General features: G+C 38.7%; 5 protein-coding genes across 8 annotated transcripts in view; 2 read left to right on the forward strand and 3 right to left on the reverse strand.

Annotated features, from left to right (window-relative positions):
* The window catches only part of LOC140228317 (flavin-containing monooxygenase 5-like), a 9,872-nt gene extending 9,565 nt beyond the window's left edge, over positions 1-307 (reverse strand). The window contains exon 1 of the mRNA XM_072308543.1: positions 4-307. Within this exon, the coding sequence (XP_072164644.1) occupies positions 4-282 (279 nt within the window). The 5' untranslated portion in view covers positions 283-307. The remainder of the gene's footprint in view (positions 1-3) is intronic.
* Positions 308-6,334: 6,027 nt separating this feature from the next.
* On the reverse strand, positions 6,335-44,172 carry LOC140228729 (annexin A5-like). 2 transcript variants are annotated; one of them, XM_072309010.1, is made up of 16 exons: positions 44,115-44,172; positions 41,751-41,877; positions 40,852-41,005; positions 36,964-36,990; positions 33,041-33,292; positions 28,663-28,797; positions 25,705-25,748; positions 23,215-23,368; positions 20,391-20,485; positions 16,974-17,087; positions 16,177-16,267; positions 14,905-14,984; positions 13,024-13,194; positions 11,963-12,038; positions 11,386-11,498; positions 6,335-10,302 (listed from the first exon to the last, which is right to left on the reverse strand). In XM_072309010.1, exons 2-16 carry the CDS (start codon positions 41,838-41,840, stop codon positions 10,174-10,176), a joined length of 1,725 nt encoding a protein of 574 aa, XP_072165111.1. In that variant the 5' UTR covers positions 41,841-41,877; positions 44,115-44,172; the 3' UTR covers positions 6,335-10,173. The 2 variants fall into 2 exon arrangements, with proteins under 2 accessions (XP_072165111.1, XP_072165112.1); XM_072309011.1 differs by lacking the exon at positions 36,964-36,990.
* Positions 44,173-47,781: 3,609 nt separating this feature from the next.
* Positions 47,782-51,262, forward strand: LOC140228318 (uncharacterized). The gene is made up of 5 exons (XM_072308544.1): positions 47,782-47,918; positions 48,706-48,753; positions 49,730-49,828; positions 50,346-50,372; positions 50,912-51,262. The coding sequence occupies exons 1-5, from the start codon at positions 47,853-47,855 to the stop codon at positions 51,137-51,139; spliced, it is 468 nt and encodes a 155-aa protein (XP_072164645.1). The 5' UTR covers positions 47,782-47,852; the 3' UTR covers positions 51,140-51,262.
* A 3,706-nt stretch (positions 51,263-54,968) lies between these two features.
* LOC140228319 (nodal homolog 3-A-like) lies at positions 54,969-57,907 on the reverse strand. The gene is made up of 2 exons (XM_072308545.1): positions 57,504-57,907; positions 54,969-55,993 (listed from the first exon to the last, which is right to left on the reverse strand). Exons 1-2 carry the CDS (start codon positions 57,850-57,852, stop codon positions 54,969-54,971), a joined length of 1,374 nt encoding a protein of 457 aa, XP_072164646.1. The 5' UTR covers positions 57,853-57,907.
* A 12,370-nt stretch (positions 57,908-70,277) lies between these two features.
* Positions 70,278-72,089, forward strand: part of LOC140228320 (uncharacterized) — a 6,190-nt gene continuing 4,378 nt past the window's right edge. Inside the window, exon 1 of one of the 3 annotated variants that reach the window (XM_072308546.1) lies at positions 70,278-70,377. The gene's annotated coding sequence lies outside the window, so the exon portion shown is untranslated. The remainder of the gene's footprint in view (positions 70,378-72,089) is intronic. The other 2 variants (XM_072308547.1, XM_072308548.1) reach the window with 2 other exon arrangements.

The following is a 72,089-nucleotide window of genomic DNA, read 5'->3' on the forward strand; positions in this document are numbered from 1 at the left end:
TACCTGGAGAACTTTCTTGTTGTGTAGGAAGTTCGGCCAGTCCTCCGGGATCGGGAAGTCGCTGAAACACATGGTCTCCTTGCTGGTGTTAATGACGGTGGAGCGAAAGACACAGGACTGTTCCGTCCGGTCTTCGCGATAGTACCACAGACCTCCGATCACATTCGACTTCTCGAAGCACACGACGTCGAGACCCTCTTCCAGACAGGTCTTGGTGGCGACCAGGCCGGAGGGTCCGCCTCCGATGACGGCAACCCTTCGTGCAGGAGGTCGTGCGCTCATCTTGATCAGTATCGATTTACCAAGTTATATGCGAATCTAATCTGTCGAGAGGTTAATACAATGAAACAGAACTGAAACTTATACACAGAAATCAAGTAAATTGGGACACGGTGTTGGACGTAGCAATGGAATATCAAAGGTGGGTTTTTTCCCTCATTATTGGCACTGTCATCTTTTGGCCAAAGAGGTCACCGATCGCCGACTTCGCAACCTGTTTTCTACTTGCATATTATCATTTTTCATGACCGACACATATTTTCATGATTTTTACTGAAGATAATTATAATTGAGATGTTACGAAAATGTTCTTTCTCAGGGCATGGTAGGATTATCACGTCTCATGAAATCTAAGAAATGAAGGAGCTTTATTCAGCGATATGAAAAAAAAAATAATCAAAGTGTATTATTCTGGAGTCTCCTTTGAACGCTGCATGTGGTAGACGGCTACACTGATTTCTATGATATACTATTCAGTTTGTCCTACTTTGTCAAAATCTTACCAGGTGTGTTGCCTTAAGCCCTTCATTAAACTGCTGAAAATCTTGTTCCCTTCAGACGATTTCTCTTTCAAAAGCATCAAATCAATCAATTTGAATGGCTGCAAACGGTGTTCAGTTTGTGTTGCTATAACGCCATCAGATGATAAAAAAAGCAATTGCAAATACAAGGGGTCAGGCGAAGAGCTCAAAATAATTTCGTGGATTTCAGACATAATACGATGCACTTAAGATTACAGGGAGTGTGACAGGGTTTTGCGTCCATTCAGTTACGATTTATTGAATTGTGATTACTTGTACAGTCGAAAAGTTGCCACTTACCGTCAAGTTATTCTTCTGTGTCTGGATACGGCCGGTGACAGCGTCTTGTGACAAGCAGTAGTGATATGAGCCCAGACAATAGAAGAGAATACGAGTTTCTACATCAGCTGGTGTCCGACAAAAAACAATGACACGGTCTCCGAGAGCTGACGAAATCAAAGGTGTGCTGTGTCATCCCAGATGCTACCAAAGATTGTTTAAAGTTAAGGGTAACGCTCGGTGTAGTTGTTTTCCCCTGTTATATTTGATAGAGTCATATCACATTCAACACATCTTATCAGTTAAACGTACATAATGATCATAAAGGTTGCCTATATCAAGGCCATCACCCTATATATGCAGCGCTGGCATTGAACTTTATATACATTTCCAGGCTCGATAAGTGTATGCATCTGCATGTGTATATATATAGACTTTGAACCAGATGATTCCGGTGCACTTTTGGTGTGTACTATCTCGAACTCTATGTTACGTCTAGACTGACGCATCCATTGTTATTTCTATCCATATTTTTGTTTCTGTCTGTCTCACCTTTACCTCTTATGTAATCACATGTATCAAACTGATCTTCATAATACTGTATAACAATGTTGATTTCTTATAAGAGTTGTTTCATGAAGGAACTATTACATGACAAATTGTGGTAGTCTTATAAACTGTAAAGAGTAAAGGGAAAAAGGTAGACATTTCGTACAATAAGTTCATACAGTAGTAGGTATAGAAGCTACTGAGGTTCATTTCAATTCAGATAATATAAGATACAAGTATAGTGGTGTGAGAAAAAAATCACAGAAAACGATAGCAGTTGAAGTGTCCCCAGCTGTGAGTTGATGACAATGAATATGAAAATGGCAGTGAGAACAATGAAGGGTCGTGATGAATTATGGGTACTACCCAGCGGTATAACCAGCTCAGATGCCTAACGGTTGGAAATGCGTACAAAGACTTGCTTTATGCAAACGCAACTTGCACTTGCTCATAATTATACAGGCATACAAAACGCGCGCGCACACACACACACACACACACACACACACACACGCACACACACACACACACACACACACACACACACACACACCCACACACACACACACACACACACACACACACACCCGTCACAGGATTACCATAGTAACATAATTGCCCGATAACTTGTAAACCTTTACTCTCTACGGTGTATATTCCTCATTTACTTTCTTTCTCTATTGAAAATAAGTTGAAATGAAATGAAAATAAGAAAATATCTATATTTTTGTGTGTATATTTCTATCATCGAAGCATACCATATTGTATCATAATTCTCCATTGAAATATTACTCTAAATGTTTGTATTTTTTTTATGTAACTAACTGTATATACTGTTTGTTTATATTTCTCATGTAAAGGGACTCCCCCCCCCCCCCCCCCCCCGGGGAAAAAAAAAAAAACCGCTGTTCCGATAGTGGCGCTGAGTAGGGTCATCCCTCCGTTGAAGGTCTATTTTGTGTAATACATGTATAATAATCTTTCCATGTATATCTTTTTAATGACGGAAAATAGATACAATACGATACGATACTTTCGGGGCAGAGATCAGTGTTGTAACCTCACCCTTCTCTGTTAAAGGGACTGTACAGTACTGATTGAGGTGGGGATTCATGTTTTGAACATTCCTAAGTGAGATAATGAAAAGCCTCTTATGAAATATGAAAGAGCATGTGATTTTAAAAAGGATTCAACGTCATTTGATGAAAATTGGTTTTCAAATGGCTGAGATATCCAACAAAGTTCTAATAATAAAAGGCGACATGCCACAACTTTATTAGGATCTCTTTGTTTCACCTTGTTTTTGGATATCTCAGCCATTTCAAAACCGATTTTCATCGAATAAACTTTTGATACCCCTTAGAACTGCATGCTCTTTGACATCTCGAGTGGTTTCTTAATATCTCGCAAAACGTTAAAAGCTAAATCCTCACCTCGACCAGAACTGTACACACCCTTTAAACACACAGGGATATGTTCCTTTAGACTTTGGCCGATATACTTCTCTGACTTCTGTGTCTACCATGCAGAGCTGCAGCTTTCTGGTTGACTTTAAAATTTTGATACCCCTTGATACAAAAGTTTTCCTTTGACAAAACAAACAAACAAACGAACAACAAAACATCCAAACAAACCCGAGAACAGTGTAAAGTGGTATGCGACACACTGGCGTAATTCAAACAGAATCTTCAAAAAGGCAGAACAGTGAACGCAACGTCTTGCTGGATTATCCGTACTATATCAACGCGAATGTAACGGCACATTCAAATTTCACACGTAACATATAGGATAAAGTGAAAGAAGGCAAAGAAGTTTCATTATTTTGATATTAATGAAACTGCTCTCTGTCTCTTTGTTTCGCTTTACTATCTTCATTGAAATAAACTTGAACATCGTGTAATGTTTAACTTTAAGTTAGAATTTCTCCTGATAGGCACATTGCAGCCGTCATGGCTATAATGTTCTCGCTGTGACATTTCCACTTGATCCTGCCCTGTGTCGTTTAAACCAACTGATCTCTAAACTTTGGTGTTTGCCAATCACTCGCCCTGCGTTGATCTCAAAGGTCACATGATCCCAGTGTCTGCAAAATGTTGTCCTATTCTTTACTTCCGCGTTTCCTCGTGATTTACGTGAAATATATATAATTACAAATACTCTCACGGGAAATACAATACTCTCCTCATGAATCCGATGAAGATGTAATACAGTAAACATGCTACATGCGAACACAGCTTCCTGTAGGATTAAGATCTTTGGTGGATTTTTCTCCTCAAAACTCAAATACAGTTTATGCTTGCCCGCCGAGTTGGATCTTCTGTCCATTTTATTAACATTTTGCCATGCCATGCTATACATTAATTGACAAAAACAAATTCTTGTGAGGTTACTGAGATGGATTAAGTGCTCCACGCGTCGATAGGCAGCCGTTGTGCTTACATCGAAACTGTACAAATAGGCAGTGTGTAAGAGTCTTTAATATTTTTCAGCTGAATGATAATTTTGAATTTCGAATACTTGAGGTGTCATTCAGTTGCTTCACCAAAAAAAAAAAAAAAAAAAAAAAGAATTCCACGTTTGAACGAAGTGTTGAGAAATGACCGTGCCTAGAATGTCATGATGTGTTTCTCCCTACACGTTGTCGCGTCAATTTTGTTTTTTATTTTTGTTTTAACGTGGTTCAAGGAAGAGTCGTCTGGAAGCTTTATATAAACTTCCTTTAGAATCCAGTACACCCTAAGTACATAGATGATTATATTTTTCTCCGTCTCGACGAGTCGTTTCTGATGGCTAGGAGTATATTACCGAGACCGAGCAGCCCGCCCATGAAATTTCCCCGTTAAACATGATGTGACAAATCGAAACAATTGAATTCCTCCTAGACAACAGTGGAGGATCATTTAGTCATCTCTGTGGTTACCTAGGCAACGAAGACGTCATAAATCCCAGCAGGTAATCTCTCGTTATGGAAAGTACAGGTTGTAATGGCCTCGGTGGCGTCTAGCAAACTGAAAGGGAGAAAGACTACCAAAGAGCCAATAATCACTTGCTAAGTGATGTAGCCCTACTGACAATCGACTTTTAAATGATGTAGTTATTAACTCCTAGCTAACACAACGGGTTTCGAGGCATTCTGCGGTATACATAATGACAATAAAGTGCACTTTGGCGTAGTTGCTTGTGCAAACAATGTTATATACAAACATTATACTAAGATATAGGATACTCATATGAAAAACGGGTCACCGTGCCTTAGCCTTGTCGAAGTCATGTGACATGTTGAATGCTTCTCCCTTCTTTTTTTTTTTTTTTTTTTTTAAATCAGCATTGATCGGGAAGCGCCTGCAAAAATTTGGATGACACATTGACAGTCATTGAGCAGACTTCACAAGAGATTTCCAGCGGGGCTTTGGCAACCTTTATGGGCATTGTGACAATCATAATTTTGCCTGTCCGAGAAAAGTTTGACTTACAGTGCAGCTATCCACAAGTCGACTCCAATACGTGAAGTAAAATCAGGCAACAGAATGACGTTTCATTTATCTCTAAGTTGAATGAAAGAATGATTATGGTATTCTCCAGTGTCACATGTTTTCACCATTCTATGGCATTGGTCGTGACAAGATATGCGAATAAACTGAGATGAGATGTTATGTACACAACTCTCGCTCTCTTTGGTACGTGTACTTTGGCACTTTGGATAAAATATCTGGTTTCCGATTCAAACCCTATTGGTTCAGTTGTACTGTCAGTAGGGCCTACATGTACATATAACACAAATACATTTGTTCTAAACACCGTTACACATTATTTCGCGTCTCGGTGAAGTGAATTCCAGTCAATTCCAGCCATCCATACTGTGCAGTTTGTACGGGTAAATGACTTGCCTTACTTACGAAAGCAGAACATGGTTTACTAGTTCTTTTTTTTTTTTTTTTTTACTCGACCATGGAAATCGAAGTTTACAGGAACTCATTACATTTGCCAGGAAATTTTGCTGTAAAATTATCACTCTATCATCAAATATGTATCTCTGGATTTCACAACATATTACATCAAGAGTTTGATGTAATTCTAATTCTAATAATGATGATTCTATTATGATTCTTTAAACAGAGGTGAAATTATATAAGAGGACTATTAATGAAAGTGGTAAATTTATATCATGCTCATAAAATCGGAAAGAAATTGAAAAGAATGTCAACTCGAGAGAAAAACAGGAACTTTAATCCTCCAAACTATGTTGCAGCTTTAAGAATCAAATATAAGTTTAGCAAGAGGCAATTCTGCAAACCGAAATAAATAACATTTGCAATAGATAGCTAATATATATATATATATATATACTGTATATATAATCTCCCCAATGAAACACCAACAATGTGTAGTAACAATCATAATGGACACAGTCATCAGAGAGCAAATAATGTGTTTTCTGAGAGTTATTGGATTAAACAATGACTGCACTGCACAATCTTGCACACATATCCATGTAAATTTTAAGTTTGTGGGACGTGAATTACTTTTGTTGTTATATTTCTCTGATTTTGAAGCACATGTACATACTATTTTGTTAAAATTAAATCATTAATTTGCACTACTATGTCCTTCATGGTTTCCCAAATGACATCATACATTCAACGTACACAGCAGCCACAATCTGGTGCTCACACGACAACACTCCAAGAAGTACAACAGACTCTACATTGGCCATTCTACTTCAGTAAAGCTTGGGAGGATTTAATTCAATGAGGGACATCAATGCAAGTTGATCTCGTACACAAGAACAAGAGGGAACTAGCACGCGATAAAAACTTGGGGTTCCCACTGAGTACAGCAGCATACACTAGCTCCTACAGTCCCTCTCTCAGGAACGCTAGACTTTGCACCCAGGCAGACATTAATGTTCCACTGAATAGACATACACGATTGTCATATACACATGGATATAAGTTACATTTATTTGTTAAGAGTCATCTATGATATAATTTTTGATTCATTGGCTGTTGCCTCTGTTCCTATAATCATATACATGTAATGTATGACACACCATCATTTTGGTATAAACTATGTGGCAATTCATACAAAAACAAAAACACCAATTGAATATAAATATGTAGTTATTTGGAGAAACAGGTCAAAATAGACATTTTCACACACTAAAATTATAGTTACATGGTTACCCTACCTGTGAAATAATGAAGGTAGAATTAAATATTAAAGCATTTTTCAATTTTTATGAAGGCAACTGAGTGTACAGATGAGGATAGGGCAAGATTCAGTGCTTTCCCAAATCACTTTTAATCTAAATACAGAGAATAGACTCCAGAGAGTATGTTTCAAATTATACTAATCCTATACACTCAAGTAATCACCATATAACAAAATATATCATGGAGAAATTCTTTTAAAGCATAGACAATTGTGAGCTTCTCTACTCTTGAAAGACTTGACATTTGTTGCCCCGTGGATTTCACCTGAAGTCATTTGACAATTTATCACGTATGATGGAATTCTTCTAACATTTGCATGTTTGGTATCAGGTAAGAAGATTAAAAATAATATGAATATGAAACAAATCAATATCTGTCTTTCAAAGAAATTCAATGAAACAAAAGCAGCAGCTACATTATTTTTCTGATTTAAACAAGACAATGAAAAAAGAGTCACGAACACACAATCTAATGTGGCTATCAAATCTTCTCGGGCAAAACTTGTCTCTTTAAATTCAAGAAAGGAGGCACAAGAAAATGATCAGCCTCATTTATGATATGGCTTTCCATTGTGATGCTATAACATGCACTGCATGTAATGGGGAGTGAACGAATAAAGAGTGTAATAGCAGAAGAGTCACGACAGCTCAGGCTAGTGACTGTAGACAGTTAAATTGTCACGACTCTTGTGCAAAAAAAATTCAGAAGCAGACTGCAAGAACTGGGCCCCATAGCTTGAAATCTTGCATTTCAAGAGTCAAGTCATGTGGCCTTTATGTGGTTAGCCAAAGTGTTGTCCAGAGGACTACTCTATTGCAGAAGACACACACAAGTGCAGCTACCTTTACTTAAGCATACCAGGTTTACTTTATATCTTTCCCTGAATAGCAATACTACTAACTAAAGAAACATCTTTACTTCCAAAATCTTTGCGAGAACTTAAGTGATTTCATCATCGAAGGAAAAAAAAATAACTTGGCACATCAAGCATCCTTGTTTTCTGAATGTTGAAGCAAAATGGACAACAGAATGCAACAGAACGTTCCTATTTAATTCAAACTATCCTTACATCTCAAATCACATAATAATATATATACATGTATGTATATACATATATTTCACAACATACAAAGTAATAGGCTGTGTATAGGGGCAAAAGCCAGCTACCTGTTTGAATTTTGAAATAAGGCACCAGCCTTTAAGTGTCTCACTATTTCAATAAAAGTGTGCAAAAGTATAAAGAAATAGGAGAAGGCTGATTATCAAATTACCTCAATCACATTCTACCTCTTACTCTTCTTTTTCCTAGTGTACTTCATTATTCCAAACACACACATTTTGTATAGCTATACATTATATATAATTACCTAGAAAATGAGATGAATGTTTCCAGACATAGGTATTTCAAGCATTACACAGCTGCTCTATAAAATCATGGGATCACCAACATGCACACCAATGCAGCAATATACATAGCCTACACTTTGTTGAGTTTAAACAAATTCATTTGAAACTACAGGCTGCAATGACAATACAGAGATCAAGATAAACTTCCCAGGATTACCTCCCATATTCTAACTACATCTATCATAAAATTCATGTTTATAGCATCTACTATCAACAGACAATGAAATATCCTCTATGTATATAGAGTGTATTTCACTCTACATAGCACATACCTGCATGCATTCATGTACAACTGGACCACAGAGCACACCAGAGGATTTTATCTAACTGCCAGTTACGCTTTACCTGGGCCCCGTTTTATCAAAAGATATAATCGATTACAATTTCCTTGCTACACAGGCTGCCATAGACTTACCATAGAAATCAACCATAATAATCAATCATAACTCTTCATAAAACAGGGCCTTGACCATCTAATGACCCACATGGATTGAGTCCTATACAGATAAACAATGGGATAACATGAAATGCTCGGTATACACTGTTTTTGGTTCTTTTTTTTTATGTGTGTGTGTGTGTGCATATCTATATGTGTTGCACATTTTCAGGAATCCTACTGACCTCAGCTGCTACTAAAATTTAAAAGTGAAGGAAGAAAGTCCACAATTTGACAAAGTTTCTAGCTGATTAAATAGTTACATTTGGTATCAAATATCACAATTGGTACCTGATATCTCAGTACATCACATACTGGGAGTACTACATTGACAGAGCTGACTGCTTGACTTAAATACTACAAGGTTATCTTTGATATTCGAATACTAGCTTCTGTTGGGTTATTGTCGAGTAAAGTACCCGGTTTGTAAGAGAGGCTGAAAACTTCTGCAAACTGTTTCAACACACACACACACCACTTGGCATGCTGCACCTATGTCTTGGTTCAAATGAACTACTCATGCCTACACCACTGATTACTCAGCATTTAACATGAGAAACTTCAACTCTTCCATGACTACACATTGACATATTAATTCTACAAATCTCTAAAAGCAATAACAATTAATTATAACCCTCAATGGCCCCAACTACTGGTAGTCGTGCAGTTTTGCTGAGGCTAGCTTTGGTTGCCATATTACATTGCCAAGCCATGGCACCAGGGAACCAACTCAAATACTACTAAACAAGAGGTGATGAATAACAGGACATACATAAGAAATGATTACATAGCCATATTTGGTAGAACAACATTTCAATCATGAATCCTACTGTAATTGAGGCTAGTCTTATACGAGCCCGTTTGCACACTCTGCTAGCAAACAAAATAATACAATTAGCACTGGCCACAATAACTATGGCATCCCTTGACTCACTAATCATTAGACACGCTGAGAAGTTTCTGCAATTTTCATTTGCAAGTTCTGCATGCCCACAATTGCATTGTGGTAGTCACATAAACATTAACTCTCATTCAATCACTCTAGTAGCTCAACATATTCGATAAAAAGTACACTGTATTATTATTATTATTTTTTTTTTAATCCACCTGTCTCACTCACACTGACAGCTATAGGCAGATCAGAAAGCAGCGCAATAGGAACACTGATAGCTGGGTAAAATAATTGTTTGAAATTTGCTCATACTCTATAAAACTGAATACAGCCAAAGGAACCTATAGCTTTCCATCACCCACACAGGTCAAACAAAAGAGTGAGAGAGGAGGGGGGTATAGGAGGGGGGAGACCATCCCTTAAAAACAAACAAACAAATAAACAAACATAACAAAGAAACCTCCAACTATTTCAGGCTTGGCATTTATTCCTGTAATACCCTTTCACTTTCACACTGCTGTCTGCATCCATTGTCAGGAACAGAGCCGGTTGAGGTCCAACATGTTCCCACCTTGGCAGCAAATTCCTGGACTAGGTTTAGGATTCGGGTCCAATGAGAGCCATGAGGAGCTTCTTGTAGTCTCCACTGGTGTCATGTTTCACCATCATCGACAGGGTCTTGTGGTACTTCTCCAGGAACGACTTCTTGATCTCCACCATGTCAATCTGACATCAAGGGGGAAAAAAGTATTCATATATAAACAAAAGAGAACAAAATTAATTGATAGTTACTGTAAAAACAGAAAAAGTTGTGGCATATGTATGACAACAAATCTCATTGCAACTGATTGACAAATTGCCCTACATCGACGTAAATAAGCACTGAATTGATCAGTGTTTTAGTAGTAACCATGATCATAGTTACTACTAAAACACTGATCAATTCAGTGCTTATTTACGTCGATGTAGGGCAATTTGTCAATCAGTTGCAATGAAAGCATCTCGACGGAAGAATTTCATGAATTCGAACAAATCTCATATCCATCTTTCTCTCACCTTTGATCCTTATCTCCAACTGATCAATGTTTTTCAGATGTTTCAGGAGTACTTTGTTAAGTACAGTACATAACCTTATAATATTGAGATCCTGTCAACATACAGATTAGTTCAAAGTTACCTTCTTTAACTGCTCTGTCATTATCTATATTCATTCCAAATCTAACTGCCGTCTATCATAATTTTAGATAGGCCTACTTGAAAAATTACAACACATACACATCACCACTGACCCCTTAACTAAATCCTTCATGAAATTATACCAGTGAAATCTATGATCACATATCAAAACTTTGCTATTTTTCATTGGCTTCACAACTACTTCCAGAGGTTATAAAAATTTGCACATAATTAGTGTATTTAGAATAGGACCTTGATTAGTGACCTTAATTGGATTGATACTCAAGATCAAAGATGTAAATGGTTTGAGCCTTCTCCACTTGTTGAATTTCATCATATCCTGTTTGATCTATTGCCTGGAATTTATGAATGTTGGCACTTCACTCTACAATACCATCATAATCACTGAAGACTCGGACATAGAAGATTGAAGACATAAATGGTTTAAAGAGGTTTCTCCACACATAGTTGAATTTCATTGCATCCTATTTGACCACTTGTCTAAACTTTGCACATTTTGGCACCTCACTTCGACAATACCTTTGGTATCATTTAAGACTCAGACAAAGAAAGAAAATGAGATGATTTATCATAATGACATTATGAAGAGAAATGTTTCAGAAAAGACCTTACCTCTGAGCGGGAGACGATGACACGAATGAGGGTATCGTCATCCGTTCCTGCCCCCTTCATGGCCCGGTAGAGGCGATCAGCAAAGTAAGATGGGCGGCTCTGCACACATTGCACTGTCAAGGTTAATATACACATTTCCAGTCACTTGAATCCTTTCTTCCTGTATTTTTCATTCTTTATTGTATTCCCCCTATTTTTCACATCTAAGTAATTGTACAAGGCTTCCTAAACAAGACAAATATGAGACAAAATATGTACAATTCTGCACCTGTTTAAATACAAGTCACTCGTCAACATTGTGTACTTCTTGCCCAAAACCATGCAAATACAATGTTATTCTATGATGGCAATATATATCCACTTATTTATATTTTTCAATTCCATACACAGCACATAATTAAAGTACACTTTTTTTTCTTTTTTTTTCGCACAGTGACATTCCTGTGTGTTTTTATCCTGCTCTTTCAGTGCAGACATGTTCTTGTCACAGAGACATTTCATCATTTCACGGTTCATTTCTTCAACACCCTACTCACTGATATGGCCTCAGATTTCCACCTCACATGACTGCACTCACCGATAACTTTGAGGCCATTCTTGATGTTGCCAGAGAACTCCCTGTCAATGCTGTTCAGGATGTCACGCTGGGCAATCTGAAGAAGCAAAAAAAATTGGGTAGTCTCTGTCATTTATATGTCAGAGGATGCGGGGGGGGGGGGGGTTCCACAACGATATTCATAACATAGTAAGATCATTGGCAACTGACGACGATCAAGTAATCAGGTATATCTCAATGTTAAATAGGCAGAGTTTATGAACATCAAACTCCAAAGCAATGGGAGGGTAACAAATACTACAGAACTTAAAGGCAAAACATAGTTCTGGTACGCCTGCAAAATTGTCAAATTTTGCTCCAAAATGTACATGTATGCCTAAGAAATTTGTGGACTAACGCTGTAATAACAAGATATTTGTTGGGTAACAACGAAAATGTGAAATATCAACCCAAAAGGTTCATATCTCAGAACTTACCCGATTGGGGTCAGGCTAACTCGGACTCGGGGACAACTCGGCCTCGCTTTGACAGCAGGACCGAGTTGTCCCTCTGGATTGTACAGTGTTGTGCAATGGGAGCGTGTCGCATTCTGGCTGGTCGAAGTTATGGGCCGAGTTGATACAACACACATCAAAGAACCTTTTTTTGCGTGCATACAAAATGAATGTGTGCCTATGCATAGAATACGGCGATCACAAACTGCGTATAAATTGTCTGAAATAGGGCCGAGTTGTCCTTGAGACCGAGTTAATCTGGATCCTTCGGGATAAAAGTCGGTAAACAGACTTTTACCATTGATCTCAAAATACTCCAAAACAATTAATCTTCCCGACAAATCGCGTCAGCCAGGTAAGTTTCTTGGTAGACTCTTTCGATATATTGCAAGCAAATATGAAATGGCGGAAGACAGGTTCTCAAACCCTTACCAGAACTATGTGTGCACTTTAACTATAGGAATTACAGGGGCAGAGGGGACAATCACCTCCCTCCAGTTTCTGTAAGTGAAGAATTCTTTATTACAAACATACACTAAACTCCCATTACAACACTCATCATCTCTCAAACTGTTCCCGCAAACTCACCCTAGTGTACTCCCTGAAGGTTGCTCTGAGTTGGGCAAAGTTGCGGGTGGCCATGATCCGGTTGAACTCTGATTCATCCGTCCCCCATTTCTTCTCTCCAGCCTGGTAGAGCTGGTTGGCCTCCGCTTGGGCCTTAGCCATGTCTACTGTGTTGGACTCGTCACGGTTACCCTGTTCGGACAGAGAAGTTGACAATAAATGTGGTTTACTTGATGGTGGTAATTTTCTTTTCTTTTGTGTTTAATTTGTTTCCTTGCAAGGATGGAGAGAGGTTTGCAGTTGGTCTTTTTTATTCATGGTGGCCATGTTTCTAGTATTAATAAATATCATTTCGTCACGTGAGAATGATAAGAGCATTAAGTTGCCACTAAACCTATGTGCCCGAATTCACGAAGGTGGTACAATTGAAACCATTGTTTAAACCATGTACAATTTGTATGGAGCACCAAGTGTCGCATGGCCTATTTCGTTACGAAATCAGCCATTTCGAAATGATCATTTCCTTAATGAGATGAACATTTCATCAAGGAAATTGTCATTTCGTTGACAAAATGTTTGAGTTTGATAGTGTTTGAGGCAACTTGACGCCCTTCTCATTCTCACCCAACAATTCATACAACACTTCATGCGGACATTTCTAAACACATAATCAGACTCATCGCGATAATTACACTCTGGCACAGAATACCACAAGAAAATATGGTTGACCATTTTTGTGCAATGTGAAAGATATACACAAAGTTAATTGATGATCACCAAGATGGAACACATATCACACAACTTTCAAAATGTGAAACCTTGCTAATGCCTCGCTCACAACTTGCTGTACTTGCAAGTGCGTGCTGTCTACTTGTTAAAACGTGGGCAAAATTTGGGGACCCGTGCGTAGTGAGTACAACACAGGACACAACATTGAATGGGATGAGGCACGTATCATTGACTTTGAAAGCAACTGGTTAAAAAGAAAAATAAAGGAAGCACTTTGGATCAGAAGGGTCAATCCAGCTCTCAACAGAGACTCGGGCTATACCCTTTCACCAATCTATGGTCCAGTGATTAATAAAGACAGGCAACGGCAGCAAGACAACACTCCACTGCATAAGGCTTGAGAAAGTCCTCAGGAGAGGACGAAAGCTTGCCCTCTACAATTCAAGGTTGGTTGAAGCTCAGTCATTTAATTATTCATCATCCCCAGCCGATGAAAGTTTTTAGTATCAGCGTAGTAAGTACCGCTTCGATATGGATTTGGGTGCACGCAGACATTGCGTTGCACTTTCAGTGCATGCAGAACTTTTGCTGCGTTCGAGCTGCGGTCGGGCTACAGATTCACCCCCCAGTACATGTGACGCACATGCCCTGCATGCACTTACAACATACTCGAGCAGCACGTGTAAGTACGTCCTCGGTACGACAACATGGCAGTCGCATTGAAATCGCACGTTGTAAGCACATACAACTTACTTGCCACATGTGCAACGTACAATGGAAGCAACCGCTTATTGCAGGTACTTACACCTTGCGCAACCATGCAAGTGACATACTCCCTTCCTGCTCTTGCCACTCCTTCCTCACGTTTTCAGGAAAACGTGGCAGCCGTGGCCTCCGCCAAAAACGTACGGACTGTAAACATGCACGGTGGGTTGGGACTGAGGCTTTAAGGTGGTACTTTACTATGCACCGTAATAGGCTACCAGCAGGTGCAAGTTGTCAAATTAAAAAAGAATAAATAAAAAAAATTCTCCGAATAGTTTAGAAATCAAAACTACAATCTTTATTTTTGTTCACTGCATACTACATTCCAAATTTCTCCTCTGAACACCCTCTTCTAAGTTGCAGAATTCCGGAATGAAATGTACGTAAGTCAAATTCCAGTGGATTCACCTGACACATGGAGACTAAAAGACGCTTGAAGTGTCCACTGGTGTCACCGATGCAATCTTTCTCCATGGTTGTGTGAAACTCTGCATGTAGGAAATACCACAGAAGGTGCTTAAGAATACATTCTTTGGCAGAGGTCAAGCATGATAACTACAAAGGAAGGAGGTCAGACTGTATAAGGCTGGCAATGCACTTTTTTTTTTTTTTTTTTTGGGGGGGGGGGGGTCACTCTTGTTATCCAATCAAACAAATTGGTTGCCAAATACATTTCACTAGCATAATCAAGGCCGGCGCAGCCGTGGGGGCCGTGGGGGCTCGGGCCCCCACACTTTTTGTGCACCATACAAAGGAATACATAATGTGTCATCACTTTGGGCCCCCACACTTTTTTCAACCCTGAAGTACATAAGTGGCACTAAAATAGAAATAGATAGAGATCTTGAAGTATGGCGGCGGTAAGGTTATGTGTTTTCTCTGAAGACCTTTTTCGTTTTATAACACCCGGAAATGGGAGGGGAGAGAATGAGCTGAGGACTTTTTTTTTTTTTTTTTTGCTTGTCAGCTAAAGAAACCGCAAAGTCACTGGACGGGGAGAAGAGATGGGCCGACGTGTTTTTGTTTTTGTTTTTGTTTTGTTTTTGTTTTGTTTTGGTTTTTTTTGCTTGTTAGCTCATGAAACCCGGAAGTGGGCCCCCACACTTTTGAAAACACTGCGCCGGCCCTGTAATGCTTATTCACCACAGGAACTCGGGACTCAATGTAGACTCTGCATTACCAGGAAAGAGAGATTCTAAATCCCAAAGGCTCACTAGTTTCTTCCAAGCCAATGATTCATTGAGAAGAGCCCGGGAGCTTCTTGTTTTCTTACTCACTTAGTTCCCATACACTATGCACAGGATGTGACAGAATGGCAATCACTCCATTTCATGTGACTTTGCCAGAACAACCAGAATCATAGAATGTAAAATTAGAAACTCTAAACTCTCTTGAATGATGGAGAAGAAGAAGAAAAAAAGAAAAGAAATGCAACTTGGGAAATCTACACATAATCCATGAGGATAAGATTGGGTTCTTGGTTATGCCTTTTTAATTGCTCTGACTGAAGACAATCGCTTAATGAAGTCATACTTGCAATGGAGGGGGGAGGGGGGGGGCTTAGGGGGACTGGAATGGGAAGGTTTAGGGTGTAATAAAGGAAGAGCTGGAGAAGGGGAGGGGAGGGGTAGGGGGCTAGAGATGGGGACATGGTGTTATGAGAAGATGACTCAAGCTCACGTCTCTTGTACTCCTCGTTGATCTCCCTGATCTCCTTGTTGGTTCTGGTGCACAGGATTTCAATGAGGATCTCCTCATCTGTGCCAAGACCCTGGAGAGGGGAGGACAGAACAAGAAGAAGGATTATGTCTAGTATGAAGTGATGCAGAGGACAACACTGAAGTAGTGGGGATTGAATGAGAACACTAGTTGAAAATAACGGCATTGATTGTCCCACAAAAATTTCACAGAAATCACAGAGCAATGAGAAAGATATACAAGCATGCATGATCTAAACCTTGGAATATGAACTTGCAAACATTGGTATGCATCTTTACACAGCTCTCTTGCTCCCTGCTATCATATTTAAGAGTCGATTGTGCATATGCATTAAAAACATCATGACCCCACTTTTAAATGTCTCAGTGCAATTGGAAACACAAACACTGGGTGTGATCTTGCCAACACACTCATAACCTGCCTAGTTCTACAGATACTCTGCATTTTAAAGTCCCAATATGTGAGATAAAGTTATATGATAAGAAGACCAAGCATTTGCCTGTGCAGCTCCTCAACTGTGAAATATCTTACAACTACAAATCAGGAAATCCCGACTATAACATCATTCAAATTAAGACTTAACTCATGTCTCTTCATTCAACTGTTCACTACTGTATACGCTTATCAGGTTTTGCAGCATTAAAGAATTATGCGTACCTATAGGTTCTGCACTTTAGAAATTGATACATTATGTCACATTCCACCACTACTGGATTCAACAAGACCATTTTGTAAGGTGTGAAGGGACCCATCCTCACCTTGATGGCCTTGTTGATGGCGTAGGCATCGTACTGAGGTCCAGGAACAAAGAGAGCCAGAATCAGGTCCTCCAGCTTACCACTCAGCTCGGATTTGAGGTCGTGGATCAAGTCCTGTTCATTGGCAGGTCAGAAATATCTCAATGACAATTCTGGGAGCACTCAATGAAATTAACGGGACCGATGACATAAATACATGGAGTACGCTATCATCAATATCTATAGAGCCAGGTGTAACATGAGATTAGGTGGTTGGCCCATTCTCAGAGATCATTACTTGGCAGATACAGGGCTACATTTATTGCTATAAATCTGAAAGCATACATTGCAGTCATTTGGACTTCTCATGATATTAAGTCGAATTGAGAATCAATCAAAAAATCAAATGGATTGGACCACTGTAAAGGTTATTCAAAAAATCTACTGAGTTGATTGTTTAGCTGTGCCTTGATAGGAAAGTCCTAGAAAACTTTTAGCTGAAACATTATTCTAAGTATAGTGTATCCACTGCCACAAGAAGTGGAATTTCTTTGAATGATGTAAATTTTCTAGATCTTCATTTAAATGGAAATACATTTGTAATTATAAATGTGTAGATGATTGAAAGGTATTCGATTAATCAGTAAAAGGAAACCGTACAAAGCAGCCCACTTATTCAAGAGCATAGAAATATGCTAGAAGTATTCATGATCCATACCACATCTCCCTTAAAAGTTTCTTTTCAATAGATACATTGTGTCAAAGTCACATAATATTAGTCAAGCAATGAGTTAATTTAGGCATTTCTCTGTTGGAGAGAAGAATGGTTATACATTACCTGATAAACTGTTGAATCATAGCAGTATCAAAAATGATATATCAAATACACATATTCATAAAACTCTCAGTGGCATGAATGTTCGCAAAAGTATTAGTGGCACAGTTATGATGATAACTACTCTCAAGCTACATGTATATCAAACCATGCACAAAAAGAAAAACACAGCACGTACAAATTCATTGGTTTAGACAAGGAAACAGAGAAAGGTTAGCACATGGCAAGCAACAGGATTTGACATAAAGTACAGGAAAGTGTTTTGACACTGATTGGAACGTGGTGACACACGAGGTGCAACGCAGTGAAATGCTTGTATGTACAACTCCACAACATAACATATTCAAGTTGGTCCCAACAGAGTCAAATTTAACATATGGAAAATGAAGGTTCTAAAAAAAAAAGAAAAAAAGCTGATGTTATGATGTAAATGATGATGTAAATATTTGAAATACTTTGCATTCAGACAATTGCATTGTGTTTAGGATCATGCATATATATATATATATATTTTTTTTTTAATTTAAATGAAATGAATTAATGAGCCCAAAGTCTTTAATTCACAAAGAAATGCTGAGGACATTTTGTCAGTAAGAGATGGATTGGTTCATAGATATCCAATGCCCTCATTATGTAAGGTATCTTACATTTTATATTCAGCAGAAAAATTACATTTCAGACAACCAAATCAGTAAGATGACATAATCATCAATTTTTGCTTGGTATCTATATCAGGGTATTGTTGGAGAGATAACTGAAGGATGTTTGTAGATAGACAAAGTAATATATAGATAGACAGACAGATAGATAGATAGAGATAGATAGATAGACAGATAGATAGATAGATAGGGAGATAGATAAATAGGTGGATACAGACAGATATGGAGATGGATAGGAAGAGAGATAGATAAGGAGATAAATAGATAGATATATATAGCTGTAGATAGATAGATAGATAGATAGATAGATAGATAGATAGACAGACAGATAGATAGATAGATAGATAGATAGATAGATAGATAGGGAGATAGATAAATAGGTGGATACAGACAGATATGGAGATGGATAGGAAGAGAGATAGATAAGGAGATAAATAGATATATACAGCTGTAGATAGATAGATAGATAGATAGATAGATAGATAGATAGATAGACAGACAGACAGACAGACAGACAGATAGATAGATAGATAGATAGGGAGATAGATAAATAGGTGGATACAGACAGATATGGAGATGGATAGGAAGAGAGATAGATAAGGAGATAAATAGATATATACAGCTGTAGATAGATAGATAGATAGATAGATAGACAGACAGACAGACAGACAGATAGATAGATAGATAGATAGATAGATAGATAGATAGACAGACAGACAGACAGATAGATAGATAGATAGATAGATAGACAGACAGACAGACAGATAGATAGATAGATAGATAAACATATGGTCAGAGAGAAAAGAAAGAGGGAGCAAGAAAGGGCAACAGCACAGTTTTTTCCTTTCTTTCTTTCAGAACTAGCTAAAAGGTACCAAAGAAAATTGTATGAACTAGCTGAGGCATGGCATGTTAAGGATTCTAGGTGGTGAATTCCATGCTAAAAGTTTGCAACTGATTGACAAATTGCCCTACATCGATGTAAATAAATAAACACTGAATTGATCAGTGTTTTAGTAGTAGCCATGATAAAAAATTATGGGCGTACATACTCGAGCAGGATTCGAACCTACGACCTCCTGATCACCGGACAGGTGTCATCTCTACTAGACAACCGAGCTTTCGCCAGACAGCAAGTGTTGGTTCTAATCCTTATAGCATGCAGCAGGTACTGCTTTTGTTATTCAAATTCGCTGCATGCTATAAGGATTAGAACCAACACTTGCTGTCGGGCGAAAGCTCTGTGGTCTAATTTTCAGATGTTAAAAAAATAAATAAAAAAAAAAACTTCTGCATTTTTAGCAGTACTTCTCAGTACTTTCTAGTACTTTCATGTTAATATTGCCAAAGATACTTAAAGGGATGGTAGAGAATTGGGCTTTTAACTTTTTGCGAGATACCAAGAAAAAACTTATGAAATAGTACAGAGCTAACCATTTTAAGAGGAATTCAAAGTTTATTTGATGAAAATCGGGTTGGAAGGACTGAAAAATCAAAAAACAAAGTAAAACAAAGCGATCATAATCGCTTTGTTTTAGATATCTCAGCCATTTCAAACCAATTTTCATTAAATAAATGTTGAATTCCTCATGGAATTACATGCTCTTTCATATTTCATAAGAGGTTTCTCATAACCTCAGCAAAAAAAAAAAAAAAAAATGTTAGAAACCTGAAATTAGGTCTAAACCAAAACTATACAATCCCTTTAATATCATGCTGGGTATGTACACTGTCTAAATACATATGACAGTTAGTTTTCTTCAAGTGCTCTATTGTTTCCTAATTAGATGAACTATTATTCTTCTTTCATCTATTACCCAGTGGATGTGGAGATGATTGAAAAGCCCAGTAAACTCAATGCATGAAGTACATGTGTGTTGAGATGGGAAGAATGAGAGAGAGATAGTATTCAAGAAAGAAAGAGATGGCATTCTTCAAGGCTACCTTTCCATACATGGTCTTGAACTGGAGTTTTATCTGTTGGCGCTGTACATTGCTCCTCTTTGCTATCACATTGATGATGGCCATTTCATCCGTTCCTGATTTGTAATGGGTGAAAGAAACGGTCGTGTTTGATCATGAATGGATGAAATACAAAAGACAAAGAAAAAAAAAAAAACCCAAACAAACACACACACTGAAACAAACATTCCAGCGAAGTGAATGTCAGTGACTAACGGTATGTTTGATCATGCTATATACACATGATTATGCATGTGAGATGCGATGCACATGTCTAATGGCATGGTGTGTGGGTGTGGGTGTGTATGTGTATGTGTGTGTGTGTATGTACGTATTTGTATGTGTGTGCATGCATGTTTGCAGGGATAGCTTCTGTAATGCTAGGTCAGCCACGCTAGTCACTCTCCAAGAATGTGACGTCACTGACGATCACCAAAGTCAGCCACATGAAGGTTCGACCTGCCTCAAAACATCAATGGAGCAAAGAAAAACAGATATGGAGATCAAGTCTTGGACATACAGACAAAAGACCAAGACCATTGCTGGTTGCAGTGGGGGAAAAAAATGAGTACGATTTCACAGAAAGACAAGACAAAAACTAGACAAATAAGGAGACAGTGGAAGAATGAGACTGAAATGGAAAGACAAGTGGAGAGATAGATGGGGAAATAGAACATTAACAGCAGGATACTTGGGGGACAGGGAGAGATAGTCAGTAAGGTGGTGATATAGATATTAGGCAGAGAAAACTGAAGTATGAGGCTTTTGAAAAGGCACACTCGTACGCCAACTCTGAAATCTTGGGAGTGAAAAAAAGACGTGGGAGAAACTGAGATAAGATTGATGTTGATCTTAAATAGCCTGTGGGAGACAGACGGGGGTGCGTAATAACAGAAGTGACCAATTATAAAAGCACACATCAAAGAAAGAACTGGGAGGATACCATGCAACACTGTAACGTCCAGCTGAAATGAAAGGCAACGTCAAGCCTGGTTGCAAACAAACAGTAACAATGCATGTGGGTAATGACATACAGGAACACAAAAATACTCTTTGATACACATAATGAGGGGCTTTGCATGACACAGTCCTGAATCGATCCTACATGCCCCGATCGGATGAGGACCAACGTCCTACCTTTCCGTACATAGTCTTGAACTGGAGTTTTATGTTCTGACGCTGCTCGTTGCTACGGCTAGTGATGAGATCAATGATGGCTTGCTCATCGGTCCCTGATAAAACAACAAATTACGTCAAAATTCCACCTTCCCACTTAAACATGCCAATTCTGTTCCATCAAAATATAACAGCATTCTTGAAAATGTTAGTTCTATCCAATAGAAAGAAGTTTCTATAATTTTTTTTTTTTTTTTTTTACCCATAAAAAGTCTAAAAATATCATGTGACTCCTGACTCATGCAGTTGGCTGGTGCCCTGTGATGGTAAAACATGTAGCAAGATCATTACATTATCACCTGCACAGTTGATGCTTAAATGAGTGGTGAATGATATCATGATACAGTGACTGAGTGCTGTTGTTGGTTTTTTTATTCCTCACAGCTAATCAGTGTTGTATGAATGTGTCCATGGCCTTAATGATCTGGGTTAATGATAGTGCCCAGGCAAGCATTTCCTGAATGCATGGTTTCTCTTCTCTATTGCCTGCAAGTAAGGGACGGTTCACTTCCATCCTCTTTAGCATCTTTTGGACAATTCGGAACTTCACCTAGATTGATTACAAATTATACTTTTCTATCCATCAACATTATGTGGACAACAATGGTACATATATTTGCCAGGACCAACTTCGAAGGATTTCTCCCACATTTGCTGATTTCATGTGTGATGCCTCTTGCACTTCAAAACAAACTCTTACAAGGGGTAGTGAGGATGATGCCTTAAATCTACTCATATTTTGTTTTGTTTGTCTTCACTTAGTAGGCAGAAGAATCAGCTTCAGGAAGTTATCTCTTGGCAGCTTTTGAGTGAGTTTGTTTGAAGTTAAATCTGACACAAAAAAATGGAATTATTCAAATGCTGTTTCTTCTGTACTACATTGTGTCTTTCTATCTAAAGAATCATGAATAGGAGCATGTCCACTTTGGCTTGAAATGTAAGGGGACCAACGCAGTTTGGGAGTGTCCTTGAAACTCAGGAAGAGAATGTGGATCTGTGATTGTCTAACTAACTCTCTTTCCTTCTTCTCTTTCTCTTAGCCTTACAACAATTCTATAGTGCAATAAATATGAACTAGAACTATCACTGAATGTCATTTATATCCCACTTAAAACTGAGGGAGTAGGCAAAATCCACATTTTTGTATGCTACTATTTGTTGGAAAAAATGCTGTTACCATGGCAATGCATATATTTACGAAAATTGTGTTTTGCTCAATTAAAAGTTCTATTGGTCATATGTGCCAAATCTCATGTCAAATGCCAAAAAAAAAAAAATTAAAAAAAAAATTAAAAAAATGAGGGAGCTTACCCAATTCAATATATTTTTGTATGATCTTCATTCAAAAATGCTGCTACCATGGCACGGTATTGTTCGAGACACCTACCTATGACAGTGGTCCCATGTGCCATATTTTCTGTCAATTGCTCAAAAAATGAAGGAGTAGTTCGATCCACAAGATTTTTCAATGATTTCTCAATGGACTGACTGACCGACTGACCACCCGGCCATCCAACCTCAGAGTGATTCCTATATACCCCCATACACACCATGTACAGGTGGGAACATACGGTAATGACATAATATTCTGAAAAAGATCAAAATCAGAAACAATTTATTTCATCAGTACCCATTCCCTTCATGGCCTTGCGGAGAACCTGGGCATCAGTCTCTGCATCAAACGGATGGTAGGGCTTGACAGTTCCATGGGTCTCAAATGGCTGGTCAGTCAGGGCCATGCGCTGCATCTGTGATGTCACAGGCTCCTGGACAGCGGGTGGGGCCTGGAATCACAGAGACAGAGTCGCACACAGGTGGAAGACAAAGATTGCATGTTACAACCAAAATGGAGAGAGTTATGCAAGATGGGGGGAAAAGAACTATGAAAAATTCAACTGTGGCATGCTGTCAGCAGGGATGTAGCCTTTTTGCACAGGCAGCTCGCTATAATTTCAGCACACGCACACAGAGAGCAATGGACTTGAACACAGCACGCGACCGGCGAGCTGCGAGAGTATTGACTCACTCCAATCCGATCGCTGTGTGCATGTGAGTCCACTGCTCCCTGTCCATTGCCAGCTGCCTTTGCAAAAGGCTAGCTGGGATGCCTCACTGCTTTCTCGTGCAATCACTCTATTCCACTTCAACCATGGCCTTTCGTTTACATTACCATAAGGTTTATTGATCTTGACCACATACCTCAAGGATAAAACTTTTACTTTAGGCGCACAGTAAGGGGGGATATACTCCATTTTGTTTCTACTCATCACATTACAAGTTACGAAGTACAGCATTGGCTGGGAAATGAGTTGTTCACTACCGTACACTTAACTGACCTGTTACCTTTTACCACATTATTTCATACACAGAAATGTCTCTTTTTCTATCCTTCCTACCACAAATTACCATTAGACATTCCTAGATGACGTTATGGTTGGAAAATGACAGTTAAAGCCAAAGCACAAGATAACCTTTGACCTCGATCTATTCATTCTTATCCTTCCTACCACATCATACTACCACTGGACATTTCTAGCTGTAGTAATGGCTGTAATATAACACTTTGACCAAAGTGCTGTGACCTTTGACATTGACTATGACCTTTCATCACCATCATTTCATGTAAATGACCATCTCTGTATTTCTATACTACCTACTTAATTCTACTGCCACCAGTCATTCCTAGCTGAAGTTACCACAGGAAAATGACTTAAAAGATGAAATTCCCAGACTTTTTGACCTTTGAACTTGAGGAGCCTTGCTCAAAATCAAATGAGTGCATGTAAAGCTTATGTACCATACATGGGTCAAGCAATCAGGAAAATCTACATAATGTTTTTGTATTTTCCTTAATCAGGTTAAAGGGATGTTACAGTATTGGTGATGATGAGAATTGGGCTTTTAACTTTTTGCGAGATACCAAGAAAACACTTATGAAATAGTACAGAGCATACCATTTTAAGAAGAATTCAAAGTTTATTTGATGAAAATCGGGTTTGGAATGACTGAAGCATCCAAAAACAAAGTAAAGCACAGCGATCGTAATAAAATGTGGGTCCCACACTTTATTAGAATCGCTCTTTTTGGATATCTCAGCCATTTTAAAACAAATTGTCATCAAATAAACATTGAATTTCTCATAGAATTACATGCTCTTTCATATGTCATAAGAGGTTTCTCATCATCTCACCCAAAAATGTTAGAAACCTGAAATTAGGTCTCAACCAAAAGTATACGATCCCTTTAATACAATCTGGGGTGGACAGAAAGACAACTTTTAAGAATAATACCTAAAAAAAAAAAAAATAATAAAAAATAATCTGGGGCAGATCAGCAATAACTATGTCAGAAACTGTTTCGATTAGGTGATGGGAGCAAAAAATTGATGTTTGCCATAGATGCAAGGTAAAGCATATGATAATGGAAGAGGAAGTACGGAGAATATAAAAGGTTTCAGAGCATATTCAACCAGAAGAAATTATTTTATATATATACATATACAGTGTGAATTTCCTTGAAATGTGAACATGCAGATATGGTCCAGAATTGGTATGTAGGCCCTTCATCATCAAATATAATAAATGTAAAGAAACATGAAGCAGAAATCATCCTTACAAATGAAATAATATGGATTGAATTGTAAGGATTGGCAATGTATGTTGCAACTGTAGGCAAGAAAGCTAGTTATTGTCTCATTTACTGTTTTGTTTGACCAGAACTGGATAAATCTAGCCACCTCAAAACAGAGTATGTTCTGAAAATACATGTATGAAAAAGCTGAATGGGCAAGAAAGGTCTGAAAATGTAACTTAGTATGATTTGTAGGGAGAAACCAGACTGATTAAATCCTTACAAGGCTATTCGTTAAAATTATCTGCCAGAAAGCATTACTGGTATATAACACTGCATGCCAGCTGTATACAATTATTCTGATCATAATTCATTGAGTGCAAACTTAACATGCTGACTAATACATCATCTAAGAAACACAGTATCCCTCAGCAATTTCTCTATCCCATAGCTTTAACATGTCTATGTGCAGACATATAAGAAAGGCCTAAGGGGAAGGGCAAGGAAACCATGGCTATTAATATTCATGAGGATTCAAAAGGTCACTGACCTTTGGCTTGGGCTTTTCAGCGGCCTGCTGAGCTGCTACAGCACCTACAATGTGCACACATGGAGAGTGAAAAAAAAGAGAAAAACAGGGGAGTCAATAGTGTAATACAGTTTTCAGATACAACACCTAAATGCATGACACACTGCTAAAAATAGCTCAAGCCACAGGGTGAATGGGTGTAAGGAGATATTTCAAGTACCGGTACAAAGTTCATCAAATGAACATCACAGCTTTCTTTGGAAGACCTGTAAATAGTCATATACAATGTATGTATTTCATCTTGACATAGCAATGAATCGAGCCACAGCCATCTCTTGACTGCTTTTTCGCATTGGTTTTCACTGTATGTTTATGTTTGCATGCTAGTGGATGCTTGTTTGGCTTTCCATAAAGAGAATCTGTTCGATAAAATCTTTTCAACTGATGATGTTGTTCTGGATGTGTATTACAGGAGATTATATGCAAAATATTCAGATTACTTTTGCAAGATGAAAAAAGACCAGCCTCTTCAGTGCTATCTGGAAAATACAAGTTATTTTCTAAGATCTCTGTAAGGACTGACTTTTCATATGTATTTTGTTTGCTTGCAGGCATCAAATAATGAAATTCATGCTCCACCTCACATGTACACATGTACATGCATAAAACATACGTACACATAACATACATGCATCATACAAATATAACAGAAGTGACTTCTTTGAATTTTGATAATTGTTTCTCAATGCAAGTTTATTTTTCTTTTCAGCTTTATCGATGGTTGCTTTATATTTGTATTTTGTATATATATATATATATATATATATATATATATATATATATATATGACATGCAATAAGAAAAAGAACAAGAAAAATATATCACTTCACACAGCCGAGACTTAAGGGAACAATCAGGTTCAAAGAAACTCTACAGCCAAAAGTACCATAACACCAAAGTACTGTTGAAGTGTACTGTGCATGTGCACCAGGTTGGTAAAAATGACTGGTAAGACATACAATATGCAATGAACTACACTTGCAGGACATAAACAACCGCAATCCACTTCTGATCATGTTTCGATTACCACAATTCCATTTGAAGCCTTTCTTTGCTGCTTCAGAGTAGAAAGGCACTCATGAGCCTTAATGGTTTCCTTTGTGGCTAACTGACAATTACCTATTGATAGTCTTGGTAATTGTAAGACATCTAAGAAGTGGTTAACAAAATTTCACTAGAATAGATGATATTGATCATACAACTCCCAATCACATGAGCATGTGTGATGTAAAACAAACAAGCGACAAATAGAAAATATGAAACTTATGAAAGACTATGTATCACCTTATATAATTGATTTTCAAAAGAGGATAACACTAATACATGTAGGCATTCCCTCATTAGCTTCTTTTGTGTAAAATTATGTTGTTGTTTTCTGGTCAATATTGTTTGCTTCTGAGCAACTTTCTTCTTAGAAGTATATCTTCTTCACGAATGGCATCATCTCTTGTGTCACACTACAGTTAGACTGAAATCACACAACGCTTCACATCAGCTTCAGTGGAATCAAAGACATAATGCCATTCAATGCGGTATATATGCCTCAAGGACTAAAATGGTCTAGATATAAATCACAACAGTAAACAAGTAATTCCCATGGGCATTTGTTCATCCTAATTCAGCCCCACCATTACATGGACAGTTGGTACCCAGACCTTCTAATACTTGTATCACAGTTACGAATTTGGAAATTAGTGGAATCGACAAAAGACCTCACCACAAAACTCTACAAAACCAGTACGATATTACGTGTGCTTTTAATGGGAGCATAATGACACAAGACAATCAACTGGGTACAATGTATGAAGTCTCATCAAATACACCTTTACAATAATGAAGACACACATCTCTACACATGAACACACATAATATTATTCTCATATGAAAGCAAGTCAAGGCGTGGCAATTTGATTTTGAACAGAAACAGTAGAGTACATTAAAAAAATAGCTTTAATAAACATATTAAACACTTAACTCAGCAAAGTTGAACAAATGTTTTATTTATTTCATTTTCGAGATCAAGAGGGATGATGTATTTCCCCCATTTTTCTATGTATGGTATTCAGATATCAAACCTCATGTCTCTAAAATTAAATGAATCACACCACAAAAACATATTCACAAGAAAACACAGGTTTAGACTGCTATAACAATGAACAGTTTCTTTCAAGGTTATACATTAGAATCTTCATTGTGGATTAATTTCACAATAAAACTGTCAAGTCAGATCAAGACATCGTGTTGTACTTGGGCAGAGTGTATCATGAAGCATTTAACAAATATCTCATCATCGGCATGTCTGGTGAAACTAGTCAACATCACTTGGGATGACAATGACTGAAACATTGCAATGAAGTTTGCATGCCCTTTCTCTCTCACCTTGTCTGAATCTGTGTGTATTTTCTTTGATATATTACTTTGTATGACATTCTTACAAATGACTTATAAGCACATGAGAAATGTCTGATGAATCAATGTCATCCTCATCAACATGTAGCTACGCACAAGAGCATATTATAAAATAGTCAAGAGGTACGACATTTACTGTATTTTCATATTCATGATAGCATCATCAGACTTCATACTGAATGCACCATATATTTTGTGAGGCTTTCCATTTTCGCTAATTTTGCAAGTTGCATGCTATTTGCGAGCTTAACAACATGCGAAAATAATACCTCTGATCTCGACAAGAATGCAACGTGTAGGCATACAGTACATTTCTCCATTCATAACTGTACACCATGAATTTAACCAACGACTCATGTAATTTTCGGCAAGTCCAAACCAGCTAAGAATTAGACTCACTAAATATATGGCGCATACAGCATGTGTGAGATAACTTCAACATTCACATGAAAGGAATCATCTGACGACAAGACAGGGTGAGGAATGGGAATAGGGAGGGCCACTATCTACCTGCGCCAGGTGCCCCATAGAGTTGCTGGGAGGATGGGGGTGGGGGCTGTTGCCCAACGGCTGGCTGGGCGGGGTAGCCGGGGGCGGCACCAGCGGCATAGCCTGCAGGGGCTGCAGGCTGCTGGGGGTACCCTCCTGAGGAATGGGGGTAAGGCGAACGAAAAATGAACATAAATAGGTGAACACTCAAACAAAAATATTTAGCGGCAATCTTTAAAGGGATGGCATAGTATTGGTGGAGATGAGGATCAGGCTTTTAACTTTTTACGAGATGTATACCAAGAAAACGCTTATGAAATAGTACACATCATATCATTCTATTTAAAAGGAATTCAATGTTTATTTGATGAAAACCAATTTTGGAATGGCTGAGACACCCACAAACAAAGTAACACAAAGCGATCGTAATAAAAGGTTGGTCCCACCTTTTGTTAGGATTGCTTTGTTTTGAATATCTCAGCCATTTCACAACCAATTTTCATCAAATGAACATTGAATTCCTCTTTGAATTACATGCTCTCTCAAGTTTCATAAGAGGTTTCTCATTATCTCACCAAAAAATGTTAGAAACCAGAAGTTTGAACCAAAACTATACGATCCCTTTAAAACTAAATGAAAACAAAGAAAGCTTGTAAATTTAAGAAGACCAGGGGGTAGCACTTACATATGTACCACTTGTAACAAAGTAACAAATTTCTTTCACATCTCTTGTTAACTACATGCACACTAACATTATCATGCAAAATTTTCATTCATTTCCTTCCTGGTTTATTTTCTTCATCTATTCATTCATAACATGTATGGTGCAAACAAAATGATTCAAGTGCTACAAATACCTTAACATCTCAGAGTCCTATTAACCCATCGAGGACGGGCAGATTGTGCTATAACATGCGTATCCTATAGACACTTGCCCGAGTATACATGGGACTCGTCCTCAACGGGTTAAAGTGAAGGCTCGTATTCATCATTCAGCAACCCAGCCACATGCTAGTTCACTGCATGAGACATTCATATACATTCTGATGTCCAAACAACAGAGTAGTTTAAATTAAGCAAACAAACACACAAACTGATGTTACACAAGGTATTAACACCATCAAGTCTTTGAAATGTTTCTGTGACCCTTCAGTGGGTATCATGGTGTCAAACAATGAGTAACCTGTGAGAAATACTATGCAGAAAATACAGAGGGCATTTTTCTTTTTCTCTGAAACACAGTGATCATGTGATTCAGCACACCGAAACTGGGTTACCATCATAACCTAAGTTACAGTGTTGTGTATGGGTACCTCATTTTCTTCAGATTTTACACACTGATCACGGTGTCCAAATTTCAGCGATTGGTGACACTGATCTCAATGCCAATTCATTCATGTTGAATGATATGCTCAATGTAATTACAATAACAGTGAATACCTTATATTTGAAACAAAATGTTAATGATATAAGAGATCATCTTAATTCACAAACTTGGCCCCTCTGTGGACTGATAAAGCTCAGTTCAGTGGTACTGATGCTGTTGCTGCAGAGCACTGCTGCTGAGTGGAATTGAAGAATTGTATGGAATTTGATGTATAATTAGCCTTCATTCACTGTTGTGTTGGGATCATTAATTAACACAACAAAATCTTTTAGCATAAAACGCTAAGCACTGCTTTCACCCATAAACCCTGGGCACAGCACCATAAAAGACAAAGAAATATGTATAAACAAATAATTTGAAATGGTGCATTTTTAATTGTTACCCCTGGGTGGGGTAAAAATCCTTATCCAAGATTTACAGAGACGGAACTTGGCGGGCAAGAGGAAGTTGTGTTATTTGCTAGTACGCTTCCTTTTACACATTGCACACACATTCCTTGCATGGTATGATATTACATTATCAAGTGGTGACAAACAAACACTGTCAATATCATGCACTCTAAACACTTTTAGTGTAAGCATCTAACAAGAATGTGAATCATATGAATGCATTCCCCCGACTTCATGGACATTGTGTTTCCGACATACCCAATTTATAACCAAGCTCTATTTCCACTTCCGAACTTCATCATGCCTTAAAAACCTCTGAGCAAACGTCAGTTGTATGCTTGTATTTATTGGAAGTCACTTTCTCTATGCTTAAAAATTTTCCTTTCAAAATTTGTCGTAGTAAACATGTATGAATATCTATGTGATATGTGCAAAATGTGTGAGCATTGGCACAGATAAATACACAAGCATGTCAGCCTGCTACTGATGTAACTGTGCACAAAGCCAGGGAGGTGGAAAAGAGGATAGTGAATTGGATTTTATGACCAATGTCATAAGTAGGGCCACAGAATGAAGCAACTGATATAGCCAAGCTGGGCTAAAATATGCCACTTTTGTCTCTTTTTTTTTTTCCTGTGAGCCATGACACTTTACATGACATTACACAACTAATGGGTGTACAGCGAGCACTTCAATGGCTCTCAAGTGCCATACATAATGTGTGCCACTTACTCTTCTTCATTCGGCTAAACACTGTGAAGCCAACCTCTATGTATTTGGGCCATCACGAAAACACACTTTCTCTTTCTGTGCCATTAAAGGCAAGGAAGTTTCAACAAGCAAAATCAGCCACAGACAAAGAGAGATATAAAAAATGCAACGACATCACGGAAGTTGTGCCAGCAACACTGGTGCACAAAATGATAGTGAAAAGAAAGACAACACAAATCCCACAATGCATCAGCTAGCTGTCACTCACAAAATAGCCACTATGTTCAGGCATGAGATTGACAACAGATGCATAGCAGAGCAGTGGTAATTTGATAACGTAGAAAAAAAAAAAACCAACCAAACTTGAATGCTCAGTATCAAGCATAGGATCAAGAATATATTCAAAGTTTCCACTTCTTCACCTTCCCATATCCCTACAATTAACCTTGATACTCTTTATTTCTGCTATACAATCGCAGTGTTAGGCAATGATATGACTTGCTGGTTCTCTATCACTGGGGTTACTGCACATACTGCTCCCAGTAGATATAAGTTGTCCTATCCTCCAGCAGATATTTATAACTATATCTTGACTTTTAAATGCTGGTACCTTCCTTGATGCCAGTATTTCTAACACCAGTATACAGGGATCAACACTAAGCAATGACAGGTTTTGGATTAACAAAACAATTCTTTTGTGGTTGCGTTTCTGAAGTGCCTAAGCGAGTCTAGAGTTACTCGGAGTTCAAACAATGAAGTGAATTTCCTCATAAATAAATTGCAAACGACATTCCATGCAGCATCACTGTCAAAAACTCCATGGTCCGTAAGACCCCTGTTACACATAAAAGGTGGCCGGAGGTCTGCTTTTCGTGGCCGACCTGAGGCCAGCCTGAGGCAGCTTTGTGGACCGTTTACACATGAGCTTCCAGGTTGGCTCGAGCAATGACACTCCTCATGCACTCTGTTTACACATGGACCAGCCTCACTTGCCTTCCCCTAGTCTGCCACAGAAACATTTGATTTTGCTCGGTGAATTTGGTTTTGATACTTAGACCCGCTCTCGCCCCTGCAGACGGTCCCCTCATGTGACCAGTCAGGTCATGCGACCAGTCAACCGCAGCTCCGAAAGCTGGCCTCAGGCCCGGTGCCATTTACAAATGTATAGCTGAGGCTGGCGACCTCATACCACCTCCAGAGGTGGCCTGAGGCAGCCCCCACTTTTGTGTGACCGTTTATGAGAACGCCGACCTCAGGACGGCTTTTTCGTATTGTTATATAACAGGGGTCTAAATCAAACATGGAGCTGTGAATACACTTACACGTCCGCGTGATTGCATGATGAAAGTGAATACAGAATTGGCCAAAACTCCATCTCCTCAAGAGATCATACCATTCAGACTTTAAATGCAAGCAGGGACCTACAGAAGACATCGCTACAACGTCTCTGCAACTTCCGAGCAAATAATTTGTCACCTTGTTTGGAGACGTTGCCCTGGAGTCGCCTTCTTGGAGAGAGTGCAAGCCATTTTTTGCTCTTGATGTCACTAGATGTCTCTTTGAGTGAGATAGGTCCTTTATATTAATACAAAAATAACCTGTTTAGCATAACATGTACAGCACTTGTACTCCTAAACATATAGGTCGAACAAGTTCTTTTGTTATCTACACACCCCTTCAACTACAGTGGAACCTCGTTATAAAGAGGTCAGATACAGTATACAAAAACTGCATCATAGCAAGGTGATTTCGCAGGCCCAAAATCTTTCACCTTTGTCTTGTACTATGATGCAGTGAGAAACTGGATACCCAACAAGGTAATTGTCACGATCCTCACTATAACAAGGTTCCCCAGTACTCTGGTTCTTTCTACAATGCATGCAGTAAGTACATACCAAGATGTCCCCCTTACCTTGTGGTGGGTAGTTAGCAGGGGGTGGTTGTCCATACCCCCCTGCAGCTGGAGGAGGCTGCTGGCCTGGATAGCCCCCAGCGGGAGGAGGCTGCTGGCCTGGGTAGCCCCCAGCGGGGGGAGGTTGCTGGCCTGGGTAGCCACCAGCTGGTGGGTATCCTCCCGCTGCTGGTGGGTAGCCCCCCTGGGCTGCAGGATAACCTGGGGCTCCACCCACAGGAGGGGCACCATAACCTGGTGCAGGTGGCTGGGCTGTAGGGTGAATCAAAAAATGGATACTTATGAATACTTGCTCATCACTACATTAACCCATTGGGGACGGACTGATTTTGCTACAACGTGCATCTCCCATAGACACTTGCCCGAGTATACTTGGGACTCATCGTAAACGGGTTAAAAAGGGACAGAACTCCCGAAACATAAATCCAAAGTTGATTGTATTCTTTTTCTTTTGCTTTGAAAGGATGGTACTTTTTGCTGAATCAAGAAACCATGCATCTCAAAAGTTAGAATCAAATGTTATTCACAGGAACTAAGTTCTTAACATGAAATGCATGCTTTCGTTGTTAAATCCTAATAAAACTGGCAAAAATTCATCTTTTTCCATAAACTTGTTGCAAACAGACAAATAACAGTAGACACACAGATGAACAGAAACACACATCCAGGTTGACAAACCATGAAATTAGTGATGAATGGTAAAATCACATAGCAGATTTAATATCAAAGAGCAGTATCTGGCAGACTAGTCCTCCTTGAACATTCTAGGGACATTGCTCATGGATGCCATCATTGAGGCTGTAAATCCTTTTTTTTTTTCACATTCTGATAAATATAAAGTGAATCACACAAGTGTTAAAGGGATCGTACAGTGTATAGTTTGGTTGAGACCTAATGTCAGGTTTCTAACATTTTTTTGTGAGATAAAGAGAAACCTCTTATGAAATATGAAAGAGCATGTAATTCTATGAGGAATTCAATGTTTATTTGATGAAAATTGGTTTTGAAATGCCTGAGATATCCAAAAAAGAGCAATTCTAAAAAGGTGTGGTACCCACACTTTATTACGATCGCTTTGTTTTACTTTGTTTTCGGATGTTTCAGTCATTCCAAACCCGATTTTCATCAAATAAACTTTGAATCCTCTTAAAATTGTATGCTCTGTGCTATATCATAAGTGTTTTCTCGCAAAAAGTTAAAAGCCCAATTCTCATCTCCACCAATACTGTACCATCCCTTTAACTTTTGCACTACATTCTATCTTCCCTCTGAAAAATGAAAACAACAACTAGGCATGGGTTGTTCTGATAACTCTGCAACAAAGTAGGGGAAATTACAAATTCTGTTTTAACATGATTTAACACTGTAACAGCATACTGTAAAACCAGAAATATTTGTGGCATGAAATTTTCGTGAATTGCCACTTGCATTCAATGAGGAGTGAATACAAGAATTTTTGCGAATCGTGACGTTCGCAAAATTTGCAAAATTAAAATGCATGCATGCAAAAATTTCTGGTTTCACAGTATATGCTGAGGTAAAAGTTGTTGAGGTTCACATGGGAAGACATGGTCTTAGTAACAAACAGCACTTTTACGTGCAAAATGGCATGCTTTGGCATAATACCACGGACATCTCTCCATGGTGGAAAGTTACTGGTATCTGCAATTTCAGTTCTACACACATTTCACTCAAATACAATCCATCAGAACCATTATTCATGATCCAAAAAATGATAGCTGATAGTTCTCCTACAAACACTATAAACACAATGTTCAGATGTTACAGCTTTCTCAAACAAAATATGAATACATTAGACTTCTCACTCAGAGATAACAGAATATACATGTACGCACAATGTATGCATAATATATTGATTCCATTATCGCTTTAAAGTATTGTTATTTCATGATTGTAAGGACAATGTCAATCCATACAAGATGTGTCTCTTCCTGCAATTGATGAAATGTCAATAATGTGGGTTAGCACCACATCTCAGTCAATCTCATGCCACAGAGTGAAATACAAAGCACATGTACAGTACATTAGACTTGAGACAGTGTATTACAGTACACAAGGCGGGTAAATGAGAGTGTCAGTTAGTAATTAGTAGCCCCTGAAATAGCATGGACACCCCAAACAGAAACATGATAGAACAATGGCCATGCATGACTGCAATCAATACTCATGCAAGCATGGCATATTGTATCTCACATAAGCATCTGATACTCAGGACAAATTTGTAATCAAATCTTTGTGTTGCCATGTCCACACGCCTAACTCGGTCAACAGGTCGCTCAAAAGCACAACTAGACACACAGTGGTTGATTCAAATCAAAATATATGCCACAGTACACTGAAAGTGTCTTCAGTCATAGCTTTGTCAAATATTTACATCACAGCAAAGCCCATAATTTTCTCTGCAACTTTTCTGTACTGCATTTCTAGCATATGCTACCAGCTGGTATTCCTGTATAAAAATTTACACATGTGGCTTTGACAAAAAGAATATTTTCCAAAAACACTGCGGTCTCAGAATAATGTGGTACAGGGGATATACACCATGACACACAAAGATCAAGTTCAAAATTAACAGTAAAAACCTGAAGTAAAGTGAGAAGAACTGTTATGCTTCATTGAATGTGCACAGTAATTACTTGAAATGCTGTTTTACTCAATCAAGTAATCCGGCACAGAAAATAACTCATATTCTCCAAGAATCAACATTCTAAAAAAATGACATACAGTTCATATATTACATTCAAATGCATTCCACCAGTCTGTCATAATGACAACAGGTGGTTATCACAGCTTTGTTGGTAAATTGCTAAATTTCACATATCCATGCATTTCTGCAACATACACGTAAGAAGAACATCATTCATTTAGATTCTTAATCCACTGATTTGAAGTGTAATGCCTGCAGCTGGATGTTCACATAATTATTTCTATAATATTTGGTTGGAATTACCTGTAATTTACAATATCACTATCGGTTTGAATACCATGTTATTGAAGGTCAGTCAGGATCTAGGTTAGCATAACTGAGGTTTAGCTCTTTCACTGATAACACTATGAGGAAGCAGTTAGAATCACTGAAATGTATCATACACAGTGGGTGAGGTGAAAGATATACAGTCACATTGATAACATGTGATTGATACTGATGTGTAATGTGATAATGACCATGTACAGAACATCATGCCAGTAACATGTAGAATCAGAGAACTTCCACTTAACAGATAATACATTTGTATTTTCAGTCATATAATAAAAACTTGGAACAGTCTCAATATAAACTCCTTGTCTCAAGATATCAGAGTTTTCATTCTAGATATCAAGGATATGACTGCACACAAATAACTTTATCATCTGAAGGAATGCACTCACACAGAAGTTCACTCCTTTGTTGTGTTTGTTTCTTAGTAGCAGCGTCGCTATTGTAAGTAATCAAGAACAGTATGGATATGACATGAGTAGAAGAGGAGTGTCAGTGTGATTACTGGCAAAATGGCAGAAAAAAAAAAAACAACGAACACACACACCCAAAACCAAGTGTAACAGTGCATTAGATGACACAAAGTTCATACAATGTACTGTACAACCCTCAAGGTAAGTGACTGTGTTAGTAAATCATACAAAAGATGCTGATACTGTATAAGCTGTTGTTTTCGCTTAGAAATACTTTCGCAAATAAGGAGGTCACAGACATTTTCGTGAGATGTTGTTTTCTCAATTTGACACTGAGACTATTACCAAGACTATCATAAGTGTATATACATGTAATGGTGACATTTTCACGCATTATTAAACTTGCGATCCAATGTCAGTGATTCGCGAAATTTGCAAAAATCAAACCCTTGCAAAAATAACAGCTTATACAGTAACAACACACTGGCACGTATCAAGGAGGTGACACTTACATCCTGGATAACCCTGAAAACCTGGAGCTGTAAAGACACATCACAAAAGCATTCAACAATCAAACATACAATGTAGGCCTACTGTACGTAGTTAAAAGCCTGACTGTTCATGTATCTCATTCACTGTCTACAAGGAAGAGATTTCCATCTTCAGCAATTCAAGGAAGATAAGTCCGCAATATTAGACTTGATGCACACATCTGGGGGTGTTTCATTAAGCTAGTCAGCGCTGACAAGTTGTCAGTCTCTGACAATCACCATGGTAACAGTCAGTGACCAAAGCTTCTCAGCCAATCAAAACCAAGGATTTTGCTGAAATTGTCAGCGCTAAGTTGTCAGCGCTGACTAAGTCGATGAAACACCCCCCGAGTGATGATCAAGTGACATGACATTTTAAAGTCATACATTGTATTAGTTACTAGAACCACATGTGCAACATTATCATATTCTTGTCTCTTAGCACAATCCCTTTGAGGCAGAAAAACATGTAGAGTTAACATACTGAATTAAAATCCTTCAAGCAAAGGCAAGTTCAACCACTGGCTGATAAAGCTTTTTCAAGTGGAGCAATCCCATCAAAGATGTTGTGGCAGAGTGCCTATTATTTGTGGGAAGTGCGACCAGTATTGAGGACAAGACTTTGCATTTGGTGCATCTGTCTGATCACAATTAAGCTATGGGAAATGCAGAAATACATATTAGTAACAAGAAGTGCACATGGAAATGACAGTAAATGTAATATAACTTCCTGTTTGCAAACAGGAAGTTATATTACATATCGTCACTAGGGCGACATGACCTCGTATCTACAAAATGTCAAATGTTCAGGAGAGCCAAAAAACATGCCGGCCAAAGCACTGTGGCGAATGGGAAAGCCTTTCCTTTGACATGCCGTGGTGGCTTCATTTTTGGAGTAAGACAGTTGGGATTTGGACAGGACATCACTTAACCCATTATTTGACCATTAATCCAAAAAAAGTCATTTTCACCAAAATTGCAGATACAAGGTCTTGTCACCCCAGCGACGATGTATAGACGAAGATGCAATTTATTTCCAATTAACTTTAGACAGCTGAGTGTCCGGTGCGTTGAATTATTTCATAATTGGTTCAAAAGGCAGTGGAGACCATTACAGCTACATTTAGAATCCCTGGATAAGGGAGTTTTGTAAATGCATTTTAATTTTATGCACAACCTGACATCAAAACACTTTCCCTACAGCAAGCACACAGTTTGTTCAAGCTATACGTCACAACCACTAAAAAGTGAAACTTGAACCAGACTTGGGCTTTACCAATAGATTTACATTTTTTTTTTTTTTCAAAGCAGATGAAGAGATTTAATACCCAGATCACCTAAATGAGCCCAGTGCATCTGGTATATTACACAACTCTGCTGCACATTGTTGGACTATTGGGGTCATAAACAGAAGATATCTAACTTGATGATGAGTTAATTTTCTTTCTCACTGCACAACACATACACTGTAGGCAGTTTGACCTAAAATGTGTGTCTGCAATGCTGCCTCCATTAATGATGACAAAGCTAGTTTTTCAGTAATCACTGGTTGACAACAGACATGATCACTCATTGGATTTCTGTGTGGTCCGGTTAATACAGGAACTACACACAAAAGGAAAGACCAAGGCTTTCCTCAAAAAAGGAAAACTTCCTACCCTACAACAGGATGTTTGTTGGGATTTATACCACAGCCACACCACTTGTGTGCCCACTAAATTCCACCCAAGGGTTTCATTCATTGGATCTCCTGCTTTGTCATTTTACCGCTTCCTGGGGTGGAAAGGGGTGGGGTGGTGGTGGTGGAGGGGGAGGGGGAGGGGGAGGGGGAGGAGAGGAAGGATGAGTAAATTCTTTCCTCATGTGGCTCTGTAAACTAACACCTCTTGACACTCTATGCAGGATTCTTCCTCATAAAATGAATGTGGTATGCCTTCCTCTCATATTAAGTGAATAAAGAACATATGAGGAAATATACAAACGGTAGTGAGGGTTCCCTGCCATGTCATCTAAAAGAAACTTTGCTTTGTCAGAGAACAGGTGAACTAGTATTCTTTCCATCACAGAAGTGATATGTATAGAAATGTGTCGATGTAAACAGACTAACACTTTTGATAGTTTGCTAAATTAAAAGGGAGATCACATATGTGACCGTGCATCACAAAACAAACAAAAAGTCGCACCCCTTGATTTTATGTGAGGACTCAAAAAAGGTGAAATGAGTCAAGTGAGTCAATTTTGAGTTTTTCATATTTTCTGAAAGAGCTATCCTTCTTCTACAGTATTCTTTAGTATGGTATTATAACATGAATGGGAAAGTGTGTTTTAGCAGTTTTTCTACAACCCAATTTGGGGGGAGAGTAGAATGATCAGGTATGTCTTAGAGGCCCCTTTTCTTTCTTGAAATCCTTTACATGCTCTTCACTTTAAAGTCTAATAACTTTTGACAGATTAACTCTACTGCTTTGAAAGTTGACATTAGTCATGGACACAGTGTGTCAATAGAACATGCTTTATTTCAGATTAATCTGATAATCCCTTTATTGTTGTTGCTCCGGTTGTTCATGTCCAGTGTTTTGTCCCTTTTATCACACAGCTAGCACGGCTTGGTAAAGATTAAGCGCTTGAATAGACACTGTACATCAGAGCCTCTTTTTTCAGTTCACACTTTTCCAGAGTGTGTGCTTTCTTTCCAGTATTTAGATCTAGGTTAGGGGAGTTCATTTGAATTGAATTATACATCATTTTAAAGCTTAGAATCTGCTCTTTTAGAATCTACCCTTAACTAGAAATCCATGTCTGGCGACTTTTTGTTGGTTTTGTAATGCATGGTCACATGATTCTAATTCATTTTAGTGCTGACATGAGAAGTCTACAGATTTTTGATGCTTAGATTAGCTTTATTTGCGCTTTCGCTGTAAAGGGATCAGTGCTTGGCCACTTGTTTTGAATGTTACATCTTATTGTAAACAAGACACTATTTTGCACGACAATTTTCATTTCGCTATAATCTGGGCACATACTGTACTGCCCTGAAGCATTTTTGGCCCTTTTAGAAACTGGAATAATTCATCCCTGCAATTACAAAGATCAGAAAAGGCAACATTAACACATGATATCTCGGGTATGAAATACCTGGCTAGTTAGCAGTATCATATATACAGGTCATGTTTCAATTGCACATTTATGCATCCATGGTACATACTTTTAAGCACAATAACACACTGATCTTGCACACTATTGTGCAAGAGTACTCACTTTTGTAAACTTGCATCTACCGTAGTGTAGCTTCATTGTAAAGTTGAAGGTTGACTGTGTCTACAACATGTCTTTGCTTCAAACCTGGCAGTTGTGCTTAAAGTTACATTTGGATGTCCACATGGACATAGAAAACATCTTTCAAAATTGTAGGAGAGTGTCTCAACAATCAACTGGCGTTTCAATGGACTCCTGTTACACCAGTTGAGTTTTAGCAACTGCCAAAATGCAGTGTAATAAATAAAACAACCTTCTACAAAAGTTTTACAAATACTATCATATGACACTCCACCTCTATGTAGATAGACACACCAACCTCACCATTTACATCTTAACTGACTTGGTACAGACAACAGCTTAGAGCAATAAGATGGCTTTGTGAGAAAATCAAGCAAGGTATCAAGCTTAAACTAACAAATGAAAAGCACTATTTCCTTGAGAATCAAAGAATACCATATATTTTTCAAAACATACATTGAGACACTCATGTTGACACCCTGTATGTATACTTCTCACCATCACTTCTTGTCTTTATTCAAACTATACATGGTGCACTGAACTCATAATTCAGCTAAACAAAGCAACTTTACTGAACTCTACGAGAAAGCTTACCAGGTGGATAGCCGGCTCCTCCCGCTGGTGGATAGCCCGGCGCTGCCCCATAGGGTGGACCGCCTGCTGGGGGCGGGGCAGCCCCCGTGGGGTAGCCTGTGGTTGCTGGTGGGTACCCGGCTGCTGGAGGGTAACCAGGCGCTGCACCTGGTTGCTTTAGAATAGAGGGGACAAACCAAGTTCACAGGATTATTTTGCTATATATGACAGACACACCCCTCATAAGCATACAGGATATCACAACTATTTTTATCTGAAAACTTCCTACCTTCTCTGCACAAGGAGAACATTTGTGCTATCTTTTCTTTTGTGGACGCTCAGTAACGAAGATAACTGCAGGTCCCTATATGCACACAGTCAGTCACAACCACCATGCATGTGTGCATGATGATAAAGCTGCTCCATACGTCTGTACATGCATGTATGCAATCAATACTTTACTATTATCCATGGTTGACCAGATGATTGTCAAAGCAATAAGCAATGAACAGATGATGCAGGCTTTGATTTCGCTACTCAAATTCTGCTAACACCATCACAGAAATCACACCCACGCTACAGATGTTTCAATGGCATGAGTTTTTAGAGCAAAAACAGCTCAATCAAAGTTTTCCTTGTCCAAGCTGTCTCCTATCTTTTCATCTCCAGTCATTTAAAAACAAGCAACAAATAGAGAATGAAAATGAAAAAAAAAAAACCTTTTCAAACAAAGCACCAAATTGAATTTTTTTCATAAACAGAAGGTCAAATAAGAATAATGGAATGCATTTAAAGTGTACATGATCAGGGAGCCATGATTTGAAGACATCACATTAGATTTAATACACATCAACATTAAGAATGTCAACAGTAACAACTAGAAACAACAAGCACAAAAAATTAAAGCTAAAGTAACATACTGGGTAAGCACCAGGTGCACCGGGATAAGGAGCCTGTCCGGCTGGTGGGTAGCCGGGCCCACCTGCTGGGGGATATCCTGGGTAACTCATCCTTAGACTTCTGGAGTATATTCAATACTGAGGAGTCCTGAAAAAGAAAGTAAAACAAAACTCATATTGTCATTGTAGTTCAGCTGAGTCACCAGAACACAGCTTAAAAAATTAATAAATAAGAATTAAAAATGAAACAAAACATAACAAGCCAGGAGTGGTCATTGATATTCCATGGTCGTATAACGGTATGTTGCTGTGATTGTACTTAAACGAAAGATTGGTTTGTATCCTGTCATCGTGCATTGTTCCGCAGTGACTACAACGTACATCGATTCTGGCTTCACAGAATCCCCTCCTACCGTCTCCTCCAGAGGATATTTAAAGTAAAAAAATGTTAGAAAACTCTGCCAGACACAGAGACTCCAACTCTCCTGCTTTCGACGGGAGATCTCACGCCGAAAGCCAATTTTCACAAAATCTCCCGTTCTCCCGCTTGAAATGAGCTATCTCCCGCCCAAACACCTTTTTAAAACCTGGGATTCAATTTCCATAATAAGAGGATCCAAGGTCGGGTGCAATAAGAACCTCTTTGGTTGAGCGTCAACGCTGCAATCGAAGAGCGAGCTATGTATATTATATGAATAGATGCTCTACCGCCTACCGCCCCCTCTCCCCCATGTGTGCTTTTATAATCTTTGGTGCGTACGTGGCACCCACTGTGCGCTTCAGCGCATCAAGTTAGAGTCTCCCGTTTGCAAGGGGTTTCAGGCAGGAGAATCTCGTGATCAGAAGGTGCTTGGGGTTGGAGTATCTGCAGACAGACATTTTTCTGACTATGGTTGTACCTGTGATTTGCAGAAGATGATGATGCAGTTTTAAATACTATATTAAACCATAACATGTCTTCATGCTCTATCTACTAGGTTGGCTTACCACCCCTCAAAAAACTACTGTTTTTTGAGGGGTGGTGATCAAGAACCTACTGACTTAGTATTACAAATGTAGATGCCGTAGCTCTCCTTCCTCTTCCTACGCCTCTTCTTGTCGGCATGATTGTAGTACTATGTATTACAATGCTCTGTTTGGTCTATTTGAAATACAGGTATTCTGTCACTTGATACTTTATCCAACACATGGTGAAACTGTTAGAATACAGTTGGCAATATACCATTCTGTATTTGATAGAAAAAGATAGAAACAGACACAGCTACCACTACCAGCTTGTTGACATGCTATTAATTTGTAGCTACGCTGTATTAACATACTGATAGCTGATTCTTCGCGAATGAATTGGTTAGCTAATCACAATCACATTCGTGAAAAAGTTTTGTTCATCTTGTACAATTGTACTTCATTGAATTAGAAAGCCAAGGTTCTCTGAAGGGGGGGGGGGGGGGAAGAAGTTAAACACCACACCACAGTCTACACCTGGTCCCGTTGCGTTGGCTGTAGCCAGAAAAAACATAACAAATAACGGATTGGCCACACCGAACATGTGTATGATTTGGTACATTGCATATTTCACATCTTTCAGATTTACCACTTTACAGTAGAACTCTAGGCATAATATAACTTACAAGTTCAACTGCTCTACATCTCCAGCATGTTTATCTCATCTATACATCCCATGCCCCCCGCCCAGGTCATCAGTGGACCCATGATGCCATTGATGGGCATAACTGTTCAGAACAGGACTTGATTTCTTGCATTCATGGCACAGTCGCACGTTGGCTTTTAAACGTCCAATCCCTTGTTGATAATTATGCTGAAAAAGCCCCCGTCCATTGATGGCGGGTGAGTTGTTCAGTCTTCAGAGCACGACTCACTGACACTGTAACTGCGACCAGCAGCCCCATACGCATACAAGGTACGCTTGATGCGTATGGGGCTGGTCGCAGTAAGACTCACTGAAGCTTGCTGTGCTGTTGCTATTGCGAGACGCCTGAAATGCTGGCTGGATTTATAGCTAGCTACGTAAGGCATGCCCTACGTAATCTGACTCAGCACTGACTTGCCATTGGCACTGATTGCTGACTGGCATGGCCTGGACGGAGATAGTAATGCCAATTGACCAAGTGGTAGGCTAAATAACCCCGGCCCCGGGCCGGGGCGTTCCTTGTAGCACACAGGCAGTTGAGTTAGTGCCTAGCGAGTAGTGGTGCATGGTGCAAATAAAAACTAGGATCTAGGCCTACACTTGTATATCTAACGTGTTAGAGAGTAGAGTCTAGTTAGATTCCTCGACGTGAAATTTAACATCCAAGAACGTCGGTTGAACTGCTTGGTTAAAATAATGCCTCATATTTGCTATGCAAGTCTGAATTTCCATACCTGTAAACAATTCTCCGGTTCAGTACAGAAGGTGTGGCTCCTTTGGTTGTTATCTGCCAGAGCGCAAGTAGCTAGTGTAATTGTGTGTGTGGTACACTGGTTGTGTAGTGGTAGCTAGCTTTGGTGTCGGCCGGATCCCCGGAGCGACGGTAAGGGTGCGGGCAGCCAGTGCCACGGTACGTACACCGATACGAGTGTGTGTCACGAGAGACCGATCCCTGGCTACGGCCTGCGCCATGCAAAATAATGTACACTGCACGGTGTTCGCTGATTGCAGTTCCTCTGCAACCCCTCCCTCCCCGTTTCGGCGCATGATACTGAGTACCTAAAAATAGCACTGAGGTGAGCATCCTGTACTTCAGTATAAAGACACAAAGTATGTTTCACGTACAGAAGTGGTTTTTCTTTTTTCCCCGCTATTTTTTTTTCTTACTATTGAAATAATTAAAATCGTCATTAATTTACAAAATGGCAGAAGTTCTGCGGGTATAATGAAATTGGTACTCTGCTTATTAAACAAACTGCTTATATTCTTTGTATTCCTTTATATGAAATTTTCAATTTATCCATGTCAACAGGTTAAAGTTTCTAGTAATCGAAAAATTGGAAGATTATGCGTATTCATGAAAGTGGAACAAAGGAATATAATTGCCTTATGTCTATTTTCCCTATATATTCTTCAAAAGTTCTTGAAAGATGTGTATAGCTTTTACAGTACAAAAAGTTCAGTATTCTATACAGTAAATGACAATCAGTTTTGGTTTAGACCAAGGTACTCTTCATCTTTGACTTCCTCGATAAAGTACTGAATGCCTTAAGAAAAACAAATAACAATTGGATTATCTTTAGATCTAATTACCAAGACTTTTGATTCATTTGATCACTGCATTCTTTGTGCTAGTGAGGCGTTGTACACTGTGGATTCCGAAGTTATAATAATCGTTAACATATCAATTGTCATATTTCTAATCCAATGTCTATCAAGTGCTGGAGGGGGGGGGGGAGGTGAGGGTGGGGGTGTGCGTGTTCCACAATTGCCGATATATAGGCACTATGTGTATATTCATTCTTGATGTCCAACTCATTAAATGTGTATATGACTTCAGTAAACAACTTGCTCGTATAATGTAGGCCTATGGAAATTTGTCGTGGAATCAGCACGCTTCAATGTCCAATGTCGTCTGCAACAGGCTGTCGAAAATATCAGTTCATGTATATTGTTTTATATTAGACTTCATTCATATTAAAAAAAAAAAAAAAAAAACCTTACGATTACGTAAGTATACACAGCCCTGTTGCTGTAAAGTGTGGATCCCACAAGTGTCTCACGGCGTCTGGTCGGACTGCGGTATGACGACTCAATCCCCCGTTTTGCCGTAACATAAATCTGGGCAAACTGCATCAGCGATCAAAATATGCCAAGGCTTTTTGAATTACAAAAGAACATGGGCAGTCAGAATTATTTCTCAAGTGATTACCGCGCATGCACATACAAAGCCAACATAAATGATCGTCTTAAAGTTTAACATTAACAATTTGTATATACTGTATTTCAACGTGCAATAGGCCTACTGTTTCCATGTCCTCGTGATGTGTTCCCTGTATCATTAACAAATTAAGTAAACTCAGTTGCATGCATGTTGTATGCAAAAAGAAAGCGGATTTTCTTTTTGTAAGATTTAGTTCACATCAAAGGTCAACAGTGGCGGATCCAGAGGGGGGCGCAACCGGTGCACGCCCCCCCTTTATTTTTCGTTAAAAACAAAAGAAATAAAAAGAAAAAAATGAAATGAAACCCGGAAGTGGCACCAGAAATATTAGTCACGCCCAACCCCCCCCCCTTTATACAGAATTCCTGGATCCGCCCCTGGGTCAATGTCTTATGCGGACCAAAAAATTGAAATTCGGCTACCAGATATTATTGAACAAACCAGATTCTTATCATTTAAAAAAAAAAATAAACACTTCTTAAACAATATTTGCATTACGATAGACAGTCCTCAGAATAATCTTATCTTAGAAATCTTTAAAGTCAAGATTTTTTTTTTGTTAATGTGTAAATCACTTCCTGCATGCGGCTGCAATTACATGTGTGCACATAATAATTCCTCTATTTTTTCATAATTTTGCAAGCAGTTCCCTCGATATGTTTTCCGGACTTGGCTTCACATAATGCTCTTCCTTCCTGCAAATTTCCTAAGAATGCTTCATAATTTTTGACGTTTATGTTTTGTATCTGATGAGACAATGTCATTCTAGATCTGACAATTTAATGACATGCTCTTCCATGTACCTTAAAATTACCTTGTGTATTTTCCCTGCTCAATTGTATCGTTGTTGTTGTTGTTGGATTTTTTTTTTGATGAAATATCGAATGAAAAAAGTGATGAATTCAATGTTAGTACACACAAGTATGTATTTTGAATGTGTGTTACGTGTGTACTCGTATAAACGTACCTATGTGTATGTGTGTGTGTGTGTGTGTGTGTGTGTGTGTCCGGGGGGGGGGGGGAGGGGGTCCATCTTACTACCCCTGATGGGTCAAACCACAGTGTAATGGCACCGCCCCTGGGAGCTAGGAATTTCAGGCAATATTTTTTAGCAAAAAAAAAAAATAATAATAATAAAAAATAAATGAAAAATAAATGAAAAATCATGTAGCAGGCTACAATTACCTTCCCCACCCTCAATGTCCGCTGCCACCCAAAAAGAAAAGAAAAAAAAAGTCTGGTTTTAAATTTATCATTATACTTGGATGGAGTGGAGGGAGGACAGTTCAAGTTCAAGTTCAAGTTTATTCAAAGTTTCCACAATACAAAAATTACATAAGAACAATAATTATGTAACTAGGAATACATTGTTGAATATCAATTTGCAGAATATTTAAAGGGTGTGTACAGTTCTAGTCGAGGTGAGGATTTAGCTTTTAACGTTTTGCGAGATATTTAGAAACCACTCTATGAGAAGTCAAAGAGCATGCAGTTCTAAGGGGTATTAAAAGTTTATTCGAAGAAAATCGGTTTTGAAATGGCTGAGATATCCAAAAACAACGTGAAACAAAGAGATCCTAATAAAGTTGTGGCATGTCGCCTTTTATTATTAGCACTCTTTTGGATATCTCAGCCATTTGAAAACCAATTTTCATCAAATAAACGCTGAATCCTTTTTAAAATGACATGCTCTTTATTATCTCATAAGAGGTTTCTCATTATCTCACTTAGGAATGTTCAAAACATGAATCCCCACCTCAACCAGTACTGTACAGTCCCTTTAAATATAAATTGCCAATGCATGTAGATGCATTATAGATGTAAAGTGGAGGAGTCGTAGAAAAGCGGGACTTGAGGAGGAAGATGAGGAGGAGGAGGATGAGGAGGAGACCAGAGAGACCAGAGAGAATTGTTAGTATCGCGATATTGCAGCCGACGTACGTGGGGTGTGGGTACCTCACCTAGCTACAGGACGAGGTGGTCCGATGGATACCGTACCGGTAATCGTTCGTAATCGGTCGTGCACCTCTACGGCCTCTCTTGCACCAGGATCAGCTCGATTTTTATGATATCCGGATCCCTCAGCGATTTGGTCATGTGACATACTACACTGCAGCTAGCTAGCTATCCATAGCGAGTTCGAGCAAACAGCAGCAAACAACAACAGCAAGGCGCAGGCAGGGCAACAGCAGCATCGCCATCGGGTTAGGTAGCATTTTTTTGTTGTTTTCTGAAAGATTGTCAAGAAATGGCGGACACTACATCACCTCCTCCAAGTTATAATGCAATATATCAAGAAATATCCCCAGCAAAGGTAAGATCAGATTATGCGAAAGAACCAAAAACTAGTGTTGTGCGTCAAGACATTCATATCTGACACAAATATGAATATATGGGACTTGCCGCCTAATCTTCTCTCTTGTGCAGTTGTGCACAATTGCTCTTTTTGGACTTCCTCCAGTCGTGGAGAACTACGATTGATTCGCAGAATTATGAAAGAAATATAACGATACACCAAGGTCAAGGAGGTGTCTTCCACCTCCCTGGATACCCTGAGCATCATGTACTAAGGTGGTCAAGGGTAGAGCCAAAGGAAAAAAAAAAAAAGAAGAGATTTAATTTAGGTTTATTAGGCCCTACACCACAGACGAACGTATATATTTTAATACTAGACCTAGAGGTCTATTAAATATTTACATCTGGGATATCTGGTTGGGGTGTTTCACGAAACTTAAGTCAAACAGAGTAGAAACTGATGTCTGAAACATTGTGGGAAGCCCAGTCCAGATGTGGACAGGCTTGTTGGCTGTGTAGCAGGGAAGGTTTTTGATAGAATCATGTGAGCCTTGTTCCGGTTAAAAACTGCGTGTAGGCCTATACTATTCAGAGCCCTGTTGCTGTAGGCATGAAGTAGGGGCTACAGAAGTTGCCATGCTTTGCACGGCGTCTGGTCGGGCTGGTTGAAAACCTAACTGGTTTGGTCTCGAATCGGTGTCGACCATGTTTAGTTACGTTAATACCCACTCAAAATTGTGCAGGATTCAGTTGGTAAACATGGTAAATGCTACATCATAATTCTGTCTCCCTTTGTTCTGTTGCAGCTTTGGTCACGGAGGATATTTTCTGGCATTACCATATTGATGGTGCTTGTAAGTATAACTAAAGTTTTTCCTTTTTTTATGAAGAATGATAAATAAGAGTGGCTACCGTTAAAGCACAAGATATTTACCAAAAAATGAATATGATTATATTAGAAAAAAAAAATTTAATTCACTGTAAATTCAAGACAGTGGATCACTGTAAACACAGACTTGGTATTACGGAAAACCATGGTAATTCCAAATGCGTCTCTCTCTGCCCAATAGATTCTGTATTCATGGAACTTCAAAGACCTATCTCACTGTATGTTGGTTGTATGGGCCAAAGTCACCAAAATGTGACACAAAAATGTAGAAATACAGAGTAATTTACATTTCACATTAGATTTGAATGTAAATTGTGTGAAGAGCTCATGTTTGACATTTTACCGTACAATACAAAATTTGAGCCTCATTTGCCATTTTCTCTTTGTCATCCTCTTGGTAGGAAGGTGTGCGATGAATTGTGTGGGTATGAATACATAGTGATCCTGATACATGAATACTGTTCCATCTATGTGAAAGCCATCGATTATTCCACTACAAAAATTGTGTTTGGAATTACACTGTATAATGCAATTTGTTGAAAGTGTATTTTTCAGAAATGGAGAGGATAATTCACATAATTTTGCAAAATTCATAATCATCAGAACAAAAATTAAGTGTCCAATTTCAAGACAATAAACTCTCCTATCAGTCATGGTAAGTACAGTATGCTTTTGCAAGAATATTTAGTGTGTCATGCAGATGTATGTTGACAAAGCAATTGACAGACTCAGTGAAATGTCATAACCATGGTCTAGCACAGCTTGTTAGTGATATTCAGGTGATTGTAGGCCCATGGATGTATTGAACAGTCACTGCAAGAACTGATTGCTAAATATCAACCAAATGCATCAGACAGCAGGATAATTTGAAGGGATGATCTATCTAGCCGTAATATGTGTGGCCGTATCTAATTGAAAATTTTACCATGTTTTTGTTACAGCTTGCCATGTTATTTTGTCTCATCAAAGGGAAAGGAGATGGCACATTTTATCTCCTCTTCGTCAACATCCTTATCAGCTGTGTGATTTTAGTATTTCTTGTGAGTATTTATAAAATCTATCTTGCATAATCCTTTATTTCTTACTGTGATTTCGTTGAAGAAACAAACAAATGCATAACAAAGTAAAATGTAATGCAGAACCAACCTTGCTGTAAAGTCAGTGCTGTGTATTACCTAACAATTCAGTGTTAATGCTACATGTTTTCAAGATGGAGGCATAATAATTTGTAGAATGCTTTGCTTTTTATATGGAGCAGTTTTGATGTCAAGGGATTTTTTTTTTTTTTCTGTAAGTCATGAGTCTTTATACACTGACCACAGTAGCGTGAAGAAACTGTTTAAGTTGTTTTGTTACTGCACTCTACCTCCAATCAAAGTCATTTGTCACGAGTCTGTAAATAAAATCCATGTTAGGTTGTTAGCTGATTGGTATACACTCATTTTTGTAGGTACTTTTGGAATATTTTGATTTAGATGTTAATTTCGTACATCTTGAATTTTTTTGAGTGCTGAAAATACAAACATGTAAGTTATAATTTTTATTTTGCATTTACAGCTTTGGTGGTACAGAACAGGAGATTTGGTAAGTGATCCTTTTGTGGTATGCTTTTCCAGTGAATATACTGACATCATCTTCTGCAATGCATTTGTAAAACTTTTATTTATGTTTGGTTTGTGTAGTAGATAATGATATTACTTCCATATGTTACATGTATTAGTTAAGTCGATACGTTATCTTGACTACTGTCATTCATACCATGAATGAAGAGTGAAATTACAGATGAGCAAAATGAATTTTAATTTTTTAACCTGTCAATCTACACTGTCAGGTAAAGTGGTGATGTTGCAGCTGTTGAGGGAAAAACAGAAAGTTTTTGTTTTGTTTTTTTTCACTGTAAGGCACACATGATTTGCTCCACTGTATGCTGCAAACAAGCTTTGACACAAGCCATAGATAGAGCAGCAAGCTGGATGTATAGCTGTAGAGAATAAGAGTGGAAAATCAGAAATTTACAAATCTTCCTGTGTTGAACATTTTTTGACAAAATAACAACATTTTACTGTCAGTGTGAACATGCCAATGAGTTGCACTTGACACCTTTGTATCTGTGTTGGTCACAGGTGGAGGGTAAATTCTGGTTCATTGTCCTTGTGGCGAGCGTCATCATCTTCCAGTGTATCACGACAGACATCTTTGTTTTTAACCATACAAATCCTGGCGATGAGGTGACTACCATCCACAGCATCACCCTCCAGACTGCCAACTTAACTACCAAAAAGCCACCACTGCTGCACGCTGCAACGCAAAGTATGATTCATTCCTCAGATGTTAATCCTCCCATTGGGTAGGAAGGTCAGTTTATGGGAGGAACAGTAACTCCAGGTACCTTCTCTGCCTTAAGTTAGTTCTTTTTATACCTCCGCCACAAAGTGTCGTTGGAGGCATTATGTTTTGGGGGATGTTCGACTGTCCTATACACATGTATGGACATTTTTTTTTTCAATGATGTAATACTGTCAGCTCACATTGCCAAGATGTACTCCAGACCTCTTTAGAGAACCATGCAATATGGCGGAGGCATACCAGTTGCCTTGGCAACATTTCCAGTACGTGTATTATTTTATTTTTTTATTTTTTATTTTTTTTTTGGGGGGGGGGGCCAGGTTTATCACATACCACTGAAAATTTACTGAGAACAGCACATTTGCAGTATTACTGTATTTGTATATGAGTAGTATATTGTAGTGTGATATAACAAATTGACATCACATTTTCTAGTCAACTATCCAAAATGAAATACATATAGAAATAATCTTTCAAAAGAGAGAGCTACCTTCCAGAAGCATTGCTCCAAGTCACTGATATTTGAAAGTCAAGGCAGAGATGAAGATGCTAGTAGAGAAACATTGAAAAAAAGAACAAGAAGAAGAGAAAGTTGCTTTAAAATGTGCAATAGTGTTTCCAGCAAATCATGAAATATTTTGTTGGTGTTAGCCAGATTGATTAGCGGAATATGCACAGGGTTAATTAGCAACCAAGAATTCTTGTCATTGGAAACTTTTTCTTCTGTTATAGTGTGTTGTTTTATCCCATAAATATACATGTATAGCTGATTAATGTGTTCTTGTGTGAGTTGCCCATATTGGCTAGATATATCAGTCAGATATGACTGTGTCAGTAGTTTTATAATTACATCCCAAAACAGGATTTAGACATGGAGCAATGAAAAATCTCCAGATTGACCAGGGTTTCAGGTTAGTGATAATTCTGTGTACATCTTGCCATCTGTCTCTATGCAGATTTGACCCTTTAACCCTATTCTAACTGGGGGGGGGGGGGGTCAAATTGACCCCCCCCTCGACGTTTCGCGCCACGATTTCGCAACGCGCAAAGCTTTTGCCGCCTTGTTTCACGACTTTTTTCATTGAAGTCTCCCGCATATTTTGAGATCAAATTTGCGACGTCCAGGTACACCGTTTTGAAGTTACGTAATGTTTTGCATATGCATGTCAACCAAAAAACAGCTCAAATTCATGATATCGTGTGCAAATCCAATGCAAATTGTGTTTTTTGGTTAAATTGACATAAATTAGATTATTTCAACTTTTAACCATTGAAATTAATCAATTCTAGTGTAGATAAGCCTGAAAGAGTGCCCGCAACAAGTTTTGGCAAAAAACAATAGAAAACAAAAGGTTGAAAAAACAATAAAATACATAAGAAATTAACAAAACAATAAAAAACAAAAGAAATTAATTTCAATTGAGCTATTTTTTTGTACGAAAATTGTTTGATGTGTCTTGAGGAATTCTGACACAAAAATTTAGCAATCCTGCAGTCTTTTTAATGGAGTTATAGGTAAAAATATGATTTCATGCACCAATTTGCATAGTTAATTTATTAAAAATAGAAAGGCAATATTTTTCTATTGTATGACGATGTAATCTTGTAGTTGACATCCAGCTCTATCTTCAGGCAAAATTTAGCGGCGATCGCGTGATCGGCGGCCGAGATCTGAAGGGGGGGTCAAATTGAACCCCCTCAGTAAAAACTTGGTCTCAAATAGCCCAGTTAGAATAGGGTTAAATGAACAATTTCCAGCATTTGCCTTCATGCAAATGTTTTGATGTTGTATCTCTGAAACCTACATGGGAATATTGCATAACAAAGCAGCAACAACAAAGAGGCAAGCATACAATATCAAGGTTCACACAATTTTGCATGTGCAGCTCATATACACCTGTTTTGACTTTTGATCAGTTTGTCTGTGGTAAAAAATGACAAAAATGACAGAATTGACTCCAGCTTAAACTAGTCTTAAAGGTACTGTTTACCATTGGGAGCAGTGATTTAAAAAATGTTCAAGATGCCACATTTGATGCATATGTTTAGGTCAGTTGTATCACAAAGCATCCTACCATGTAAAAATTTTGCCATAAAGCATAAAATGTAAGGAGATATTACTATTTTTCTCACTAAACCATAACTGTAGATGGTTTAGTCTAGAAACATTTTCATTATAACTATTGTATTTCACATTTTGTATATTTAACAATACTTAACATTGATTATACTGATTAAAATTTTTACACTGGTTGTTTCTATCCCTAACTCACATTTTAGAACTACATTGTATTATGAAGCACTAAATCTGGGTTTTTGTTTCTTCTGCAAATAGTAAACAATGCCTTCAAGACCCTCAGCATACCATCACACCCACACAAATATCGATAGTTTATGAGTTGAATAATCTTTCTAATTCTACATTTTGTTATAGCAGACTAGAATCAAATATCAAAAAACTTCATGGATTTCAAATGCTCATTCCTTGAAAGTTTAGGCTGCTTCCTCATATTATTTTCATACCACAATGAGTACGACAATGAGTAATATATGTGTTTAGATGTAGGTTAAGAATGAGACATGATTTTGAATGAAGTGCAACCACCCACATCACTCCTCCATTTCCTGGAGTATATGTGTAAGTTCTCTCTCCTCCTTTTTCCTTTGTTGTGATGTGATTTGTGTGCATTTGTACTAATTTTGTAACACAGGAAGTATATTTACTACGCATTTGAAAATGATGCAATGCTTGAAAATGGGATCTGATGTTGATATTGATAAGGTACTTAATGAAGCTTGTAATTTGTGCAACACTCCTCAACCCCAGGCATAAACCATTATACCGTATGTCAGCAGTACTTATGTCAGAATTTTGACCATTTTAATGTTTTGAAAAGCTGCCCCGAATTCCAAGTCACATGGAATTTTTTCTCTTTTACATTTCTTTGCCTGTCCTCAAATTAAAATCACCACAAACATTTCATTTCAAAGGAGAAAGAATGACACTAACAACAGTTTTTTTTTTTAATTTTCATATGTTTTATTTTTGCAATAATAATCATATTCTCTAGTAATTTACACAATGTACAAATACAAAATTAGATTTTTTGAAATGTATTATAGCTAAGGCTATGGTCATCGTATGCATACATTATGTATGAAACAGTTACAAACATATTGTAGTACTGTGTACATGTCTAATTTTCTTACAAAAAAATTGACAAAACATCGAGGGAATTAATGTGTCATATTCTGAGATGCACTCGAAGACCAATACATGAAACAAATTCCAAAATCTGTCTTCCGAGTTTTCTGTTAATTGTCGTATGTCATCTCTGATGTGTATTTCTTTGCCGGTGTGCAAGAACTTTCCCTAGTCATGGTTGAACGTTCACATGATGCCAGACAATGCCCCCATGTGCTGTGTACAAGCATGCATGCAAAAATAATGTCAGTCAATTATCAAAACATTTATATCTTTTGTGAAATCACAGGATGCCTTTAAATCAGGCACAGCTCTGCAAAACTTCCAAAATAAAAGGAACGATATGAAATGTCACAACATTTATTGCCGAGAAACACTGGAACTTGATAAAAAACCTAAAATATCCACCATGTCAACACCGGTCCGATCCATTCGGGCACCACTGACTTGTGAATAGTGTATTGCAAATGCGTGTCTTCAGGTTACAAACGTCGATTGCTTCATTGTGATACTAGTTGTCGGCATCCACATTCTTCCATGATCATGTCTTCATGATGTCGAACTAGCACAGAGCCTTCCTCAGAATAGAGCATGCTGAGCGGTCGTCGATTGCTTCATTATGATACTCGTTATCGGCACCCACATTCTTCGACAATCATGTCCTCATGGTGTCGAACAAGCACAGAACCTTCCTCGAAATAGAGCATGCTGAGCGGTCGGAGTTTGGTCGGCACGCAGCACGGTTCGGGGGTTCTCCTTTCCGGTTGGTGGAGTCGAATCAGGTCCTGCATGATAGCGTGGTTGCTGGGGTTGTCGCCGCTGTGGAGCGGGCCCGAACAGGTGCCGATACACTTGAACGCGTTGAACTTCTTTGGGTAGATGATCCACTCGTCCCAGCCAATACGACCGAAGTCGACAGACATGTCAGCCCGTCGGCAGGGTCCCGCCATCTCCTGCTCGCGTCTCCGTTTCTCTTCGTGCAGAAGACGTTGTTGCTCCCGCTGATGTTTTCGGAGGTCCTTCTGCTTCTTTCGCCGGCGCTGTTCCTCAGTAGAGCGACGAACCCTCAGCGAATTTGTGGAGTCTCTGAGAAGAATAGGCTTTGTGTGGGCGCGAGAAAACACAACCATTGTGACGTCCTTAATGACATCCTCGAAAAAGTCGAACTCGGTGACGGGCGATACGACGAAGTCGAGATCAATGTTGTCGGTGACACCATTTTCTAAGTTATCTGCAGCAAGGAGAGCCTTTAGCACATCCTTCTCGTGGTCAACGTCGGAGTCGTTGTGGGCAATGCTTTTGACACGCATCTCGATGTTGTACTCCACGGGGTAGGTTGAATCTTCAGCACTTGCAACCCACTGCTGAACGAGTTCGGTGATGTCAAACACCTCGCGGCCGTCGAAGTCGTCGTGATGAGCGGGAATCTCTCGGGAATGGAGGAGACGATAACAAGGGCCGCCGCCAGAGTGGTCGCAGGTTTCGTTGACACGCTGGTGCAGCTGCATGATGAATCCTCGGTCGGGTCTCGGGCTTAGGGTAGAGTTGAGTTGGACACGAAGCTCGGCGAGGTAAATAGCTTCATCTGCCGGCTGGTCGAAAGTAGGAAATGACGTCATCCACCTCGTAACGTTCTTGACCGTTGAGTTTACACCTGAAATGAGAAGAAGAAACGTTCAGTGGTTAGGTAAGGCTTAAGAAATTCACAGACAAATATAACAGCTTCATGTGTGTATGTAAATGCACCATTTATCATTTAAACTATAAGACAAAGCTCAGACGTTTTCCTTGTGAACAAATTGATTGCACAAATTAACAATGAATTCAGCATTTCAGACCAGACAGAATTATTATCACGCCAGCCAGTGCCGAGATCAAAGCATCAATACGTGAAGTGTGTGTTGAAAGCGTTCTTGCTGCTACACCCCCATTCAGACCCCTATTCATTTAACCCTACCCGTCTCATCCGTGAAAAGAGGAATAACAAAAGACGCGCTGTGGTTTCCGAAGCCGCTGACAGAAATACAATGTCCAGACCTTGCCACGATGGGCGACCGAAAGTTATAACAGTGCGTCGTGAAGCGAACGCCGAAGGGAAAGCGCTTCGGTCGGTTTTTCTCTCTTCGCACCAAGCACAAAAGAAATGCACCAATGGGTTAATGGTTTCTAGCTGAATGGTCCTTTTTAGCTCGAAGGATTATCTGGTAACGGAATAGCTCAGACTAGTTAATTAGAACACAATTTAGAGAAGAATGTGGGTGCTTCGACCAGGTGTTGCGGGAAACCTACTTTCGAATGATGGAAACAAACTTTACAGTCCGTGTACGTCTAACACAGCGCAGCAAGAGAAATTGGCCTCGAGTTTCACGCACATGATCCAATGACAAGTTAAGAGCGCGACACAACTAACTGACAAATTAATGTTAATATGTGACATTACCAAAATTTCTGATATCTTTGAAGTAATTCATGGCTTCCGAGTACGATGAACAAACAAATTCTCATCGTGGTCTCTCCCTCCGTCCGCCCACCCACCCCCCCCCCCACCAACACATACATACATACAACACCTAGTCGAACTTTCAGGTTCCCTTTAACGAAGACAGAGAAGTCGAGTTATATGAAGAACTATACAACCATGTGATGACAATCGTTTGATGTAATCATGTACTGACGGAAGGGATATGAAAGTTAATGGCAATTGATGTAAGCACACATATTATTGCCATAGATCTCTATACGACAATAAACATGTATGATGAATCAAACCCCACATACAATTATACTATATTCAGCGATGCAGATAAACAAGTGCATTGTCTGATCGTACTGCCAACATCTCTCACAGCAAGACTGGCTTTTCCCGTTTTCCATTATACAATCACACAAACACACATTGCAGAGACATTCTGGCAGGTAGCATGTTGATGCGCGACGAACGGACAAATACATTTTTATTCCAACCGGATCTTCTAAATTATTTGTAACACGGGCGGAGATGAAGGAAAATTCATCATTATCATCATGATAGTAATAATGACAATAATATTGATAACAATAATGATAATACAGTAATGATAACGATAATGGTAACGATAATGACAATGGTGATAAAAATAATAACATTAACAACTACAATAACAATAGCAATGATAAAATCTTACCTTTGATGCTTCCTTGGAAACTCCGGACGGTATCGGCACTCTGGATGGCGCGGCACTCGGCTGGGGAAGGATCCAGTAGGTTGTGGCCCGTGTGCAGCGACTCGAACAGCTCCATCATGAACATCGACGACGAATTGTGGTGCTGGTCAACGGCGAGCTCATGGTAGCTGGAGTGAACCAAGGCGCTGGGTGTGATGACGTTCCTCCGCGCTCTCGAAGCGGACCCGTGGTGGTCGTCATCCCACGACCTCGGTGGGAGGTGCAAGAACGGTGCGAAGAAGCAATGCGCCGAAGAGATGAAGCAGACAATGAGTGCTCGGCGAAGGATGGAAACTTGAAGCGATTCCATGGTCGATTCCGCTGGTATTATCCAAGAAAGTATCTCCTTCCGAAAGTGTTGGCGATGGCAGTAGATATTCCCGGGTGATGAATGTGCTCTGGAGCTCCTGATGGTCCGGCCGATGTGTCACCTGACTGGAATGCAGAACGTGGATGTCTTCCGGGGTCGTCCAACGATGAGAGGTAATCCAGATAAAGCGAATTCTGATGATAAAAGCGATAACTTCCGCATATAACATATGATATTGCGGTAGAAGTGAAATCATAAATGCTATGTCACAAGTATTCAAGTATATTTTGAAATGATGTTGTCGCGGTTAGTTTCGATTTGGAAATGACAGAAGTTGAAAGTTTACCAGACATCTTAAATACACCAGACGGGACCCTCCCAGACAACCCAGTGCATTTGAACCCCAATCAGACAGCCTTTTCATCTTGCCTGGGTTCCACATGCGCGCGCATTGTGCTGGTATCTACATATTCATGATGAAAACCATTGAAGTGAGGGGCGCTAAATGGAGCAACGGTCTCGAGTCGCGAACACAAGGGGCTCGGTCCGCACGACAAGTCCTGCATATCCAGTCTAGCTAATTAACATTGAATCGCTGCCTTTGTGACATCCTAAGTACACGATAATTAGTCGTAACCAAACGACAATAATGATACAGTGCAGCAAAGTGTAATGTGTTAGACCACTCCTTTTGAATCCCCGAGTTCCTCAGTTGAGTTTGAGAATGATGTTTTGGAGGGTTTCAGACAGGTTTAATTGGCAGCTTTACAAGCTCAGAGCTTCCATGCGCCTCTTCTGATATGGAGCTCTATATCCTATTTTACTTTTTTTTCTATTTATTAATAGATAATCACATAAAAACAGCTTTGGCACATAATTGAAGATTTAGTACATAAATTTGCATATTCAATTAGAATTATGCATATATTCTATCGCCAGCATTTTCTTTTCATACAAAAAAAAAAAAAAAAAATAGCGGAGAGATGCTTAATAAATCCTTAAATGTTTCGCAGAGGGTTTAACTAGTGTTAATCGCTACAGAATGCATAAGGTTAATTCTTTTATCCTCACGGCAATATATTTAGGTTATGTAAACAAAAAGTTAAATTTTCTTTGTGATTTTTATTTTGTTCGCAGATCTGAATTGTGTTTCACCTTGCCCAGCGTTAATTTACTTTCCCTCAATTGTGACAGATGACATTTTCCTATCCTTTCCATCGTTTTTCCTATCATGCCACTAATCTAGCCATTCACACCCGTCGGTCTTTCTCTGTTTCTCTGTCTTTCACTTAGCTCTCTTATATTGCCCAGTTGAGAGCATGATGGTTTATTTCAGTAAAATAATCAGGATTTCTGACAAGTATTTGACTCCGGATATTGACTTAACCAGACTTGTTGATGGAAATTAGTACGGCACCGAAAACTTTGCGGGTCGGAAAAATTAGACAAGATAATTATCGTTTTGCTGGGAATTTAAAGGGATCGTGTAGTTTTGGTCGAGACCTAATTTCAGGTTTCTAACATTATTTGGTGAGATAATGAGAAACATCTTATGAAATATGAAAGAGCATGAGATTCTATGAGGAATTTAACGTTTATTTGATGAAAATTGGTTTTGAAATGGCTGAGATATCCAAAAAAGAGCGATTACGATCGCTTTGTTTTACTTTGTTTTTTGGATGTTTCAGTTATTCCAAACCCGATTTTCATCAAATAAACTTTGAATTCCTCTTAAAATGGTATGCTCTGTACTATATGATAAGTGGGGGTTTGGGGGGGGGGGGGGTTGTATCTCGCAAAAAGTTAAAAGCCCAATTCTCATCTCCACCAATACTGTACCATCCCTTTAAATCTTTCGTTTGCTGGGGTTAAGAACGACAGGTGGGTCTCGCCAACAATAACCAAAAAAGAAGAGTTTCAAATGCGTTTTAACTACAGTGTATCAAAGCATCAATCACACGTGGTCAATACAAACTTTGTGCGATATGACTAAAAGTATTTGCGAATAATGAAAAATGACAGACATGAGAAAGATAGTGTGAAAAAGTAATCTAATAACCTTGGACCAACAAGATATGGCGTGTAATATTGCATGGTGATTTGTTACGGGTTTCTTTCTTTGTTCCAATCTCCCTCGTTGCACTGTGTAGTTTAATCTAGTTCATAATGTACCATGTACCTATCAATCATTTACCATCACACGGGCAGCGGAGCGGTATTGGCAGCTTGCCTCACACAATGTGTACGCTCAACGAACCGCATTTCGGAAGTACTTTTTCAAGTTCAAATTTACACATCATCATTAGAAAGGACTCTTACAAACACACTTATCATCGTACTGCATTTAGTCCCGATAAATCTCTGAATGAATACAGTGCGTAGAAAGGCGGAAACCAAAAAGCATGCGCTAAGTTAAATGGCTTGTGAGCAATAAACGCTTAGACAAGCCTCAGACTAAGAAATAATTCGCCTTTACGAGTTTGCATATTTGCAGGATTAGCCCCAACGTAAGGGAAACATGCACAGTGAAGCTATTTACCACACGAAAATAATGATTGTTACTGCTACCTAATAACATGTACCGTTCTCCTTACTTCTTAATGAGAAGTAAACAAAAATGTCGCTTAATGAACTCCGCCAGGCAGTTGATTATTGGCTGTGTCAACTTCAGGTTAACTTAGTGCACGTCCTTTAAATGAAGGGATCACTATGCGTTTATAGAGGATCACGGTTGCCATCATAATCGGCATAGGCCCCATCTACAATGATTTGCATTTGTACCACACTGTTCGATTTTCACTGCATATAAAGACAAAATGAGTATATTATGATGAAATTATCAACATGTAAATCATAGCAGTACAGTGCTTGGTCTGTTTGCAAATCCTGTCATGGAGACCATACGTCACATAATAGTGAGATATCGATGTCATCACTTTGGGCATGTTGAGAGCAGAGGTTGGCAGATTACTTGATCGATATAGAGAGCGAGAGAGGGAGAGAGAGAAAGTGGTCATCAATATTTGACTTCTTCAAAATAATAATGAATTCAAGTTGAAAATCACGATCTCTTTTATTGCAACATGAAATGACTGTCATATGTCAACGCTGAATGTCTTTACAGTGAGCGTTGCTACAGCGTCCGTGTCTTCAAATCCGCGCCCATTGTACTGGAAACCTGTAAACAGCTCGTAGAACTATATCATCTTCGGAATCTATCACATTAGAAAGTACCTGTCAGACCGGGTTTGTCCCTCTCTCTTGAACATGACAAAGGGTAATTGTGTTGATCTGCTTGCACTAAAAAATTCAAGGTACCTGGATTCTAGTGTCAACCAACACTGGATACTTTGTATGATATGCGAATATACAGTGCATGCGTGGGTAACATATACCATTAGGGGCTTAAAAAAAATAAATGGGTCATGAATCATGTACATTGCCATGTTCATCCATATATAACTATTAGGCATACTCAAGCCCCCCCCCCCCCCCCCCCCCCACCCCCAGTTATGGCTAAAATATATAATTATAACACGAAAATAATAATAATAAAAAATACAGCACGCAAACCGAATAGGCTTAGAGTTAACTGATCAATCAAAAAGAGATGTCTTATCAGTAGTTATTGTATCGGAATATGTCATAACTTGTAACATTACACGCTGAACGTATATTGAATGTGAATTGGACAATGTTTCAGGACATGGACAGCTTATTATTCACGAGATTTAAAGGTGAGTGTATATTGTACATACTACTATACCGTATATCAGCAAGTATGCCTCTTACGAAAGAGATCACCGGTCAAGATGAAATGAATACCCATTTCCATAAGTTTACTATTGCAGTGATCAGACCCTTTTTGTTCATTTTTTCTTCTTTTCAGTGATATGCAATGTGCAAGCGGGGGGGGGGGGGGTGGGAGGGGTCACCCTCAGACTATTATGTGTTATGCACTATAGTTATCCACTAGCGTCTATCATCTCAGAAATGAACATTGAATGGCATCACACCTGTAAAACATACCCATCAGCGTCAACAGGGCGTGATGGTTCTGATCCCTAATGATGAAACTCGTTTGCCTGTAGTTCATATGACGCCTGCCTAGCAATCAGTTCGTGGGTTCGAATCCAACCCGAGTATGTAATATCATGACCCTTGATTTTTATCATTACCGCTCAAAACACTGAAAAATTGGTGTTTACTTAAGTCAATGCAGGGCAATTTGTCAGTCAGTTGCAACTTTCATGTTGATGTAACTGTCGAGAACCTATTTTGTGGAATTAATGCGACGTATTGCGATAGAAAGAAAAACATCCCTTTTTGTGAAATACATGTAGGACCCCTGTAATATCGCTTGATAAAAAAAAAATCAAATTTTTAGGAAAAACCCGAAATCGCACCTTTTTCGATGTATTTATTTATTTATTTTTTTTATTTTATTTTTTTTTTGGGGGGGGGGAGGGGTGGTACGCGAGTGAGTAGCAAGGTATATGGAGAATTACCCCCCTCGCCCTGTGTGTGTGTGTGTGGTCACAAAAGGAACACCTTAAAACATATACACTTGTTGGGCTGGGTAAACTTGTTGTCCCACATGATGCTGCTAATTTTAAGAACGCCGGTTAAATCCTGCATGATGCTCTATCACGTCCAGTACAGTGTTTATTTTATCCTAAATCCCGATCCCGACAGGCATTTGTACGGCAAATGGTGCAAGTTTTGGGTCAGTCATTCTGGAAATAAGGTGGAAACATAGGTTGCGAATTTTGTGTGCCGGAATTATACGTGCAAATTGCCTCTAAAAATCATGACACCAAGCTGAACTCTGATGATTTTTGAAGGAAGGTGCTTGCATGGTGGTGTACATAGCATATGCTCGGTTTTTCGGTTCACCATGTGTGAGTCCTTAAAAGTACTGTTTGAATGTGTAGTCCTGAAAAGGACTGTGAACCGGAGAAGGATAGAAGAGCAAGGAGAGAGTCCTTCTCCTTGCTCTTCTATCCACTCTCCGGTTCACAGTCCTTTTCAGGACTACACACACTCCAGAAAGATACTCTCACTCAATTCTTGCCTCTTATCCTACCTGCTCTTTCCTCCTGTCATTCAAACAGTTCTTTTAAGGACTCACACATGGTGAACCGAAAAACCGAGCATATGCTAAGCTGAACTCAAGAAGCGACTAGGAAGATTCCAGAATTATGCTCAAGGGGTAACTAATGTTTATGTAAATCCAGGGCCCTGCTTTATGAAGAGTTACAATTGATTATATAGTTGATTTCTATGGTAAGTCTGACAGTCTGTGTGGTAAGGAAATTTATAATCGATTCTATCTTTTGATAAAACGGGGCCCCGGAGACAGACATGTGTTACAGACACAATCGATAACTTTGCTTTGCATTCATTATATTCATGTACAATTAGTAGCGCGGTAAAACTCCTCACTACGGAGTTAAAAACAACAACAACAACAACAATATGGCGTACGCTGCAAAGTTGCTAGGGCTCCACCCGGAGGATCCTGAGAAAAACGTTGTTCAAACTTTTGTTAGTACAAGGAGAAGCTCCTACGCCAAACGCTGATTGGCTAAGCATTGCTCCGAATAGCAGGTAATAGTTTCAGCACCATGCAAGTGGGAATAGGTTGAATTCGATGTGAGTGGCTTTGTTCACGGTGGGACTTTAAAGTCATCATTTATCTGACTTATCTCATCTAACCCACGCCCTTACCTCCAATCATCGGAATAGGTCAAAGCCATTTTTAGCAAAATCTCTGCTCTAAGGAGCTATAACGATTGCATCATCATAACTGAGTTAAGAAAACTATTGACAACCGACAAAGAATAATATTATGAATCTGTAGAAATGGAATTCAACCATATTTCTCTCGTAGTATACATAACTTGTAAAAGGATGTATATGAGTCAAGTCCATTAAAAAAAAATACACAGACATGGGCACTTGCATCATGTGCGGCATTGAAATGAAGGATATAGATCTATATTGAATGAGAGCACAGAGACAATTCAGTGTGATCAGAAGGTTCGCTGATGGCAAAGGTAATATGTTCATCTTTCCTTCACATGATATTGAAAATGGAAGAAACAGTTGTTGAAACATTGCTAACAGTGAATGACATGATATCCAAAAAAATTACTGTTATTTTTTAGATAAACTGGTAGACAAAAGTAAATGGTTACAAGTGCGACAATACAAGATTTCTCTCAAGGTCATTCAATGTGAGAGTCTGACGCTCTATAATTGAAGCGCAATTGAATAGAACGTATGGTAACATCTATTACCGACTTCGAAATAATCTTGTTGCGTGGTGAAAATAAAGACTTACACCTTTCCTTCAAGACCTGAATATATCAACGGACATCGCAGAGTGAGAAGCGAGTGGGGAACTGCGAGTTTGATAAAGAGCCTATTGGAGTAATGTATAATATTGGTTGGTGACGTCAGTGTGTACTACGGTATCCAACGCTGCTCGGCTGCCTTTGCTCCCTCGATGGCGTGCGTGAGCAATAATTGTACGTTCTTTGTAAAATGTCATGTGATGAGCAGTCGACCAATCGGCTAACGCGAGAGTGTCTTCTATCTCTGCTATTTAGTCGCTGGCTTGCTGCCATCACACGGGTTAAGGATAGTTTGCAGGCACAAACCCTTGTTGGTCGTATAGGAGTCTGCATGCGCCAAGACTAATACACGCACCACTACACTGCAGCCTCTCCCAACAAGGGTTTGTACAGACTTCTAAAAACAGTTTCTCACGGTGAAAATCAAACTCCACCCTCTACCCATGTGATTGGTTGCTTTCCAATGTCCATCACCATCTCTGGGGACTTGGCTGGCAGCACCCAATAACTGGATAATTAGGAAGACAGATTAGGCCGATATCACCAGTCCATGGGTGAAATAAAAACAACACTGGTCAGACAACCCTTCCTCCATGGATACCAGTACACCAGATTCCAAGGGGTGTATCAGGTGACCGTTTCTCCCTACTGTACACAGTACAGTAATCTTTTCCCCTTAAAATCTGGCTCTTCTGTAAACCATGGAGTAACATGCAGACCTATGCTATGTGGATTCATGTGTAAACCATGAAATGACTAAAATGTAATGAGATATTTTTAGGGGCATCATCTGCTTTTCTGAACAAGATTTCAAGGCATGTTTTAACTTTTTGCAACAATTAACGAGAATCCACTTTCTATGACTATCAAAAGAGCATAGGCCCCTACATATTATTCTACTTCTGAGAGGAATTAAAATATTGTTTGACGAAAATCAAATTTGAGATGGTTGAGATATCCCAAAACAAATTGGTCCTAATGAAATGTGGGAACTTTCTTTTATATGGACCACTTTGCTTTACTTTGTTTTTGGATATTTCCAAATCCGACTTTCATCAAATAGAATTTAAACTACTCTTTTAATATGTCAAGTAGTTTCTGTCATGCAAAAAGTTAAAAGCCGAATCACCATCTCAACCAACTTTTTTTTTTCTTTTTCTCGCTGGTATACTGTGTAGTCATGGGCCCACTAATTAAACACAAACCTAGGTTCATTGTAGTGTACCAACCTATGTGATAATTTAGAATTAATACCCTTGAATTTCATTATGTATAGGTTCTGAATAAAACCTTAACTTTGAGAAAATGAAGGTTGAAAAGTAAAGAACAGTTCTGGTGCCTATGTAGGAACCAGACCCAGAAAAACATTACTTCTAGGAGGTTTTCTACTTCCAAGAGTAATCTTTAATAAGTAGAGTCAGAGATGGTCTTCTGTATGCTAGTAACTTCTCTCCCTAGTTTGATCTCTCTCCTATTGCAAGTTCCGACATTGTTTCAAATTCACTGTGAATTCCTCTCTATGTACTATTGGTCTGATAAAGCAATGCATTTCCTAGAGTGAATTTATACATGACCAGTTATACATCTTTTAAAACTTGTGATAGATATCAATGTAAAATCTCCTGGATGCTGCAGTTGATCATAACTTCCAATTGATTATAATTCTCTATTCTATACCAGTATAAATCAGTTGCTGGTTGCAATCAATTGTTTTCCATCTTTATTGATTGCATATGAAACCCTGAAAGAGCTAATACTTACTTGTCATGTGTTCACTCAAAATGAGTTGAATCTGCTGTGTCGTAGCTGTAATAATCTAATTAAGTGCTTTTTTGAAATAAACCTGCAGTCTGTTGGCAACAGCGTAACATTTGTCACTGTTGACCAATGTTTTGCCATGATAACAACATTATTCATATTTTTAAAATCATTTACAATTTTGTGGATCAAGCTTTTTCAGTTTTTTTTTTAAACCATTTGAGTTGCAGTTTGGGAATCATGACCACTCTATAGTAATGTTATTTTGCACAACACTTAAATAATACATATATAGAATTTTCAATATGCCTCTTTCCATTGAACATTAATATTTTTATGGATAAATACAAAGTCACATGATTTGACCTAACTCCCTCGCTTTTTGAGCATTAGACTTGAAATTTGGCACATGTGACCACCATTGTAGGCCTATACTGTATACAAATTTTATCTTTCATCATTGTCGACAGTGTTTGCCATGGTAACAGCATTTTTATCAAAAACATTTGTGAAACAAACTGCCCACTTTTTGAACATTTGATTTGTAATTTTAGAGACTAATGATATCTACTCTTACTTACATGTAGGGCCTATGTCATTTAGCAAGACGTTTGTGTGTGTATGTGTGGTTTTCAGTCTGTCTGTTGCCATGACATGAATATTTTCTTACAATTACAAAATTATGTGGATTGATCAACTAACTCCCTCAGTTATTGAGCATTATATAGAATTGAAATTTCACATATTTGGCTGCTAAAATGTAAAGTGAAGATATGCATACTTCATCTCTTGTCATTGCTGACCGATGTATTTACGTGATAACATACAAATTACTAATTGATTTAGCTAAATCCAGCAGTTTGTAGGATTTGACATGAGATTTGACACATGTGACCAATACACATTTCAATTGCTCAAAGCATTTCTTTCCTCAATGTTGAACAATGCATTCCCATGGCAACATCTTTTTTGATAAAAGGTGTAAACAAATATTGTGGATAATAATATAGAGCTTACTCCCTCAGTCTTGTCTTGACTTGATATTTGGTACATGTGACCACTATAGCATGCTGTCTTTGGAGTATGGCAAATCTGTGTTGCCATTTTATAGGCATTTTTCATTAAAAAAATATTCACTTCTTTCATCATGGACGGACAGTATTTGCCACAAAAAATTATTAACTTTTTGAATAAAAATCAATCATACAAAAACATTATGGCTTATGCTATTTTCCTCAGTTTTTAGAATGTTGTTATAGCTTTTAATAGATTTTGGTACATTTTGGGGGACCATTATAGATTTATATTCATATTGAAAAACACATCTTTGTCAATGTTGAATAATGCATTGCCACGGTAGCAACCTGATAAAAAGCACACAAAAACATTGTGTACTGAGCTAACTCACTCAGGTTGAGGTCCATGGGGTATTAATCACATTTAGTGATAGTTCTTGTCTGGATTGCATGTATTGTTGCTGCCAGTCCTCGCCTGTGGTACATTCTCTTTATTTTCTGAGCAACACATTTTTGCTTGTTTGTTTGTTTCAATAAACCTTTTTTTTTTAAAGAAGTGTAGGTAGGCTATTGTTCTTTAAACTGCAGAGACTCCATCTCCCACCGAATGCCCGTTTTTGCAAAATTTCCTGTTCTCCCGCTTGAGATTTAATTTCTCCCGCCCTGGCTCTATGTCTCCCACTTAAAATGATTTCTTACATTGTGTGTTCGTATGTTGAAAAATAAGCCTTAGATAGCACAAGAGAACATTAAGAACTCTAATCATTAGAGCTTCCAGAGCTCAAGCGGGCCCTGGACCCCGGCCGCAGAGAAGTTCGCGCGCATCAAGTTGGAGTCTCCCGTTTGCTAGGGGTTTCAGGCGGGAGAATCTCCAGATCAGAAGGTACTTGGGGTTGAAGTCTCTGAAACTGTAACCATTTCTCTCTCAAAAAAAAAAAAAAAAAAAATGGGCATATATTCCTTGGTAATGTAGCCCACATTATGTGTGGGACCTTGATATTTTGACCAGGCTATAGAAACTTCAAAAATTCATAACTTTTTCTTTATCTAATTTTCCTCAAACTGTCACTGATATGTTCTAATAATGTTGCTGAACTCTCTCAATCCACATGTATGTCAACGTGAACTTGCACTGTACATATCACTTTTACGATATCATCAAAATATATATTATCTCTTTTCTTTTACTCCCCGAAAGCATTACAACATTACTTCAGTTATGCTTTCATGGCTTTATGACAATGCAACACTGTTTTATAGAAATATCAAACAATCGCAAGAAATATTTTGATGATATTGTAAAAGACAAATTCACATTGAAATACATGTGGATTGAGAGAATTCAGCGATTAGAACATATCAGTGACAGTTTGGGGAAAGTTAGATAAAGAAAAAGTTATAACTTTAAAAATTCATAACTTTGTTATTAAGCTCTATAATATTATCCACAATATTTGTAAGAAACAGTTTGAATGCATGACAATTACAAATTTGACTTTGGTGTCAGATTTTTACTTGAATGGATTGATCCAGGTTACCTAATTTTATATCTCAGCTCCTATGGGTCTGTTGGCAAGTATTTAGTTGAGAATTTGAAAACTTGAAATCATGTATATGTTGGTACATGTACCTCACATAATAGCAATAGCACGAGCAAGAAATTACGTAGGCCTGAAGGGAAAGGTCATCAAATCATAAAGTATAGTAATCTATTACTGTAGATGAATAAACCTTGGTACATTTATTATCAAAGTTCGAGTAGGCAAATGCATGATAAGCAGGCACTATGCATAAATAGGTGAATTAAGGTTTTATGTAGACTCGCATTAAATCAGAATGTCGCATACAAAGCTACTTATTTCTTTTTAAACAGATGAAGGTTAGGTTCGTAAAGACATATAGTTTGGTATAATCTTGATTAAGATTTAGGTATGTTTTTAGCTCTTCATGAAATAATAGAAATATGAAAGAAGGAGTTTAAATATGACACATTACATAAGTATGTACGCCAGAGGCCCCCCCCCCCCCAAAAAAAAAAAAAAAAATATATATATATATATATATACATGTTAGGTAGACTGATAAATTTAAAAAAAAAAACTACAAACTTGCTCAGATATTTCATGCAAATGGGGAATGTGTTTTCAATGTACAAAAACAGAGAATGATTTATTTAGTATTTCTTTCACAAAGAGATTTGAGAGAAAGGTGAAAATAGAGGGAAAATCATGTTGGTCTTGACATGATTCGGTGATTATGAAGAGTAGACAGACAAAGAAAGAGTAAGATCTAGTGAGAGCTTAAAAAGTGAGAAAAGAAGAAACAAATCGAAAGCAGGGAGGTGGGAAGAGATTCCCACCTCCATGCAGAAAGGGAATGGCTGGAATTTGTGCCTTTCTAATGTGCAAGGAGGTGGTACATGTACATCCCAAGTCTTACATAACAGTTCAAACCACCATCTGGCTTTCTACTCAGGTTGACCTTTATCTCAGTGGGGGTCAGCCAGACAGCCCCCCATAGGACATGTCAATCACGGTTACCATGACAATCCTCTCAGAGTGAAGCTCCGCCCAATAAACATGAAAAGGTGTTTATGGACCCAAAGGTTGTACAAACCCTTGTTGGGAGAAGCTTCAACACAGGGCCTATGGGACAGTGCCAAAGTGGTGCATGTAGTAGTCTTGGCGCAGACTCCTTTACGACCAACAAGGGTTTGTGCCTGCAAACTAGGTTAAGGACACGAGACCTCCTTGACCAAAATGACATATACCGAGTACCTGGGCACCGTTTCATGACAGTTGTCAGTCTCTGGCAAATTACCATAGTAACGATCAGTGACCAGAGCTTCTCAGCCAGTCAAAACCAAAGATTTTACTGGAATTGATTTAGAGACTGACAAAATTGCCAGCTGGGGTCCGTTTCATGAAGTCATCACATAAAAGTCTTCACATAAATCTGAGATCGGTCAAAGTCGCTCATTATGTAGCTATGGGAGACTTTTGAAGGGAAGTAAAATTCATTCCATGAAGTATCTCATAAGTGTGTCTTATGAGCGAAAAGTCTTAGTGGACTGACAAGAGGTACGCTTTAGGGTATTTCCCCAAATACGTCATAAAGAAACCAGACGCGTATACTTTATTACAAAATATCCGGTCAATGTGCGCACGCGCTCATCTGAACGCTTGCTGTCATAGCGCGCAGAGGGCGCATTCCAGCGTGTTTGCATAACCAAGGCGACGGCATGCCTTGAAATTGTTTACATTATTCTGCTCCCAATTAGTTTTACTGTGGAACTAACTTAGAAAGTCTGTGGACATAATTTCTGTCTGAGCTGGCTGTGAGAAGCCGAAGTAAGCCACAAGCCCGAAATTTCAACTATTGCTGGAAGTGGAGTGAGTAACTCTGACAACTGTTTTTAATTTTTTCGTTTGCCCTTTTCCGGATTTATCTATTCCTCTATTGTGTCGACTACTTTACTTCAATCAGTCGATTTTGACTTTTAAATAAGTGTTACTTTAATACAGAAACCTAGCATATTATGCTAACTGATCACGATGTAGGACAAACACTTATAAACTTTTAAACCGATTAAGTTTAATCCCGTGGTTTAATATTAGACTATTTCATACGAAGTACGTCTACATGTATTTGAGTGTGTGTACCTGACGATGACGGTTTGAATGTTTGTTTGGGATCATTCATTCTTTAATGCACATATTTCATGATTTATCTTTTTACCTGATATTTTGATATCCATGCTTCTTGGTGGTCGTGTGGATGTTGTTTTTGTTTTGTTTGTTTGTTTGTTTTACTGCGTCGATGAGATGTACAATCACACGATGAGCCTTCGTTTTTATTTTTCCACCTTCTTTCCTAAGAACTTGCCTCCCATTTTTTTTTTTTTAAATGGCAGTCAGCTTTTAAGAGCACGCGTAGGGTTTTATATATATTTTGTGGAATGTGTAGCTAATCTGCTAAGCCGTTGTTGAGGCATCGCTCATTTCAATCTAGTTTCCATGCGGAGACATCCTTCGAAGTATACAACTGTCTAGACCTCTATGTTAACCATTTAAAGGGATCGAAACTTCTTTCCACTGTTTGTTCAAAATTTTCGCTCAGCCACCTCCTTTTCCAATAAATTCCAGACGAAACCAGCTAGTAATCTTGGGTGACCCGCACCTCGTCATAGTTAATGTTTGCGCATATTTGAATCACATTTCACCACTGAAATTCTTTGAAATCCAACTCACATACAGGAAAAATGCTGAAAATTCCAATGGAACCACAATTTCACTGATCGATATTTGCTGCTATCGTCGTCAAACGCGAACGATGCGAAAAAGTTGCGCGCAAAGGAAGGGGCCCGCAACTCGTCACCCGCGCTCCCATAGACAAAGCACGTAAAAGACGTGTGCGGGTGACCGTGATGCTCCCATAGACATACACGTAAAAGATGCGTGCCGGGACAGTGGTGATACTTATAACACGTATTCCGATTAAATTTCAGATTTTCGCGAAAAATTGTTCGGTTTTCACCACAATTTGCTTGGTTGTGGTAGCCCTGCCAAGTTTCAAGCTTACTGAACACAGTCCCGAGCATAAATTTTTGTTTAGTGCGTTTAAAACAATTTTAAGCGGGGTGACGGTATTCGGGCCCCTGACGAGGTGCGGGCACCTCGCTAATACTAGTAGGGACTTTCGCATTTGACCCTGATGGCAGAATAATCATCTCTAAAAATCAGCCAAAAAAAAAAATAAATAAAAAAATAAAATGACAGTTTGAGCGTGACCATCACCATTCTCTCCAGTAGATGCCGATGAGTCGACGAATGACAGTAATGGCATACTAGAATCAAGGGTACTAGGTCTCGCGCAGGGACCTAATGATCGCGCATAGCGTAACTGCGTATAGCAAGCGATATAACGCGTAGGACTAAGCGCAAAATTTGCCGATACGCCCATGAAATAAACATACCTGACAACCGCTCAACATGAGAAGGAAGCAGGTAAGAAATTTTGATTTCCAACAAATTTTCCACTAAATTTCCAATTTTTTACCTTGTAATTTACCTTCCTTACCTTAAAATCTGTTCTAAGGATGTTG

The sequence above is a fragment of the Diadema setosum genome, chromosome 5 (genome assembly GCF_964275005.1).
Source record: "Diadema setosum chromosome 5, eeDiaSeto1, whole genome shotgun sequence".
In the NCBI taxonomy this organism is placed as follows: Eukaryota; Metazoa; Echinodermata; class Echinoidea; order Diadematoida; family Diadematidae; genus Diadema; species Diadema setosum.

Excerpts from the sequence above, each read along its gene's own strand:
- LOC140228729 (XM_072309010.1), bottom strand. The coding sequence starts at position 41,840 with ATGAGTTACCCAGGATATCCCCCAGCAGGTGGGCCCGGCTACCCACCA. Across the intron at positions 41,006-41,750 it reads GTGCACCTGGTGCTTACCCA|CAACCAGGTGCAGCGCCTGG; the intron begins GTATGTTACTTT and ends TCTATTCTAAAG. Across the intron at positions 16,268-16,973 it reads CCATCAACAAGGCCATCAAG|GGTCTTGGCACAGATGAGGA; the intron begins GTGAGGATGGGT and ends TCCCCTCTCCAG.
- LOC140228318 (XM_072308544.1), top strand. The coding sequence starts at position 47,853 with ATGGCGGACACTACATCACCTCCTCCAAGTTATAATGCAATATATCAA. Across the intron at positions 47,919-48,705 it reads AAGAAATATCCCCAGCAAAG|CTTTGGTCACGGAGGATATT; the intron begins GTAAGATCAGAT and ends GTTCTGTTGCAG. Across the intron at positions 50,373-50,911 it reads GGTACAGAACAGGAGATTTG|GTGGAGGGTAAATTCTGGTT; the intron begins GTAAGTGATCCT and ends TGTTGGTCACAG.
- LOC140228319 (XM_072308545.1), bottom strand. The coding sequence starts at position 57,852 with ATGGAATCGCTTCAAGTTTCCATCCTTCGCCGAGCACTCATTGTCTGC. Across the intron at positions 55,994-57,503 it reads TTTCCAAGGAAGCATCAAAG|GTGTAAACTCAACGGTCAAG; the intron begins GTAAGATTTTAT and ends TTCTCATTTCAG.